This window comes from Microcaecilia unicolor, chromosome 3 (genome assembly GCF_901765095.1).
Source record: "Microcaecilia unicolor chromosome 3, aMicUni1.1, whole genome shotgun sequence".
Lineage (NCBI taxonomy): Eukaryota > Metazoa > Chordata > Amphibia > Gymnophiona > Siphonopidae > Microcaecilia > Microcaecilia unicolor.
The window spans coordinates 319,342,743-319,414,831 of NC_044033.1; the positions used below are offsets into that span (position 1 = coordinate 319,342,743).

The 72,089-nt window shown below is 45.8% G+C and overlaps 1 protein-coding gene across 1 annotated transcript; it reads right to left on the reverse strand.

Moving 5' to 3' along the window:
* Nucleotides 1-17,138: 17,138 nt before the first annotated feature.
* LOC115466828 (sperm acrosome-associated protein 5-like) lies at nt 17,139-51,608 on the reverse strand. Its single transcript, XM_030198374.1, has 4 exons — nt 51,440-51,608; nt 39,183-39,335; nt 34,056-34,131; nt 17,139-17,325 (listed from the first exon to the last, which is right to left on the reverse strand). Exons 1-4 carry the CDS (start codon nt 51,480-51,482, stop codon nt 17,259-17,261), a joined length of 339 nt encoding a protein of 112 aa, XP_030054234.1. The 5' UTR covers nt 51,483-51,608; the 3' UTR covers nt 17,139-17,258.
* Between the last annotated feature and the right edge of the window lie 20,481 nt (nt 51,609-72,089).

Consider the following 72,089-nt stretch of genomic DNA (forward strand, 5'->3'; position numbering starts at 1 on the left):
GGTTCAGGAAACAATCAAAATTGGAGGCCTTCCCGAACCAATTCAGGAGAATTAATTTGCTTCAGGTGCCAAGAACCAGGACACTTGGCACGCAATTGCTTAAATGAGATGATAAATCGGCCATATCCTGTGGTAGACAGGGCCAATGCAGACGGTCCAAGTACCAGTGGAGCTTGTATGAAAAGTGGGAATGATAGAAGTGAAACGTCTGGACTTCAGAAGAGAAGTGATCCCAAATCTATTGTTCGTGTACAGAAACACATTTGTAGCGATGAGAAGAAAGAAGAGAAACTATTTGGAGAAAGGGCTGTAGGATCCAGTCCATTGTTAAAAGTGAAAATTGATGGTATTGAAACACTCTGCACTGTGGATACAGGTTCTAGCGTGTCTACAATTTTGGCTAGCTTTTTCTATAAAAACTTCGCCAATACCGAATGTTTGCAAGATGCAAGTCAACTGACTTTAGTGGCAGTAAATGGCACAGACCTTCCTGTCTTGGGATATATCGATGCAGATGTGCAATGCCTGGGACAGCTAGTGCCTGAGAGATGTATTTTTGTGGTCAAAGACAACTTCTGTGACGGACAGGTGGAGAGTAACGCCATTCAAGGAATAGTCAGAATGAATGTGCTGCAACATCTGGAGGGGCTATTCAAGGATCTCTTCTGCTTCACCTTAGAACCCGTGAAGATTGCGGGGATTCTGTACAATATATCTCAGAAGCGTTCCACCAAGATTAAGGAATCTGATGGAGTGGTAAAGCTACAGGGAAACGTGGGTAAAATCATACCTGCAATGTCAGAAAAGATCCTGATTGGAAAGTGTCAACAAATACGGAAGAGTACGGGAGCAGTTCTGGTTTCTGCTTCTAGAAGAATGAACTTGCCCAATAAGATTGGGGTAGTTAACACCCTGGTTACGCAGAAGCAGGGAGAAAAAACAAACAAACTGGAGAGTGGTAAACCCTCAGATGCTGAAGAGTGAAGAAGAGGTGATGGCAGTTGTGCTGGAAACGAGCAAGAAGGAAATGTTGCATTCTGGAAGCCATGAGAAGGAGGAAAAGCCAACAAGTAGCCCAGATACTGGATCTGGAGGGGAAGAGATGCAGAAAATGCTGTGTAATTCTGAGTCGATGGAAATAGCGAAACCAGTTGCACCATCTGAACAAGGTTCTTCTAATTTCATTGGCATGACCAAAGAAGTTGATGAGAACAAAGAAAACAAGACTCCTGAAGGTTCCCAGGGTGATATGGACTGGCTGCAGCAAAATGAACTGGACCGTGAGAGGGATGAACAGGACCGGCAGCAGGCACTGGCACAGAGTCTCCGGGAACTTGAGGCGCAAGGTCAGAAAGAAGATGGTGACCTTAAACGAGCTACAGAACCAAGTTTTCGAGACTTTAACTGCTCACTTCTAGATAGGACAAGTGATCTTCCGTATTCCGATAGCCTTGTCAGTGTGGTCAGAGAGGGTCCAGCAGTTGAATCATCCCTACTCAAAGAGAAATTTAACCGGACTCTACACCAGATTGTACATACCTTCCACAAACACAAGAAAAAAAAGTTGGTCAAGGTTCCTCCCAGAACTAAATCAAATATCCGATAGCTCAGCACATCATGCTACGAGTTTGACTGGAAACCTGGGAGATTGGATGAATTCACATCGGGAGAATTTGGAATGTGCACAGAAGTTGGCCAGAGAGACTGCAAGACTTCAAAATGAGAAGATGAGGAAGCAGTATGATAGATCCAGAGCTGAAGTTCTCCAAGAGGGAGAGTGGGTAGTGTTCAGGAGACAGAGATTTACTGGGAGACACAAGATTCAGGACATGTGGGAAGCACAACCATATAAATTCATTGCACTTATGGGTGATAATTTGAATGTCATAAACATACAAAATGGAAGTGGGTTACATTGTATTTCTTAAGAGGAGAGTTAAACGTACCGAAATGAAAATTGAATGTAACAGATTTTTGATGGATACTTGTTCAAAAGTCTGAATCTCTTAACTGTACACAATGTTATGAGGAAATGGTTGGTGAGAGAGAGGGTTTAGTGGTAATATTGGGGACAATATTAATTTTTAAGTATGGGCGAAATGTAATATATGGTAACATATTGAATGTTTTTTCCTGGGCCTCTGGGGGGGCTGTTCCAGGGTTTTGGTGAATGTTGCTGGCTGGAAAAGGTTTAAAGTTTAGTTTGGGAATTGTTAATGGAGTTAGCTGAAGAAAGTGTGAGATGTTTCTTAGATGTGGTTTTATTTTTCAAGAAGTAAACCATGATTAAGTGGGGATTGTACTTTAAAATGTTCCTTTCTGTTTTGGGTACAAGTCAGGTTAAAATTGACTTTGAAATTCTCTGTATAGGAAGTTTTGCATTTACTTCTATGGGGGACGGAGATTCTAAACAGATCAGAAAAAAAAACTTTCTTTCTCTGACAAGCTGATTGGTTGAGTGATGTCAGATCCTCTAGGGGGGGTGAGCAGTGTTGCCAGGTGGACGGTTTTCTGCGACCCAACGCGGGAAATTTTTGCCCGTGGCGGGTCGCGGTTTTTTGGGCTTCTTTTTTTTCATTTCCGCGGTTTTTCGGGCGGTTTTTTTCGGCCGCGGTGGGCGGGGTTAGTGATGTTTTGGGCGGGGTTAGTGACGTTTTGGGCGGGGCCGATGACGGGGGAGGCGGGGCCGGTGACGGGGGAGGCGAGGCCGGTGACGGCGGGGGCGGGGTTGATGACGGCGGGGGCGGGGGTGATGATGCGGGGGTGGGGGTGTCAGGGGCGGGGTTTGAGTTTGGGCGGTTTTTACGCTGGATTGGGTGGGAAAAAAATTTTCCACCTGGCAACACTGGGGGTGAGTTGCCAGGGAGACTGGAATGAGCAGAGAGACCAGGGCTGTGAACATGGATTGAGAAAGAAAAAACGTATAGTGTGTGTCTGTGTAAAGGTAAGAATAAAAGTATGGATTTTGTGAGTTTAAAGTGAAATGTGATATTGAAAGTGAGTGAAGGTGAGCTTTGGTGCTGAGAATGAGATGATTAGAGCTTAAAAGTGAGTGCTTCAATAAACAGACTGTCTTTTTCATGATTGTGTTGCTGAATACATGTGGGGAAAAACTGATGTATTTTGGGTGGGAGAGAGCTGTACTAATAGAAAGCTGTGAGAAGTTTTAAACCAAATTTAGTTTGGTTTGGAGTGAAACAGAGGTGTGTTTGTCCCAGCATGCAGTGAATGGAATGGTTAAGTTCTAAGGGAATTTAAGGTAATGGAAGGTGGAATGAGAGTCTGTAGGCTCAGGTATTAAGTGGACACATGGCTGCCTACTCTTTTTAGAATAGGGGAAAACAGTTGAGACTCAGGTTCTGAGAGACTGTGATTTCTGCTGGTAGTTATACTAAGTGAAAGAAACTATAAGGGTGTCAGGAAAAAGTGTGTAAGGATTTTAACTCTGACACAGGGGAAGGACTGAGAGGTGAATCTGTGATTTGAAGAAAGAAGCCATTAAGCTGTGTCTGGGGGTAAGGTGTGGTGTTTGTGAGAGTTCTGAGTTCAGTGCAAGCAAGGTTTGGAATCTGAGTTCAGAATAAAGAAAATCCAGCACTGCTGTTGTCTGAGGCCCAGATGCACAAAACCTAACGAGCCCACAACTTGCGTTTTAAACTGGTTCCAGCCAGTTTAAAACGCAAGTAGTTCACCCCTGGCATGCACTAAGGGCATTTTCCCTTCCACGGTAGCAGGCAACGAAAACGGAATGCAAATGATTGAAAAGCTATTATAATGAGCTGCACTACCGTTGCAGCCCATTATAATGAGATGCACTACCGTTTTTCCGATTCCCTTACCGTAGGAACCCTAACGAGATGTCTGACCTCTCGTTAGGGCTCCTGTGAGGGAATCGGAAAGGAAAAGGGCCCCTAAAAAAGGTAAAAAAGAAAAAAAAAAAGCAGGGAGCGCATGTGAGGGGCATCCTTTAAGGACGTACTCTCCCTGCACTTCTGAGAGACGTCTTTTTTTCACATTTTTTTTAGCTCTGCCCGCGCTGGTGTTTTTTCCCCCCCTTCTATTTTGTCTTCGCTGCCCCTCCACAGCAAAACTTTTATATTTTCCTGGTTGCCGGAGAATCGGGACGTTCCTTTAGATTAGGCTCCTCTTCCTGGTCTCTTCAGCCAATCAGAGCGCGTTTCGCTGACAACAGCCAGCTAAGCCCGCTTTGATTGGCTGAAGAGACCAGGAAGAGGAGCTTAATCAAAAGGGACGTCCCGATTCTCCGACTCAGGTACCGAAGGAATAGAGAATGCAAGTGAGCTACAACGAGTAGCTCATTTGCATTCCCTATCGTTGATGCATTCCCATTCCCTACTGATTCACTATGGAATCGGTAGGGAACGGGAATTACCGACGTCTTTAATGCATCTGGGCCTGAGTGTGCTGTATTCTCCAGCTTGATCTGATAGCGGTGAAGGGGAAAGTTATGCTTTTATGTGAAGTCTGTGAGATGAAATGTTGAAGCCTGCTGGATTTTAGACTAGGGAAACAATAGTGAGAAATAGGTTTTGTAGTGAGAAAACCTTTAACTTATTTTATTTCAATAAGAGAGTTTGGCCACAGTATTGAGAATTGGTTAATAGTCACCAGAGCCTGAACAAGAACAGAGGGAGTTCAAGGTTCTTGCCTCCATTTATTTTCTTTATAAGTGAGGTTTAGGGAGAAGAAATCTGGGGGAGTCATCCTCTGAAGGGTTCCAGATGAGCTCCAACGCAAGAAAGACATCACCTAAATAAATTCAACCACAGCTAAGTGACATTGCCAAGGGTGTTGAAAGAAATATATTATTTTTTCACAACATTTTAAGGGAAAACAAAGGAACAGACCATCAGATATTAAAAATCCATGAGATCCCTGCAAAAACACCAATAGTGCATACAAAGAGACCAATTTCTACATCAGGAAAGAGAATAACCACAAATATCTGATTTTGATAAAAGACAATTTAAATACTTATCTGAAAAGGTTCTTTTCTGCCTTTTTAGGTGAAACAGACAAAGTTAAGGGTATACATGTAGTTCTACATTTGAATGTTGAATATGTTATTGCAGTTCTATTAAGCTTCACACTAATTGTGAATTTGAGTTTATTTGAATGAAAATTTGCTTGCATTTGTATTCAATACAGAAAGAGATAATTTGCAAATCTGAAAGTTTGGTCCTTCCATTTAGATTCTTTTCCTCCTTTATTCTTTGAGAGTAAAGGACGAGGTTAGTTTATTTGTTCCACTCCCTCGGCTGTGAGTGTGTGTTCCCTGGATATTCGCCACGACTACAACCATCAGGTATCTGGGAGCACATCACTACAGTCCAGCCGAGAGGGGTGGTAACACCAGCATCTCTCTCTCTTTCTCTCTTTCTTTCTTCATACCCTACTCTATCTTCTTATCCTTCTCCCTTCCTTTGTGGTTCCAACATCTTTCCCTCTCTTCCTGGCTATTTTAAACTTGCCTTTACTACCAGGGATCCCCAGCAGCGGCAATGAATAACCCAGGCTGCCTCTGGAGGACTCTGTGGCCTTCCTTCTGCTGTATCACACCTCCTTTGACTTAACTTCCTGTTTCTGTGTGAGTGGTACACAGCAGGCCCGAGGCCTACTGAAGGCAACCTGTGCTAATAACTGCCACTGCCAAAGAACCTGGTAGCAAAGGTAAGTTGAAAAGCTCTGTGGAGAAAAGGAGAGAGGAAGAAGAAGAAATGAAAGATCATAGGAGACAGAGGGAGAGATGTTAGACACACTAGGGGAGTAGGGGTAGAGAGGGAGATACTTTAGCTGCTGGGGGAGAGATTTGGACTAAAGAATATAAGAACTGCCAAACTGGGTCAGACCAAAGGTTCATCTAGCCCAGTATACTGTTTCCAACAGTGGCCAGGCCAGGTCGTTTTCTATGTTTCAATGTTTCTCTTTCTCTCTTAAGGAAAACTTCTGGAAACCGAGCTACAAAGCATGAGGTGGCTGCCTAGCTAATGCCAGCTGTGGCTCTGAGAAGTGTGTAGAAGGGTCCAGTGGTTAAAAAAGGAAGGACAGTGGTGACCTTCAAGTGCACTGGCAGAGTTTGTCCCTTTCATCTAGTGGGCAGCGGGTTAGGCTCCAGCTGGTTGTATGGGTGCAGGTTGGTCTTTAAGGGGCCCTTTTACTAAGCCGCGTGGAGGGGCATAATCGAACGGCGCCAACCATCTCTATGGGCGGCCATCTCCGGGCCCGGCGCCAAGCCAACTGTATTTTCAAAAAAGATGGCCGGCCATCTTTTTCTTCGCTAATAAGGTTGGGCCCGGCCAAATGTCAGAGTTCGCCGGGTTTGAGATGGCCGGCATCGATTTTTGGCCATAATGGAAAATAATGCCGGCGATCTCAAACTCGGCCAAATCCAAGGCATTTGATCGTGGGAGGAGCCAGCATTTGTAGTGCACTGGTCCCCTTCACATGCAAGGACACCAGCCGGACACCCTAGGGGGCACTTCTAAAAATTAAAAAAAAATATAAAAATACCTCCCAGGTGCATAGCTCCCTCACCTTGGGTGCTGAGCCCCCCAAATCCCACTTCCCCACAACTCTACACCATTACCATAGCCCTAAGGGGTGAAGGGGGGCACCTAGATGTGGGTACAGTGGGTTTTGGGTGGGTTTTGGAGGGCTCCCATTTACCACTGCAAGTGTAACAGGTAGGGGGGAGGATGGGCCTGGGTCCACCTGCCTGAAGTGCACTGCACCCATTAAAAACTGCTCCAGGGACTTGCATACTGCTGTCAGGGAGCTGGGTATCACATTTGAGGCTGGCATACAGGCTGGCAAAAAAGTTATTTTTTTTTTTTTGGGGGGGGGGGGGTTGGGTGGGAGGGGGTTGGGGACCACTGGGGGAGTACGAGGCGGTCATCCCCGATTCCCTCTGGTGGTCATATGGTCAGTTAGGGCACCTTTTTGTGACTTGGTCCAAAAAATAAAAGGACCAAGTCACGCCGTCCAAATGCTCGTTAAGGCCGCTTTTTTTTTCCATTAAGGGCTGAAGTCGCCCATCTGTTAACCCCGCCCATGTCCCACCTTCGCTACGTCGCTGACACGCCCCCTTTGATTTTCACCGGCTGTGATGGACTGCAAGTTAAAAGCAGCTAAAATCGGCTTTCGATTTCGCCGGATTTAGGAGATCGCCAGCCATCTCCCGATTTGTGTTGGAAGATGGCCGGCGATCACTTTCAAAAATAAGCTGGATAGGCGCCTATGTGCGCCCAACATGTGTCAATTTGGAGATACCGCCCAGATACCACATGGCCCTTGCGGTATTTTCATTTTTGACGTGCATCCGCTACACGCTGCGGAAAATAATTTTTATTTTCTGGCATGTGGCAGAAACTGGGCGGTAGTAATGATTATACCTGTGTAGACAATTACTGCACGGTTAACGCGTGAGACCTTACCGCTAAGTTAATGGCTGGCGGTAAGGTCTCAGACCCAAAATGAATGCACACCAATTTTTCTTTTGCTGCACATCCATTTTTGTCAAAAATGTTAAAAAGGCCTTTTTTACAGGCACGCTGGAAAATTAATCTGCATGTGCCCAAAACACGCGTCTACACTAGCGCAGCCCATTTTTCGGTGCACTTTAGTAAAAGGGCCCCTCTGAAACCTAAACCTGCATATGCATTGGTCCTCTGGCAAGTCTAGTAAATGTGTTCCGAGTCTGTAGGTCCTCTGCAGATGGTACCTCCTCCTTACCTGTTGCCTCTCTTTCCTGTGAGCCAAAGCATACAGGAGCCACAGTTACAGTGCACCCTAACACAGAGACAGGCACACAGACTCACACTAAAACAGGCTGGTAGAGTCAGACACACAGGCAGAGAGAAGCAGGTGCATACATATAGAGAGTGGCAGTCATGGATTGTGAGCAAAAGAGAAGGGCTTTAGAAGTACACCTAACTTTTTCAGAATTACCTCCATAACTCAATATCACACTATAAGGTTAAATCTATAACAAGGAGGGAAAAACACCCCAGATGGGTAAGGGAGTAGCAATCCTACGAATGCAGCACAATCAACCAGGGAGTAGGGGAGGGGAGGCGCTTAAAAAAACTACGAGAATGACAATGTAGAAAACAAGTATAGAGGAAAGTGGGATGTTTGACCACGGAGATACAAGACCTGGAGAAATGGATCTTAAAAGTACTTGTTTATTGATGAAAAGACTCGACACAACCGTTGTGTTTCGGCCGTTAGGCCTGCATCAGGAGTCTATAAAACATACATATGTAAATAAATATTAAGTAAAAAAACAATAAACAAAACATATATAACCAAAAACTCAAAAGCTAAAATAATTAGTAATGAAAAATATTGCAAGATAAGAACTAATAAAATGTTGCAATAATCAAGAACATCTGTAGATAGACAAAAACAAGCAAAAATATGTACATCATTTGCTAAACATCAAAAAATGTTACCATGTAGAATATTCTCATAGAATACTAATATTGCATAAACAATGCATACAAATGTGGCTAATAGGCAACTAGTAAGTCCTAACATCTCTGTCCCAGATCAAGGCCTGAGGTTTCAGCTACCCTCCCATGAGTGTGGCTACAACTTCCAACTAACCTCCTCTGAGATGAATGAGATGACATGCCTCACTTCTGTATCCCCCTTTCTGGGGTGGATACTGTTTCATGGTATTCCTGCCTGAGGTCCTACTCTTAGTGGATGTCATTGCCTCATATTAAAGTTATGTGCTCCCCCCCCCCCCCAAACCCCAAAATGGTCAGCCAACCATAGTCACAAATCATAATGCAAACATGCTGCTGAGCAATGAGTGTGGTCTGCCTGTGTACTCTGTGTTAGACCAGCATCCAGGGTTCCCTGTCATGTCATCTCATGCATCTCACACCCCATGGGTATAGCCCAGGGCTCACTACACCTTTCCCCATCCCCACCTCAGGCCAGCCAGCTCCTGCACTATGCAAGCCATGTTGGATGTGCTGATCTCAAAGACAATCCTGTTACATATTGAAGAGTTATGCTAGCCCTTGCTCTCAGTAAAATACAGGCCAATGGCTCATAATAAGAGCTAGGCCTCTTAAAATCAAAACCATCTCTGATATAAAAGAGAGCTAGCTTGTAAAAATCAGAGATTACCTTTGACACAGTTATATTTCACTGTGGCAAGTACTGAGATAAGGTAATTGAGAGCTGGCAAGGGTGGGGGCAATCTACTCTATAAACAATCCTGAGACTGGCACCTGCAAGACGTCATGAGCAAGAGTTGCTATGGTTATGTAGAGATAGTGCTGGGTCAGCTGCATCCTAGGTGAGAACATCCAAAGGGGGGGCTAGAGGAAGGTTTGGGAACATATGAAGTCATTCTGATCAACTGATAAGGGCTAGGAGCCCTGTTGAGACAGCTGGGGTCCATTGAAATGAATAGGGTCAAAATTGTATATAAGGAGAAGTTTGAGGAGTATTAGATCAGAAAAGAGGAGAAGAAGAACAGAGAAGGAAGACTCCAGAAGGCTAGAGAGAGAGAGAGGACGTGCCATGATACTGGGTTCCTTTCTAATTACAAGGGTCTATACTGCCTTGACGGTGTAAGCCTGTCATGAGCAAATTTAAGGTTGGGGTAATTAAGCATCTAGAGGGGATTTGCAGTTCTCTCTAGGATAGTACAGAGAACCCATGGCTTCCGCTGCCCAAATGGGTGAGGCAGACCTAATTATATACAATATACAGGGTGGCAGCAGCGGCAGGAGGAGGCCGAGGAGGAGGAAGGCAAGGAGGAGGCCGAGGCTGAGGCATGGGAAGATATGCCTCCTTTGGAGGGGGAGGAGCACCCACCAGCCTCAGCAACACCACCAGCACCACCCACACCACCAGCCCCAGCAACACCAGCTCCACCCACACCAGCAGCTCCACCCACACCAGCAGCTACAGACAACAGTGCCGCAGTACTGCAACTTCTTCAGCATCTGGATGCTGTAGCTAACTAGTTGCTGCAGGAGGTGGCAGCACTGCGGCACTCTGTGGGGGAGCAGCAGGAGAACCACAGCAGGCTCGTTTTGCTAGTAATAGAGCTGCTGCAGCGGAATTTGGAAAGGGAGGGATAGGGGAGGGGAGAATGTTTTGGGGGGATGTTTAGGGGGGGTGTTTGGGTGGGGGGAATGTTTGGGGGGAATGTTTGGGTGGGGAGGAATGTTTGTGGGGGAGGTGTTGGGGGGAGAATTGTAAATAGTTTTTTTTATTGTATATAGTTACAATACAATGTTACACTTTTGGCACTGACCTTGTTCTGTGTGTACTTTGTGCACTACATATGTGTTATTATCAAATGCTGGGGTTGATGTGAGAGGAGGCAGCAATCTGGGTTGCATGACAGGTGACCTGTGACAGAGAAACTTTGGTATACACGTGTGATAAGTATGGCCATACAGAAGGCCACCTGTTCCTTCCAAACTACATGGCTGTATGGTAAGGGGGGGGGGAGGAGGCTGGGTGGGCATTTCTGTTGAGGAACACAAATGCCCATCCAGCCTCTCCCCCCTTACCATAGAGCCCCACAGCACAGAGTTGTGTAAATAATAGGCATGTTGTCTAGCACTAGTGATCTGCCAAGTAGAAACTTGGAGATAACCATAGGTAGCGCATAGACGATGTTTGCTCTCTGATCACCAGACACCCTTACCCACAACCAAACCACACTGGTGAGGGCCAGGAAGGAGCTACAAACAGCTGGGTCATGTTTTCACAATGAAGGTATGCGCAATGGTATATAATGCTGAGGAGAAAAGGGAAAACAACGCTAAAAGCATTAGATGGATGTTTACTTCATCACAATTGCAATATAATACATCAGGTACAGAAAGGCACAGGCTAGGGGAATTATATAAGGCACCAGGCTGTAGCCACCTGCAGGTAATTTTGAATAGGAACTGTAACCAGAACCCCTCTCCCTCACCATGATTTAAGGGCTCAAGGCCATGGTAGGCACACACCTGTGGCCACCTTGAAAATAGTTTGCAGGATAGAATTTAGAAATGTTGTTCCAGAACTATGGAGGATTGTAGGACTGTGTTGAATAATGTGGAAAAGACATTCAGTGCATATATGCTTCCCCCCTCCCCACCCCCAACAACCTTGAGAATGGGTGGGCAATTCATACAAAAGGACTGGGGTTCACCACATAAAGAAGGATGGAACCTAGCGGGGAGAAGAAGAAGGGCACAACAGGCTCCCTCGCTTCCAGTTTCTCTCTTCACACAGTGTCTCGCCGTCAGCATCAGTGATGATGCATTTCCTGTTTCCGCGAAGGCGGGGCACTGTGTGAAGAGAGAAGCTGGAAGCAAGGGAGCCTGTTGTGCCCTTCTTCTTTGATTGACATCGCTGCCACGTCGGAAAGTAAAGGTTAAAACGCGCGGGGGGGGGGGGGGGGGGCTGACGATCGATTCGGGGAGCCAGTCAGAGCGGGAACCAAGGAAGGAAGGAGGGAGAGCCAGAGCTGTCTCGCAAAACCGCTGCCACGGAGAGGAAAAGGGTTGCGCGGGGGGGGGGGGTGTCAGAAAGGAACAGAGAGGAGGGCTGTTGGGGAGCTGAGGGAGGCATGGAGAATCGCTGGATGTGGAGAGAAGGCGAGTTCAAGGGGAGAGAACAGACTGCTGTAGAGGAGGGGAGGGCAGGGTAGAGGAGAATTACTGGACTTGGATGGTTGGAGGGGAGGGCATGGAGAGAGAAGAAATTGCTGGACAGGAGGGCAGGGGAGAGGAGAATTGTTGGACATGGATGGAGGGAATTGCAGGGGAGAAAGGAGAATTGGTGGGCATAGATGGAGGTGACAGGAGAGAGAGGAAATTTGCAGGATATGGGTAGATGGAGGAGATGGCAGGGGAGAATGGAGCGGTCCTCGACATGGATGAAGGGGAGGGCAGGGGAGAGAGGAGAATTGCTGGACAACATGGATGTGGATGGAGGAGGCAGGAGTGAGAGGAAATTTGTTGGACATGGATGGATGGATGGAGGGGAGGGAAGTCAGGAAGGAGATGCACATGGATGGAGGGGAGGGAAGAGAGGAGAAATGCTGGACATGGATGGAGGGCAGGGAAGAGAGGAGAAATCTTGGACAAGGATGGAGGGAAGGAAAGATAGATAAAGGAAGGAGATGCACACGGATGGAGTGGAAGGAAGAGAGGAGAAATTCTAGACATGGATGGAGGGGAGAGAAGACAGAGGAAGTAGATGCACATGGATGGAGAGGAGGGGATTGAGGAGAAATGCTTTATATGGATGGAGGGGAAATTGCTGAATTTAAGGGCTGGATTGGAACACTTTCAGGGCAGATGTTGAAACTGGAGAAAGGATAGGGTCAGGGCTACAGATGGTAGACAGGACGCATAAGGACATAGAAGGATGGTGGACATGGTGAGAGAAAAAAATATCAGATGGAAAGAAGACACTGGGACCAAAGCTAATAGAAAAACTAAATGCTCAGACAGCAAAGGTAGAAAACATTTTTTATTCAGAATTTATTAATTGGAATATGTCAGCTTTTGGAAATGTACATCTGTGATATTTTGCATGCAAGTTTCAATTTTTCTAGTATTGCTGCCTGCTGAGTCTGACTTCTTGAGGTAACTTTCCAGTTCAGTATTTTGCCTTCATATTTGTTGTGTCATGTGTTTTTCATGTGTGATCAAGATGCAGTATTCTGCTAGCGTGTAGTATTTGCAGCCTTTTTTGTTTTGTTTTGTTTTTGTTTCACTAGGTTGTGTACTGGTGTTTTAGAGCCCATGTAATTATAGTCCTGCCTTTCCACACATAAAGGTTGTAGCTCGTCCTGTCCTTGGAATTAGTGCTGTTATGGTTTGGTAAGGCTATGAGTGTGTTTTTGCACAAGTGTGTGTATAGTGTTTTGCAGTGGAGAGATTGTGTGTTGGGCTTACTGAGGTGGCACCAAAACATCAGAAAGGGTGTACAGTATAAATCATGACACACTACCTCTTGAAGGATCTACATATGGTCGTTAATAAAAGGAGCTCATTGTGAACACTATCCACCCTAAAAGGGTGTTTTGTGGCTCTAAATGAGAATTGTGATATGATCCCTTGTATCATATTGTTGATGGTCTGCATTTTCCGTATGGGTGGTATGGGTACAGTAAGGTTCTGAGTGTGTTTTTGCACAAAGTTGTGCACAGTGTTTTGCAGTTGAGCAATTGTGGTTAGTATATGCTTTGAGCAACCACTTTATTCTTTGACATCTAATATCTAAATTTAATAAAAGGTATTAACTGTGACTATTTTATTTTTACTTATTTTTTTTCTGTGTTGTCAGACAATTATGGAGGTAAGCTCCGCCCCTGGCCCCACCCCTAACCCCGCCCCATTTAGCCTCCCCAAACAGTTGGGCCACCGACCGTCTATGACTGTTGGATTCCCTAGATATGCAGAAAGAAGCCTGGAATCATGTTATACAGGCAACCATTGTGAACTGCTACAAGTGGGCAAGCTTTGTTAAGGATGTGGAGAAGAACAAAACAGATGCAGCTGTTGCAAACGCGTCAGATGAACAGGCTATTGACATTCCAGCCAGTGTTACTGAAGAGGAGTTTTATCACTACGTAACTGTTGATTACTATCTACAAACAACTGACGACACCACTGATGTCGAGATATGCGCTTACACGCAGGCAACGGCTGATGATGAAACAGATGATGAAATGAGCAGCGAGGCCCATGCTGACGAAATTCAACAACCTCCTGTCACTTTTGCAAGTGCGCTGGAGAGTCTCAACACTGTGCGGGCCTATCTGGAGGCCACTGGATGTCAGTGCTATGACAGTTTTTACCATCTGGCAGACGTAGTCTGTGGAACTCACAGACACAATAGTGTACAGAGGACCATGACTGATTACTTTAAGTAAGCCTAATGTTAGTTAACGGAGGCTGTATACTGTATGTATAATAAACTGTACTGCACATATGTTTATCAGATGTCAAGCTTCTTTGGGTCACAACGGTTAAGTGCAAGCTCCGGTTAACTGCATGTATTTCTTTGGTCCCAGACCCTTGCACTTAAGCGGATTGCACTGTACTTCAATTTGACTCTTATTATATAGTAAAAGGAAAGAAATTTGGATTTAGTTCACACACATCTCAGTAGATATTTCCCTGTCCCTGTAGGGCTTATAATTTAAGTGTGCACTTGAAACAAAGGAGGGTTATGACATGGCCAAAATTACAGAGTGGCTGTGGGATTTCATTGAAAATCATTTTTCAAACCCTCCCTTTTGTTTTGACAGTAAAATATACCTGTCTGCAAATAATCCAATTACCCACATAAAGTTTCTGTATTATTGCTGTAAATGAAATGCAATCATTATATATAAAATACAATTTAAAAAAAGGGGCATTTTTGATAGAACGTCTACATCAGAATTTGGACATTTTACTAAAATGTCCAAATTCTGAACAGGAAAGAAGTTCATTTTCAAAAAAGATAGACGTCTATCTTTTCTGTTCGAAAATGCTATGGACGTCTTGTGATTTGGACTTTTTTTTTTTGGTCCATTTTCAAACAAAAAACATCCAAATGTAAAACGTCCAAAAAAGAGGAGGAGTGGCTTAATGGTTAGTACAGTGGACTTTGATCTTGGTAACATGGGTTCAATTCCCACTGCTGCTCCTTGTGACTTTGGGCAAGTCAAATGCACAAGCTGCATTTTTGGATATGACATCTAAGTCTGAATGTGGATGTTTTTCGTAAAACGTCCAAAATCAGAACAGGAAAGGTCATTTTCTACCAAAAAAAAAAAATCTATCTTTTCCTTTTGAAAATGCTGTTTGGAAAAACGTTTTGTGATTTGGATGTTTTATTTTTTGGTCCATTTTCAAATAAAAAACCATTCACATGTTCTAAGTATGGTAAAAGCTTTGGTTGTAATGTAAATCTCAAAGTGCATCAAAAAGTCCACACTGGAGACAAACCATTTGCATGTATAGAGTCTGGTAAAAGCTTTGGTCAGAAGGTAAACCTCACAATGCACCAGAGAATACACTCAGAAGTGAGACCATTTACATGTCCTGAGTGTGGTAAAAACTTTGGTTGGCTCTGTTAGAAGTAATAATCTTCGCTTCCTAAATTTTCCAAAGCAACTTACTAAATCTCCTAGGGAAATGTTAAAAAAGTACTTAATTGAGATCTTTGGTGTTAAGGAAGAAATTATTCCTCCTTTCACCCAGGTTTATTACCTACCATTAAGAGAGCAGGCGGATCAGAAGAAACCAGAACAAGAAGAACAAGTTTTGAATGTCACAGATTTACTTGAAAATACAGATCTTGAACCTGTTACCTCAACTACCCTAATTGCAACAGTTGCATTAACACTGGATAAGTCCTGGTTAATGACTATGTACTTTAAAAACAAAGACAAATTGTTTCTTTGTCAAAAGATACAATTATTTCCTGATATCTCTAGAGAAACGCAAAAGCGTCGGAAACAATTTCTTCTAATGAAATCAGGGGTCACACAGCTGGGTACTACATTTTACTTGAGATATCCGTGTAAATGCATAGTGAGATACCAATCGAATAAATATGTTTTCTTTGACCCAGCTCAGTTAACAGTGTTTCTAGCATCAAGGCAAAATAGGGGTGCTTAAAATGTTATTCTCCCTTTAATTGAGAAATTTAACACTGAGTAATGTTACCTGTTAGCTTTTTGTTTGCTTTAATCTTGAAATGTTTGCCTAATATATATTCCATTTCTTAATATCTTGCTCCAAATATGTGGACTTGAGCGAGAAATTTCAAAACCGTTGCTTTAATAATATTGTATTCCTGACTAAACTATATGTGAAATGTATTGCTTTTCAAAACAAGCTTTGCTTGACTATAATTGTAAAAGTTATAAATAAAATAATTAAAAAAAAAAAAACTTTGGTTGGAAAGAAAGCCTCACACGGCATCAGAGAATTCACACAAGGATGAAAACATTTACATGCACTGAGGAGGTAAAAGCTTCAGTTGCATTGGGACAGGTAATTATGGAACATATACTCTTGCTATGAAGTATGGAAAAATAGCACTCTGCCATTTAGATATATCTAAGGAGACCTCCTTTTCATTTATAGATCTGAATTCAAAGCCCAAATATAATGATAAACAATACACATAAGACTCAAATGTTATAAAAAGAAATAGAAAGCTTGGCATCAGGTAGAATAGTAGAAAAGTGACATCCCAGGAAAGCAATAGGGCATCCTTGGGGTCTCTGCAGTGGACTTTATAAAATGCTCCCAGGAACACATCTCACCATTGCTCCCTTACCTTGTCTGCTGAGCCCCCCCAACCCTCCCCCCCCAAACCCACTACCCCCCAACTGTACAGCACTACCATAGCCCTTACAGGTGAAGGGAGCATCAATATGTGGGTACAGTGGGTTTCTGGTGGGTTTTGGAGGGCTCATAGTTTCCTCCACAAGTGTAACAAGTAGGGAGAGGTAGAAGCCTGGGCCCACCTGTCTGCAGTGCACTACACCACTACTAGACTACTCCAGGGACCTGCAAGCTATTCTAACGGACCTGAGTATAATATCTGAGGCTGGCAAGTAATAATATTAATCACATTTTTTGAGGTGGTAGGGGGATAGTGACCACTGGGGGAGTAAGGGGAGGTGAGCCCTGATTCTCTCCAGTGGTCATCTGGTCATTTGGGGCACCTCTTGTGTGGAGTAGAGGAGTAGCTTAGTGCAACAGACTTTGATTCTGGAGAAGTGGGTTCAGTTCCCACTGCAGCTGTTTTTTTTAAAAACAGGTCTAGCTCAAAACGTCCAAGTTCTAGTCTTGGATGTTTTTGTTTTGTTCCATTATGGCTGAAAGACGTCTAGGAACACCCAAGTCCCGCCTTGAACATGCCCCTGGCACGCCCCCTTGAGATTTAGACGTCCTTCTGATGGACGTCAGAGAAAAACGTTTAAAAAGAGGTTTCAAAAATACTGATTTGGACATTTTTGTGAGACAAACGTCCAAAAGCAGACATGTCACTTTTTGGACATTTTTCTCTTTTGAAAATGAGCCTGATAGTCAACTGGTTCTTGCTAAAATTTAGAATGAAGACAATAATGCAGATTTCACTGCTGCAAACTGATTTAATAACAGGAATTTATTGCAAAAAGGTTTTATAGACTACATTAGTTAAACTATTGAAAATGTATAGCGATGGTTTGCTACAGAGCATTTGAAGAGAAGCTAATAAGGATAATCGCAGCTGAAGTAACTCAGATCTTTTCCCTCGCAGTTTTCCGACCAGGAATACCTTGAATAAAAACAGAGAAAAAACAAGTTGAAAAAGACCACCACTTTGAGGTAGTCTAGGCTGCTGCCTAGATTATACCCAGGATGACAACATGGGAGCACACTATTATTTATTTGTTTGGACCAGGGCAGGGCTTTGATATACCTAGGAGGCGAGCAAGCTCTGCATCAGATTTTCACACTTCACACAATGATGGAAACAGCACCAGTTCTTTTGCTAAAAACAAGGACCTTTACTCTCCTTCAACTGATGAGGGTATAGCTTCTAAAATCTCAACACAGATGGCCAACTATTTGCAATAGCTTTCTACGCTCCTCCAAAAATTACAGTTTCTCCTTGTTATACAAACCCACTCACCGGTGTGGTAAGGGTTTAGCTTGGCTTGCACAGCTCACTTGCTGGTACACATAAGCAGATTTTAACTGTGATCAAGATTTAATGAGTTGGTAAGCATTTACACGCTTCTTGGTGATAGGCACTATGGATCTGCAATGTTGATATTATCAGAAAATAAATAGTTCTTTCTCTTCCTGCCTGCTATGTTAGAAGTTGTAGGCTGCCTGGATGTCACCACAGGTGATTTGAATGAATTCCTCTCTCCTTCTTCCCTGGACTACACAGAGGTGGAAAGGTTCTCTATATCTTCCCATTAAAACAAGTCAGCAACCAGGTTTCATGTTTGTTACTTGTCCCATAGTCCTTGAATCTTTGCTTCTTTAACAAGTGCCTTGTAGTGCCAACTCGTGGGAGTATGACAGGCGGGGGCGGTCCGCCCCGGGTGCACACCGCTGGTGAGGTGTTGGCTCCGCTGGCTCCTGTTCCGGGGCAGAGAGAGCAGGGAACCAGCGGAGCCGACGCAGCTCCCAGCGACGTGTACTCGGGGCGGAGTGGCCCTCCCGCCCGCCCCCTTTCCTACGCCAGTGGTAAGAATGTGCTCCGGGGGGGGGGGGGGGGGTGCGCTGTGCTGCACCCGGGAGGGGGGTGCGCAGCGGCGAACTGCCTCGGGTGTCAGCCGCCCTCGCTATGGCACTGATGACAGGCTGATTTTGCATTCAGGCTTATTGTATCAGGCTACTCCCTTTTAACATGAGTCAAAGGTGGGAGATGAAACCCAAGACAAATCTGTTGGGCAAGGCAAAACAGGGAGCTTATATAACATATAAGGGGAAAGGAAACTGCTGCACCAGGCCCTTCCCCAAATTACCATAAACCCTCTTATTGTTCTATCAATTTCCAGAGACTTCTACTCTCTCTGGAAACTTCTAATGTGAACATGTGTCTTCCTGACAGATGCTGAAACAGGAAAAATCAACAGGTTCACAGAAAGGAAACAACTGAAGCTGGCTCCAATCTGTCTATTTTAATCAAGGATAGAGGCCTAGAGATAATAGTTGAAACAAAATGCAGGCAGCCTCCTTCCTATTGACTGACAGGGCTGCCTTAGGCCAGCAACAGAAGCATTAACTTAATGGACTGAAAGAACTGTGCTTAGCATAGATAATTTAGAACACACAGACAGCAGTCAAAAATCTCCTGATGTTTCATACCTATCAGGGACACTCTGTGGAACAGTTTGAATGAAATGTAATAGGAGAGCTGGAACCTAATCAAATCAAATTTCAACCCCCTAGATATGGAGAGCTGGCTGCTTCTCCCAAATTGCAACAAGGGGACGGGAGAGGGAGGTGGGGAGGTTTTTTGTTTTTTTTTTAGTTACATTTGTACCCCGCGCTTTCCCACTGATGGCAGGCTCAATGCGGCTTACATATACAGGTACTTATTTGTACCTGGGGCAATGGAGGGTTAAGTGACTTGCCCAGAGTCACAAGGAGCTGTGCCTGAAGTGGGAGCTCTTTGAATTTCTGAATTTAGAGCAGTCCTTGTAAAGATACAGCTAACTACTGGAGCTTCCTCTTACACCATACCATTCTGCAGGAATAGATTTCCATAGCTACTTCTAGGATGGCCTCCCATAGGCAATTGCCTACTATTGGTAAGTACACCCTTGAAAATATAAATAGCAATAGATGATTTCCTCCTAAAAACAGATTATTATGAACAAATCAGTATGACTGTTTTTATGATGAAAACCAATTCTAATCTGTCGCATTTCCATAAAAGGAGTTGGTGAGTCGTAGAGTCCTACTTTGCATAGGGGATCTACATGGAAAATGGGATGCCTAGGTCAGGTCATTCATACTTAATCTAGTATTTTACAAAAGGCTCTGCTAAGCACAGAGCCTTTTGTAAAATACGTATAAGGATGTGCAGGAGCGTACATGCATTTGCTGACACATACATGTATACACCATTTTGAAATTACATATTCTCCAACATCAGAGAGCTGGTATTTCACCTAATGTCAAAGTCCTGAATGAGCAGGTGGACAGGTGACCCTCCTGCTTGTTTCTTAAGCAGATCGTGCCCACCCTTCACACTCCATAATCACTATCTTCAGGGCAGAACTGACAATTCCTTTACTCCCTGAGCCTTGGGAGTGTTCAGTACTGGAAAGAAAAGGATACTAAAAGAGTCCCCTCTCTTTCACAGTCTTAACCATGTTCTTCTGTTACAAAATGGCCATGAAGCACTGTTTCTCTCTGGCTTAGCTGTCAGCTCTCCTTCAATGTCCCTTTTTTCTGTTAAAATATAGGTTGAGGTATGGCTATTGTCCAATTATCCATCACTTGGGTAGGCAGCATAGCCCACCTATGCACCAGCTCATTCATAATAGAGGTGGAATACAACTGCTGATGGTGTGCCCTCAGTAAGCCTACAGGCTGCCCTGTCTCATTCAGCTACAACCAAGGTGTCTTCAGGGAGAGATAGATGTGTTTATCATTCAGGCTACTCCAGATGTCACTGGCAAAATGCACACTACTATTCTCTGTCTTGACCAGCTGTGCCTTCAGGGGGCGTGGGGCTGATTATACAAGCTGGGGATCATCTGCCTACTAAATGTTGACCTGGAGGGCATTTGGTAAATGAGTACTAAGAGATGCAGTAGTTTCTTAAACTCCATGAACCTGATACTGAAAAATGTTTAACTGGGCAGGTACATGCATATACTTAACCATTTCAAAATGATGGTGTAAATTAGCTCTGTTAGCTGCACCCTTGCTATGTGTATATGTCTTTTCAACTTCAAATATTGTGAGCACTCTGGAGTGCTGGCACGGGAAAAGGGGGATAGTGGTTCTTTTAGCCGTCAGCGTCCCCGGTCATTCAGCCCAGCTAGGAGAGCAGTGCGCCCTCTAGGGGCCAAACTGCTGGAGAAAGCGTTAGTTAAGGAGGAAAACTACTCTCCCCAGAAGCCACTGCAGGGTCAGCTGGACTCCGAGGAGAGGGAGGGGCGAGTAACTGATTGAGAGATGAGGTCTGATCCTGGAAATGAGGAACAGCTGGGGGAGCTTAGGGAGGAGGAGGATATGGATTGAAATAAAGAGGATGTGGAAAAGAAAGGGGAGGAGGAGTGTATGGAAGTGGCTGGTTTTGCTCTAACCCGGGCAGACAAGGTGAAAGCTTTTGTGGCCTCAGCATTGCCCCGGCTGTGGAGTTGGGGAAAGTGGGGAGTAAAGCAGTGGAGAAGAGACTGGCGAGCACAACTCACTACAGTACAGGAAAGCCAGTGAGGAGCATGCCGAGCAGCCGCACATAACATGGCGGCTGCCGGCATGGCAGCTCCCGGCCTGAGCGACCCTTCCCTTCCGGCTTCCCCTTGAGGGTCTGGGTGACATGGCAGGAGGCTCTGCCCACCGTTGGTTGGGAAGCCGGAAGGGGGTGGGGCCTTGGGGGTCCCCATACACCGCATAAGAGTTGCCGGGAGGTCTCTTTGTTGGCAGTGAGTGATGCAGGAGTTTTTGTGGACCACGCGTTTTGTACAGTAAATTTTCTTCCCTTGCTCGCGTAGAGCGGTTGTGGCCAGCCACTCGATCAGCTGATCACACGACCGGCCTTTCCATTTTGGCCTCCCATTTTGATTTGGCCTTCCTTCCCTTTTGGCCCCCCCATTTTGATTTGGCCGGCCTTTCCATTTTGGCCTCTCATTTTGATTTGGTCGGCCTTTCCATTTGAGTGCAGTTGTGGCCGGCCATTCGATCAGCTGTGCTTTCAGTGAATTTTAGTGCCAGCTCGGTTCGCGTTCGCTGCAGTCGCAGACTTTCTCCGGCCTTTCCAATTTGGTCTCCCATTTTGATTTGGCCGGCCATTCCATTTTGGCCTTCCCATTTTGAGAACCAGATCGGGGCCCAAGGCACATAGGGGTGCGTCCATGGGGCTATAAATAAATAAATAAATAAACTTGGGGTGCGCGGTTTGCGAGGCAGGCTGTTTTTGTCCCGGTGCTGTGCAGCGCTGCATGGGAGTGGGTGTGGAGGTACTCTGTCGGGGGCAGAGCGGCTGCGCTGGGAGTGGGGCTCGGACGGGTAGTTTGTTGCTGGGTTCCCCTCAGATCGGGGATCGGCCGGGGGGGGGCGCCCATCACGTGTTGCCCGCTGCCTTTGCTGCCCTGTGCCGTGGTCTCTGTGCTGCCGGGGATCCTGTGGTTTGCTGCTCTCGATTCTCTGTCACGTCTCTGAGGGACACTAGAACGCCGGCCTTGCCCGGACGCGAAATTTAACATGGCCAATATAGGGGCGAGGGATGATCGAGCACTCTGCGGCCGATTAGCCCTGTGTGTTGTGCTGCCCGGCTTTCGCGGGGGGATCGGCGCATCAAAAAAAAAAGGAACGAAAGACAGGAGGTGCAGGGCTTTTGCGGACGGTGCTTTGCCTGTCCTGGGCGACCATTTTGCGGGGGTTGAGTGGCACGCCATTTTCTCCCCTCTGGCCTGGCCACCCCCCAACCTCATTCTCCCTGCAGAGAATGCTTTCTCTCCCGGGACTGTAGAGCGGCAGTTCCTAACATTAGCCTACAGATGGCAGCAGGGCGCAACACTGCTAAAAGCAGTTTTCTTTATGAGCATTTGTGGTGCAGAGGAGTAGCCTGGTGGTTGGTGCAGTGGATTTTGCTCCTGGAGGGACTTGGGTTCAATTCCCACTACCATAGGAGCCAACTCTTCAAAATTATTGGGGGTGCTAAGCCCAATGAAAATAACCCCTCCCTGGACACATACAAGGAATTTTCTCAATATTGGGGGTGCTCAAGCACCCACAGCACCCACAGAGTCGGCTCCAATGCCCACTACAGCTATTCATTATCACTCATTTTGGAAAGCAAACAAAATAAATTGTCTATATTTATCTAGTGTCTCTGTCTGCATAGCTTTATTTTAAATTTATTTGCTTGATTTGTGCCTCACATTTTCCCACCCATTTGCAGGTTCAATGTGGCTTACATAGTACCATACAAGCGTTTGTAAGTCAGAGGATAACAAATACAAGGTTAAGTTGTGGTCGATTGAGGTAGGTGTGTGCTGGGCACCATGAGGGGCGAGGGGAATAAAGATTGCATACTGTCCAGTATGATCATTGGTTATGCTGTGCTGCTGGGTGTGGTGATTTATATATTGATATTTATAGAGATGCATATATATATATATATATATATATATATATATATATATATATATATATATATATATAAAACGGTATATATATGCAGATATGTACCCACACTAAATGCGATGTTTCTGCCGGGATGGCCATCCAGGTCAACACATTACATAGGCTAGCCGCCTTATCTACTTAGACAAATGTTCATTTGACACATTAGTCATGGAGTGTCACCAAGCTATCATTACGGTACGCCGATCCTTGGTGACGCGTGCATATTGAGCATTGACGGCAGGAAATCAGCCTCCGCAAATCGACGCCATTCTCTGTTGACTGGAAACAGTGCTATCTATCGGGAGCACGAGGTACCTGCCATTGTGTAATTACGGCCAGAATTGTTAGGCCTCTCTTCCGATTCACATCAGTACTGGTATGACAGGTTGAATGCTATGCTCCTGATTTTCTCCCATGCAGCTCCCCTCATATATGTCTGGGCTAATTCAAGTGCCATCTCCCTATCTGAGGTTCCTTTCATGTGGTACAGCATAAGTGCTAAGGACGAGACTTGGTGTTACCCGGTTGCCTTTTGGGTGGTTTTCATGGATACCGTACACTCTTAATGTCCATCCGCTTCATTGTCCTTAACAGTCATAGGTACCTCTTCCTTCCTTGTTATGGCTGAGCCGCTAACCTTTTCACCTTTCATTTCATGCTTACTCGGTCTTGCTTATGAAACCCCCAAGTACGGCTGATCCAGAGTGTTACCATCATCGTACAGATCACGAAAAGGCTGCTTGCTGCTGTATTTCCCTGGATCTGTATCTTTACCTATTCCAGTATTGCACTTCTCTTTTCCCTACCCTAAGATTGACAGTTAAGCAGCACCGCGACTTCTGGGTTATCCTCCCCTAGCCCTTTATCCTCTGCATAGACAAAGTGATGTTACTATATCACAAGGACAACAGGGACAACAGTAATATCCTTTGACCTTTACATAGTGGGTTCAAGATTATCAATCTCCCATACTCAGTTTTGGAACTGCACTTGAACTACTGGTGGTTCATCTTCATAAGGTTGTGTTACTTGGAGGGTACATGAAGTCGAATTCCCCTCCCCCCGCATACAACATTGGCCCGATGTTCTGTCCATTGTCAGCCTTGCCCGGTTGGGAAAGATTCCTGAAATGAGCTACGCAAGGCATGCAGTTCCCGCGTAGTGCAGACGAACTTGCTTACAAATTGTAATTATTAGAGGGCTGTTGCCTCAACCTTTTCTCTACCTGCCTTGGCTGTGCTCATGGGTCTTTGTGCTCTTCCTGACTCACTTCATAACGGTCTCCACAACATTTCTGTCCACGTTTGCCCTCACAGACTCCCAGATTCCTGGCGCCTTGTGGGGAATGCAGGATGAGCCTGGGTCGTTGCGGCAGACTTTGTGCATGGGAAAGTGGATTCAGTTCCCATGGAAGCTCATTTACCACTGAGCCAGCTTCCACAATAGGAAGACCCCTTACTAAAAGGCACATCTTCTGACTTGTGAGTGAACTGTTTGTTATTCTATACATGACCATTCCGAAAAATGCAGAGGCTTTAGGGTGTATCTCTGTGCTGAGGTCTACCCCAGGACACTTTAATCTTGCAGTACCAGATCTTAACCGGCTTGAACACCTGAAGCTTGGTTGTTCTTCCAATTGGTTGGAGTAAACAGTACAGAAGTGTGATATGTGAGCTTACACTGTGGAGGACGATCCTTTAGTGTGCGGAGGGCGATCCTTTAGAGTCTCGACACTACTGATATGCTAGGTCTAGGTCTTGGAATAAAACACCCTGTACTAGGTCCAGGTCTTGGAATACAACACCCCATTAGGCCTCGCAGATACTAACGATATGCTAGGTCTAGGTCGTTAGGCCTCGCGTCTGCTCTGGCAGGAGCTAAGCCTCCCCACTAATATCTATGCCTCGGTCTACGGAGTACACGGCAGCGGTGATTGGTTCTCCATTCCTTGGCCGCTCCACTGAACATGCTGTGGCCTCACCAAGAGAATCACCTTCCTTGTATTATTCTCCCTTGTTGCAGCTGCTCTGGACACGCTGTGGCCTCACCAAGACCATCACCTTCCTTGTATTATTCTCCCGTGTTGTAGCACTCCGCATTTGGGGGCCTGGCACCAGCCAATGGACGTGCAGCCGTGGGGAAGCTCATAAGCACGCGACCGGCACGTTGCCCGCACACTGCAGCGCTCCTCTGGTATTTTGCTCCATTGCACGTAACAGGAGTCGATCACCAGACGGCTGGTGCTTTCTTACGTTTCCAATTTGCACTCTTTCAACAGACAAGGAACCAGCTCCAGTCCCCAAAAACCTATGGCTATGGCGTTTGGTATCGACACTGTGCACTTGGCATTTGGACACTTTGCACTTACTCATCGACACCATGCACTTGCTCATCAGCAGATCATTAGCCCGTCCTACCCTGCGCTCATATGGATGGGCATTTCATCGAGTTTCTGCATACCTCCTATGCCATGGGTGGCCAATTGGAGCGGGTCACGCTCACCTCATCGCACGAGCTTCTGCGTACCTCCTATGCCATGGGTGGCCAAATGGAGTGGTTCATGCTCACCTCGTACGTTATATCACGGCGGCTTTCGGGCGAGGCGCCTTCAGGTAAATGGTCATTTTGCACATTGCAGGCTTCTCCGGCTTCTTCTTTTGTCAGGCTCTGTGGAAGGCAACCCTCATGCCAGCTTACTGATCAGGACTTTCTCGGGAGGATGCGCACGGTCACCATTACGCCCCTCGAACCAGGTGGCATGAGCCTGCATTGCCTATGGTTCTCCCTTCACACACTATGCAACGATAGCTAAGAGGCTGCATGAGCCTGCATTGCCTATGGTTTGCCCTTCACACACTGTGCAACGATAGCTACGAGGCTGCATGAGCCTGCATTGCCCATGGTTCGCCCTTCACACACTGTGCAATGATAGCTACGAGGCTGCAGAGTCCGGGCCACCGCCTCTTTGACCTTCCTCACTGCGCTGCACACACTGGAGGCTTGCAGACGGCCGGCGTCTCAATAGCGTGGGAAGTCTGATCAGGCGGGCAAGGGCTCGCAGGCAAGCAAAGGCCTCACCATTACCCTGCATAGACTTGCTCACTTGTCCGCAGCTAACCAGATCGCCAGCTGGCTCATGACAGTCATCCTCCCGCGAGTTTCAGTTCAAGGCTGTCTTTTGACAAGCTGTCCTGGAAACGGAACCTGGCAGTGCCTGACAATTGCGGGACTCACTCTTACTGGTCTCCTGCTACTGACAGGTGCGTTTATCATCCTGCACTGGCATTGCGGTCCAGAGGCATGACTAAGGTCACAGGCATGACTAAGGTCACACGTGGGTGGTGCAGCCTGGCAGAGCTCAAATCTGGCATCATGCGGATCCCAGGCTTGACTAAGGTCACAGGCATGACTAAGATCACATGTGGGTGGTGCCCTTGAGCGCCATTCATGAAGGCGGGACAAGGGGGGACCCGTGGACCCTGATTCTCAGGCCCCCCGGGTTGTGGCGGAGGCACCCGAGCCTGGGAACCCTGGGATGTGCTGGAACAATAGCCGAAAGGCAGATCGCCCACTCCAGGCAAGGGACAGGAACACTCACTGCTGGCAGATTAGTCACCTCGCTGGTTGCACAGGGCAGGTGGGACACTGGTCTGGGGGGAGGTTGCCCCAAGCAGATGGATGCTCGGCCACACTGGATCACTGCTGGCAGACTAGTCACCTCGCTGGTTGCACAGGGCAGGTGGGACGCTGGTCTGGGGGGAGGTTGCCCCCAAGCAGATGGATGCTCGGCCACGCTGGATGCTCGGTCGCGCTGGAGGCGGAGACAGGGCTGGCCGCAGCGTGGGCGGTGATGCTGGCTCTCTAGCTGGATAGGCACGGCAGAGAGCTGAAGCTTCTGATACGTCAAACCCAGAGCTTGGGTGCTTCCTAAGGATTGTTTAATGTGTTGTTTCAATAAAGCTGTGGCCATTTATTCCCAAACCTGTCTCATGCTTGGTCTGTGAGTACGCTAGGGGTAAAAGCGAGGGCAGGAGCGAGAGGGCGTGCAGCCTGCCTATGTTATGACTGCTCACAATGATAGTGCTGTTGAAAGTTAGATTGTTTCTGAGCAGGATTGTGCACCTGAAAACTCAGACTGTATTGTGTAAGAGATGATGTGGAATCACCTAATCACCAAAACTGTCTGCTGATAAGATAGTGCTGCTGGAGATTTGGTGGGATTTGAAGCAGAAAACTGCAATTGTCAAGGAGAAAATGAGTCTGCAATATGTAAAAACGGGAGGACTGTCCATTATGATATAAAGTCTTCTGATTGAAGGAGGTGTTTAAGCAAGATTAATCTGATGTTAAGAGAGCTGGAACAATAAAGAACTTTGATTGTTTTCTAACGGCTTTTGAGTGTGCAAGAGTTTCTTAAAATCAACAAGAAGGAGAGAGAGAGAGGAAAAGTGAGGTGGCTGGCTAGCAATGCTCACGGAAGGTGGTGGAAGCTAAGCAGGGATGACCTCAGCCCCATCCCCTTCTGGAAGGGTGACTTGGTTACAATATGTATTGTATAAATTTAGTTATTTAGGTGCCCTTTTACTAAGGTGTGCCCAAAAGTGGCCTGTGCTGGTGCAGGCATGTGTTTCGGACGCACACTGGTCCATTTCCTGAGCACACCCGGAAAAAAGGGGCTTTTTTTAATATGCCAGAAAATGGATGTGCGGCAAAATGAAAACCAGCGCATGTCCACTTTCGGCCTGAGACCTTAATGTTACCCATTGACTTAGCGGTAAGGTCGCACATGCTAACCGGGCAGTAAGCGTGGAGCACACACCAACTGCCAATCACTGCCAGGTAAGGGACCCACAGTAGAAAATAGAAAATATTTTCTAACACGTGTTTTGGGTGCATGCTAAAAATGGAATTACTACCCGGGGCACATGGTAGCTGGGTGGTAGTGCTAATTTGACGTGCGTTGGACACACATAGAGGGGCATAATTGAAAGGGGTGCCCAAGTTTTCCTGAGGACGGACTCACAGGACATCCCGGAGAAAGGGCGGGGAAACCCGTATTATCGAAACAAGATGGGTGTACATCTTTCGTTTTGATAATACGTTCAGGGACGCCCAAATAGCGAAATTTAGGTCGACCTTAGAGATGGTCGTCCTTAGAGATGCTTGTCCTCGATTTTCGACGATAATGGAAACCGAGGACCCCCATCTCAGAAATGACCAAATGTAAGCCATTTGGTCGTGGGAGGAGCCAGCAGTTTTAGTGCACTGGTCCCCCTGACATGCCAAGATACCAACCGGGCACCCTAGGGGGCACTGCAATGGACTTCATAAATTGCTCCCAGGTGCATAGCTCCCTTACCTTGTGTGCTGATTCCCCCAACCCCCCCAAACCCACTCCCCACAACTGTACACCACTACCATAGCCCTAAGGGGTGAAGGGGGCACCTACATGTGGGTACAGTGGGTTTTGAAGGGCTTACATTTACCACCACAAGTGTAACAGGTATGGAGGAGATGGGCCTGGGTCCGCCTGCCTGAAGTGCACTGCACCCACTAAAACTGCTCCAGGGACTTGCATACTGCTGTCAGGGAGCTGGGTATGACATTTCAGGCTGGCATAGAGGCTGGCAAAAAATATTTTAAAAAGGTTTTTTTTTGAGGGTGTGGGGGGGTTGGTGACCACTGGGGAAGTAAGGGGAGGTCATCCCTGATTCCCACCAGTGGTCATCTTGTCAGTTCAGGCACCTTTTTGAGGCTTGGTCGTAACAAAAAAAGGACCAAGTAAAGTTGCCCAAGTGCTTGTCAGGGACGCCCTTCTTTTTTCCATTATCAGTCGAGGACACCCATGTGTTAGGCACGCCCCAGTCCCGCCTTCACTGAGCTTCTGACATGCCCCCGTGAACTTTGGTCATCCCCACGATGGAAGACAGTTGAGGACGCCCAAAATTGGCTTTCGATTATGCTGATTTGGGCGGCCCTAGGAGAAGGACGCCCATCTCCCGATTTGTGTCGAAAGATGGGTGCCCTTCTCTTTCGAAAATAAGCCTGATAGGCACCGATGCGCTTTTGTAAAAGGGCCCCTTAGTTATTTATTCCATTTATAGCCCACCTAAATCCTAAGCAGATTCCAATATAACAATATACACAATAAATGTACTCACAAACATAAACAACAAGACAATAACTGCCTCTACATACCAATAACTCTCTGCTCCTTCCCAAACACATCTTAAAAATGTCCCTAGGAAAACCACTTACTATGTTGCCCATACTTTTAGATAGGTGAAAATCCATTTAACTGGATATGGTGGATAAGTTATCGATTTGCATGGATGAGACGATGGTGCAGGGAGGAGGGTTTTAGATTTGTTAGAAACTGGGCAACATTCTGGGGAAGGGGGAGCCTATTCCGAAAGGATGGGCTCCACCATAATCAGGGTGGGACCAGGCTGCTGGCGTCAGCATGTAAAAAGGAGATAGAGCAGCTTTTAAACTAGAAATGGAGGGAAGGCCGACAGTCGCTCAAAAGCGCATGGTTTGGGATAAGGTATCTTGCAAGGATATCTCACAAACAAGGAAGATAGAGTTTCTGGATAGTGAGGTTGTACAACAGACCGTGGTAGGCCAGGTGCCCTTAAATACAACCAAACATCAGACCAAAGATGGCAAATCAATAGTGTCAAGTACTAAGCATCATGCAAACAGGAACAACAAACGTACTCTGAAATGTCTATATGCAAATGCTAGGAGTCTAAGAAATAAGATGGGAGAGTTGGAATATATTGTAGTTAATGAAAAATTGGATATAATAGGCATTACTGAGACCTGGTGGAAGGAAGATAACCAGTGGGACACTGTCATACCGGGTTACAAAGTATATCGTAGTGATAGGGTGGACCGGACTGGTGGAGGGGTAGCATTGTATATTAACGAGAGCCTTGACTCAGATAGATTACAAATTCAGCAGGACACAAATCACACCTTTGAATCATTGTGGGTTGAAATTCCATGTATAAAAGCGAAAAGGACAATGATAGGAGTGTACTACCGTCCGCCTCGCCAGGATGAGCAGGTAGACACAGAAATGATAAAAGAAATCAGAGACGCAAACAAAATGGGCAATGTGATAATAATGGGTGACTTCAATTATCCAAATATAGACTGGGTAAATGAAACATCGGGATACGCTAGAGAGGTACAATTCCTTGATGAAATCAAGGACAGCTATATGGAGCAGATGGTGCAGGAGCCGATGAGAGAAGGAAAAATTCTAGACTTGGTCCTTAGTGGAGCACATGATCTGGTGACGAACGTTATGTTACTGGGGCCGCTTGATAACAGTGATCATAATATGATCAGTTTTGATATCAACCTTGAAATAACCAGTGCTTTTTTTGTAGAAAAAAAGGTGCCGGTACTCATTATGGGCGGGGTCACCACATATGGCTCCACCCCTATGATAGCCACACCCACATTAACCACACCCCCTATACCAGCCATGGCGCATATAAACAGACATCATTGAAAATATTATAGTACTATAGGAGAAAAAAATAACGTGATTTTTTTTCATTATAAATAATCTCTGTAAGCTCTTACAGCTCCAGTATACCCAGTGCAAAATAAGACAGCCAATGTAAATTCTCAAATTGGACATAATTACAAACACTAAAATGAAAATAAAATGATTTTTTTCTACCTTTGTTGTCTGGTGACTGTTTTTCTTTCCATATTGGTCCCATTCTGTGATTCTGCTTTCTTTTCTTTTCGCTTAACTCTTCTGTGCCATTTGTCATTTTTGTCTCCTTTTTCTTTGCTTTCTTCAATATTTTTCAGGCTCTCTCTCTCTGTCCAGATTTAATTCATTCTTACTATCCATTCTTTAATGTCCTTCATCTACCTGTGGCTTTTCATCTTTTCCTCACCCTTGTTCTCCCCATGCCCCTTCCTCTTATTCTCCAGTCTTTCTCTATTCCCCTTTTCCATCCAGCAGCTCTGCTTTCTCTCCCCATCCTTCCAGTGTCTCCCCTATTTCTTTCTGCAGTCTTCCATCCAGCATCTTCCCTCTCTCTCTCCCCATCCTTCCATCTGTTTTCCCCCTCTCTCTCCCCATCCTTCCATCTGTTTTCCCTCTCTCTTTCCCCAATCCTTCCATCTGTTTTTCCCTCTCTCCCCAATCCTTCCATCTGTTTTTCCCTCTCTCTCCCCATCCTTCCATCTGTTTTCCCCTCTCTCCCCAATCCTTCCCTCTGTTGTTTTCCCTTTCTCTCTCTCCCCAATCCTTCCCTGTTTTCCCTCTCTCTCTATCCCCATCCTTCCATCTGTTTTCCCCTCTCCCCAATCCTTCCCTGTTGTTTTCCCTCTTTCTCTCTCTCCCCAATCTTTCCCTCTGTTGTTTTCCCTCTCTCTCTCTCCCCAATCCTTCCCTCTGTTGTTTTCCCTTTCTCTCTCCCCAATCCTTCCATCTGTTTTTCCCTCTCTCTTCCCATCCTTCCATCTTTTTCCCTCTCTCTCCCCAATCCTTCCCTGTTGTTTTCCCTCTTTCTCTCTCTCCCCAATCTTTCCCTCTGTTGTTTTCCCTCTCTCTCTCTCCCCAATCCTTCCCTCTGTTGTTTTCCCTTTCTCTCTCTCCCCAATCCTTCCCTCTGTTGTTTTCCCTCTTTCTCTCTTTCCCCAATCCTTCCCTCTTTCTCTCTCTCCCCCAATCCTTCCCTCTGTTGGTTTCCCTCTTTCTCTCTCTCCCCAATCCTTCCCTCTGTTGTTTTCCCTCTTTCTCTCTTTCCCCAATCCTTCCCTCTTTCTCTCTCTCCCCCAATCCTTCCCTCTGTTGGTTTCCCTCTTTCTCTCTCTCCCCAATCCTTCCCTCTTTCTCTCTCTCCCCCAATCCTTCCCTCTGTTGGTTTCCCTCTTTCTCTCTTTCCCCAATCCTTCCCTCTTTCTCTCTCTCCCCCAATCCTTCCCTCTGTTGGTTTCCCTCTTTCTCTCTCTCCCCAATCCTTCCCTCTTTCTCTCTCTCCCCCAATCCTTCCCTCTGTTGGTTTCCCTCTTTCTCTCTCTCCCCAATCCTTCCCTCTTTCTCTCTCTCCCCCAATCCTTCCCTCTGTTGTTTTCCCTCTTTCTCTCTCTCCCCCAATCCTTCCCTCTGTTGTTTTCCCTCTTTCTCTCTTTCCCCAATCCTTCCCTCTTTCTCTCTCTCCCCCAATCCTTCCCTCTGTTGGTTTCCCTCTTTCTCTCTCTCCCCAATCCTTCCCTCTGTTGTTTTCCCTCTCTCTCTCTCTCTCCCCAATCCTTCCCTCTGTTGTTTCCTCTCTCCCAAATCCTTCCCTCTGTTGTTTTCCCTCTTTCCCCAATCCTTCCCTCTGTTGGTTTCCCTCTTTCTCTCTCTCCCCAATCCTTCCCTCTGTTGGATTCCCTCTCCCTGCCAAGTTTGGCGCGAACGGCGCGAAGACGCGACGCACGCGGCACCAACCCCTATTTCCGGCCGCTGCTGCTTCTCCTGTTGTTGAGCAGCAGCGGCCGCTACACAAAGAAAAAGAAGATTAAAAAAAATTTGAAACCTGGCTGAAACGCGGCACCCCGGCACTGTAGACAGCCATTAGGCATTGGCTGTTGCCCTGCAACCGCTCCTCCTCTTGCCTCTACGTCACTGCCCCTGGAGGAAGACCCCGGAGGAGCGAAGTGACGTAGAGGCAAAAGGAGGAGCGGCTGCGGGGCAACAGCCAATGCCTAATGGCTGTCTACAGTGCCGGGGTGCCGCGTTTCAGCCAGGTTTCAATTTTTAAAAAAATCTTTTTCTTTGTGTAGCGGCCGCTGCTGCTCAACAGGAAAAGCAGCAGCGGCCGGAAATGGGGGCTGGCACTGCGTGCGGGACATGGACTCATGGGGCGGGGGGGGGGGGGGGAGCAAAAAAAAAAGGTGCCGGTACGCCGTACCGTTGCGTACCGGCACAAAAAAAGCACTGGAAATAACTATACACAGGAAGTCAAATACGTTAGCGTTTAACTTTAAAAAAGGAGACTATGATAAAATGAGAAGAACGGTTAAAAAAAAACATAGGGGGGCAACTGAGAGGGTAAAAACTGTACATTTCTAAAGCGCTGCTCGGGTTACGCAGCACTGTACAATTTAACAAAGAAGGACAGTCCCTGCTCAAAGGAGCTTACAATCTAAAGGACAAAAAAGTGCAGTCAATCAAATTGGGGCAGACTAGATTTCCTGAATGGAGGTATAATGCTTAGGTGCCGAAGGCGAGATTGAAGAGGTGGGCTTTGAGCAAGGATTTGAAGATGGGCAGGGAGGGGGCTTGGCGAATGGGTTCAGGGAGTTTATTCCAAGCATAGGGTGAAGCGAGGCAGAAAGGGCGGAGCCTGGAGTTGGCGGTGGTGGAGAAGGGTACTGAGAGGAGGGATTTGTCCTGTGAGCGGAGGTTACGGGTAGGAGTGTAAGGGGAGATGAGGTTAGAGAGGTATTGAGGGGCTGCAGATCGCGTGCATTTGTAGGTTAGTAGGAGAAGCTTGAATTGTATGTGGTACCTGATCGGGAGCCAGTGAAGAGACTTGAGGAGAGGGGTGATATGGGCATATCGGTCACGGCGGAAGATAAGACACGCTGCAGAGTTCTTAATGGATTGAAGGGGGGATAGATGGTTAAGTGGGAGGCCGGTGAGCAGTAGGTTGCAGTAGTCAAGGCGAGAGGTAATGAGATATATGCAGAAAAGGAGAGGGAGGAGTCGAAGATGACCCCGAGGTTGCGGGCAGATGAGACAAGGAGTATGAGGGGTTGTTGACTCAAATTGAGAGTGGAGGGGAGAGGAGAGGAGAAGTGGGTTTGGGTGGAAAGACAATGAGCTCAGTTTTGGCCATGTTCAGTTTCAGGTGGCGGTTGGACATCCAGGCAGCAATGTCAGATAGGCAGGCCGATACTTTGGGGGGCATACGATGAAACTACAGTGTGGTAAATTTAAAACAAATCGGAGAAAATGTTTGTATGTTTGAGAAGTCTGGGAGGTGCCCTTGGCCTGGATTGGCCACTGTCGTGGACAGGATGCTGGGCTCGATGGACCCTTGCGCTTTTCCCAGTGTGGCATTACTTATGTACTTATTTTACCTGTGTAAAAGATATTCAAGTCTTTGAAAATTTACCCCACAGTCTATTTAGATGTGAATTATGAATAAAGTCCCTTACCATTCGTCCATGCCATTCTGAAAAATTATCGTTTTAACACAATCCATATCATCAAATATATTCTCATCCGTTAGGTCTGAAAAATAGAAAGAGATTGAACATGGATTAAACTGTTGCATTATGTTATAAACGTAGATCTCCATTTATATTATAAATAAAATATTTCACATTTGTGAAAAATTTAGACCAGTATTTATGGAGGGGCATAATCGAACGGGGCACCCGAGTTTTCCTGAGGGTGTCCTTGCAGTTCGTCCCCGCGAAGGGGCGGGGAAACCTGTATTATTGAAACAAGATGGGCAGCCATATTTTGTTTCGATAATATGGTCGGGGACGCCCAAATCTCAACATTTAGGTCGACCTTAGAGATGATCATCCCTAGAGATGGTCGTTCCCGATTTTCGGCGATAATGGAAACCGAGGATGCCCATCTCAGAAACGACCAAATCCAAGCCCTTTGGTTGTGGGAGGAGCCAGCATTCATAGTGCACTGGTCCCCCTGACATGCCAGGACACCAATCGGGCACCCTAGGGGGCACTGCAGTGGACTTCAGAAAAAGCTCCAAGGTGCACAGCTCCCTTACCTTGTGTGCTGAGCCCCCCCACCCCCCCCAAACCCACTCCCCACAACTGTACACCACTACCATAGCCCTTAGGGATGAAGGGGGCACCTAGATGTGGGTACAGTGGGTTTGTGGTGGGTTTTGGAGGGCTCACATTTACCACCACAAGTTTAACAAGTAGGGGGGATGGGCCAGGGTCCGCCTGCCTGAAGTGCACTGCATTACCCACTAAAACTGCTCCAGGGATCTGCATACTGCTGTCAGGGAGCTGGGTATGACATTTGAGGTTGGCATAGAGGCTGGAAAAAATATTTAAAAAATTTTTTTTAGGGTGGGAAGGGGTTAGTGACCACTGGGGGAGTAGGGGGAGGTCATCCCCGATTCCCTCTGATGGTCATCTGGACATTTGTGGCACATTTTTGTGGCTTGGTCGTAAAAAATAGGACCAAGTAAAGCCGGCCAAGTGTTCATTAGGGATGCCCTTCTTTTTTCTGTTATCGGCCGAGAACGCCTTTGAGCAGGGACTGTCTCTCTTTGTTAAATTGTACAGCGCTGCGTAACCCTAGTAGTAGTAGTAGTGTTAAGCACGCCCCAGTCCCGCCTTCGCTATGCTTCCGACACGCCCTCGGGAACTTTGGTCGTCCCCGCGACGGAAAGCAGTTGAGGGCACCCAAAATCGGCTTTTGATTATGCCAATTTGGGCGACCCTGGGAGAAGGACACCCATCTCCCAATTTGTGTCAAAAGATGGACGCCCTTCTCTTTCGAAATGAGCCCAAGAGTAACTTATATGTTTAGCTGCAAGTACAAAACATACAAGTAGCCTATCTGTGAATTTGCAATAACACCACATGGAATTCTTGCTAATCACTTTGGCACTATCTGGAACGAGGGCATGGAAAGGCTGTGTCAACATGGACATAGTTTGGGGGGCGAGGGGGGCATTGCCCCTCCAAACACTACTGGATGGAGTGCCTCCATCTCCACCTCCCACGTGGTCCAGCATCTAAACCTGTCTCTCCCTTTTTCCCCATTGAGCATCACCCTTACTGGAACCCCCAGCATCTCCCTCAGCCTCTCAAGCCCCCTCCCCCTATGTATATTTTAAAAGGTTTTTTATGAATGGAGTTCTGGCTGGTAGCAAGCAGAAATGTATATGTGTTGCTCGTGCCATTCTCACAGCCTTCACTCTGACACAACTTCCTGTTTCTGCATAGGCAGGAATTGCCAGAGTGAAAACTGTGGGGAGGGCACAAGCAGCATATATGTATTATTGCTAATGGCTGGCTGCCACTCCAAATATTATAAAAAAGAAACACTGGGGGAAGAGGCTTGAGAGGTCAAGGGAGATTACCAGATAAGAGAAATGGGGGAAAAAAGTTGAAGCAGAAGGACTGATATTAGAAAGAGATGAAGGGAAGAAGATGGAGGATAGATGAAACAGAAAATGGATGTGAGATCCTGGAGAAGAACTTAAGCAAAAACAAGAGGAAGTGGTGAAGAGAGACCAAGATCAACCTATTTGGGAAAATAAAATGTTCAGACAAAGGTTCAAAATATTTTTAATTTTTCGCTGCCACTGGAAGCCCAAATAATTTTTAAACTCTGTTTTTGTTTAATGCTTCAAAGTTTGGCACTAGACTAAGGGGAACTTTTACAATGCCACAGTAGAGCTACTGCTGCATTGTCGTGTGCCAAATCAGGACTACCGCCAGCTACCGCAGAAGCCGGCAGTAGCTCCCAACCCCAGCGTGCACCATTTCTGGTGTGACAAAAGTATTTTTTATTTTTGTAGTGTTGGGGCTTACCTGGCAGTAATCGGGCAGCGCTGCATGGTGCCCAGTTACCACATCGTTAGCGTGGGAGCCCTTACTGTCCCCATAGAGAGTTCAGACATTTAAATGCAAAATAGGGGCCATGCACATGTGGAGCAGCTCAGTAAGTTTAGATGGCAAAAGAGTCTAGGTGGGGCAGAGAGAGGGAGTGCTCGGGGGGGGGGGGGGGAGCTTCAATACAGATATGAATTCCCTATTTCATGTAGGGAATTCAGGTTTGTATTGAGAAACATAATAGATGTTGGTATTTATAGCTGCCCAGAGGCATGTCTAAGTGCCTGCAGTAGGTGCATGTATAAATATCAAAGTCTAGGCATTCCCCTCGTGTCAACTATTGCCCTGATCAAACCCCAACCTTCATGCCTGCTTTTTCCCAGTTTGACCCTGTGTTCCCTCCCAGATCCAACCCCATAGCGCAGACAACCCCTTGATCCATATGCCCCATGGTAGACCCTCCCCACCCCTGTTTCAGGCCCTCCACAAAAGTAGACAACTCTCTCTGTTTCAAGCCCTCATTTCAGCACCCTCCCCCCTGCAGTGAAAGCCCCAGTGCATGGGCAACAGCCCAACATATGACAGCCTCCTCCCAGGTTCAATTTGCCATCCCTCTCCCAGGAGCCACTTTCATAAATACAGCCCCCCCAACCAACTCCCCAGGTTTGGTAGTGTCTATGGGGTAGGAGAGATGCCCACTCACTTCTGCCTCATGTTTCTGGCCATCCAAAACGGCCACAAAGACCTCTAGCAATAGTATCATGGTATTACTGCTAGAGGTCAAGCCTCCATATCTAGGTAAATAGGAAATCTGAACCATGTGGTTCTGGACTTATTTTACAAGGGGCTCTACATTTAGCACAGTCTCTTGTAAAATAGTAGGGGAATTCCCCACGTCTTGACTTGGACTTGTGAACTCCTCTGTACTTTCAACCTAAAATCTGCCTGTTAATATTCCTTCTTATAATTTTAATTTCAAAATTGTTATGATTTTGTGGGTATTTATGTGTTGTTAATTTAAATTATTTTGTGATGTACTGTGCCTTGAACTGATTTGAAAAGGTGGGTTATAAAATTGTTAAATGAATTGAAATATATCAAATCAGTGGTAGCTAAAATGAACCCTGAATTATTCTTTCATTAAGGAAAAAATACCAATTAAAGGAATGTTCACATTTGTTGAGTAATAAAATTCTGTGGACAGCATGTTTACTGATACTAAGGGGACCTTTTTCTAAGCAGTGCTAAAAGGGGCCCTGATTTAGTGGTGGTGGCCGTTTTTACCAAGCACAGGACCCCTTTTTACCATAGCATGTAAAAAGGGTAAAAAAAAAAAGATGGTCGTGCAGTAAGTTTGCATTTACCACATGGCCTTGCGGGGGGAGCATTTACCGCCACTCATTGAGGTGGTGATAAGGTCTTCCATGCTACTACGGCAGTAACCGGGCAGTGCACGACACTGCCCGATTACCGCCAACTAATCCCCTGTGGAAATAGTTTTGAAATATTTCCGCTAGCACCAGAAATGCTACAAGCTGGGGGCATAACTACCACTGCGTAGTAATTCCAGAGTTGCTCATGATAAGCCCTAAGGGGCTCTTTTATCACCCAGCAAATCGGCCCTACCTCCAGTAGTTCCAAGCCTGCCATGCACCATTTCCAGCGCTAGAAAATATTTTCTATTCTGCCAGTGTCGTTATGCTCATATTAGCCCTCTTCTCAAGTCACTTCACTGGCTTCCTATCCGTTTCTGCATACAGTTCAAACTCCTCTTATTGACCTATAAGTGCATTCACTCTGCAGCTCCTCAGTACTGCTCCACTCTCATCTCTCCCTATATTCCTCCCCTGGAACTCTGTTCACTGGGTAAATCTCTCTTATCTGCACCCTTCTCCTCCACTGCTAACTCCAGACTCCTTTCCTTTTATCTTGCTGCACCATGTGCCTGGAATAGACTTCCTGAGCCGGTACGTCAAGCTCCATCTCTGACCGTCTTCAAATCTAAGCTAAAAGCCCACCTTTTTGATGTTGCTTTTAACTCCTAACCCGTATTCACTTTGTTCAGAACCCTTATTTTATCATCCTTACTTTAATATTCCCTTATCTCTTGTTTGTCCTGTTTGTCTGTCCTAATTAGCTTGTAAGCTCTGTCAAGCAGGGACTGTCTCTTTATGTTCAAGTGTACAGTGCTGTGTACGTCTAGTGGTGCTATAGAAATGATAAGTAGTAGTAGTCTATCTTCTAGCACCAGTGGGTGGGGAGTGGGCATGCCCAGCGGTAACTGCGCAGTGCTGCACGCTGCCCGATTACCACCAGGTTACCAAGGGAGCCCTCACTGCCCCTTAAATAAGAGGTGATAAGGGCCCCAGCTGTAAATGCCTGTGCCACAATTTTTAATTACTACACAGCCATTTATTGCTCCTTAAAAAAAAAAAACATTTACCAAACAGCGATAAAAGGAGACTTTGGCACATGGCAATCCCATGCACAGATGCCACCACAAGTCACCTTTCACCACCATTTGGTCAAAGGACCCCTAAGGTTCGGGCTTTGTTTTCTCTCTTTGAACCAGAATTTCTAATCAGTACCTTATTGTATAGAGTGCTGTCTCAGTGAGTTTAGTTCACTTCAAAACATTATAGCTATGGTTTGGTATCTAATAGCCAAAGTAAAACAGCATTGGTTTTAATATTTCCTGCCACACGTAAAAATATAGAAAAATTACAGTTTGAATACCAGAGCATGGAATGCCACAGGGGTTGTTGTCTCCTTCGTACTCGTTGCACCAACAGTTTCTTATCCCAAATATTCCATATTCAGTTATTCCATATTCAGTTGAATGCTGGTATGATGTGTCATAGAAAGTTTTATAGTATGCTAGGCAAGCATCTGTGAAAAAACAAGTGAAAAGCATTTTGAGCAGAGGTCTATCAACCATATTGACCCAATAAAGACCTAGATTCTTTGTAAATTGTGATACTTCTATGAGTGCACTATCAGATTTATCTAAAGATGTATATAATCACAAACTTCCAGGATCATCAGATGTTTGATATTCAGCTTCTTGTGATAAGGCCGTGCTGTAAAATGCACCAGTTATGTAACGGAGAGAACTATTGGCATCCTCAAAACAAGGGTGTAGCCAACACTGGATTTTGAGGGTGTTGCCCAGGGATGGACTGGGGAGGCAACACATTTCCTCCCCCCCTGCTGCCACCGTCGGTGCTGCTACTGCCACAACATTAATCCTACCTTCACTGGCGGAGATGCCCAATCTCCAACAGCGGACAAAATTTGCTACCCAAACTGCATCAGCAGGAAGAAGTCACGGCTATCAGCACTCTTCATTCATGCTCAGTTTGTGCATGAACTGAGCATGTGCAAACAGTGGTGTACCTAGCATACTTGACACCAGGGGCTGACCTTTTTTTAACACCCCCTCCCCAATGAAAAAATTATTTTTAGCAATAATCATGAAATGAGATAAATGGTCAGAAAAGAAATAGTAAAAAGTAAAGGATTAATACTTTTTAATTACATTAATGTATTTTGTGAAAAAAGATGTGAAAAACCTACATATTGGTCTGTTACAGTAACGAAAAACAACATTATAGTTTCTGTTTTCGAGCCTTAACTTCTGCAAATTTGTCAATGACTTCATCAAAATTGATCTCCTTTGCATATTCATGTTCAATGGACAGTATAGCCAGATTTGTCAATCTATCTTCACTCATAGTTGATCGAAGAACACTTTTTATTAATACAACTTTAATTACCTAAGATTTCAACAATAATTGTTAATTAGTGGTGATCTGACAGTATAAAACTCTGTTGACTGACCCTTGGCCTTGCCTAATATGACCCATAATAACAGTAAAAAGGAAGGATTAGACCACCACACCCCTCTAGTAATCAAAGAAACCAGCCAAAACTCCCAAAAGATCATGAGAAAAAGGATACATGGTGGAAAAACTGAAAATAAAACTCACTCAACTGATGTTTTCAGAATTGGTGTGGGGGCATTGGAACATAGCCGCTGAGAGGGGGGGTAAGGGAGACAAAATTCCCCGGGCCCGGTGCCACAGTGTCACGTCTGTGACCACTCTCAGACTTACCTTGTTCCTGGGGGTCAGCTGCCTAGCTGGCTCCTGCTTCTTCTGTTGTCCTTTCTGAGCTAGCTCTGGCTCTCTGTGCTGGCTGCATCCAGCAGCATGACACTAATTGCTTCACTATACTGCACCTGTGGGTGTTGCCTGGGCTAGCTCTTTCTCTCTCTGTGTGTGCTGGCTGCTTCCAGCATGACTCTAATTGCTTCACTACACTACACCTGGGTGTGGGAAGCCTCTCTGTGTTTCACTGTGCTTTCTGCCTGCTCGGTGGTTTGTGCCTGAGCAGCCTCCATAGTTACTTAGAGATTGCTGCAGCTGTGCCTCTGGTGTTGAAGGGCTTTATTAAGCACTTAGAGACTGCAGCCTTTGCATCGTCTAAGGTCCCTGGTATGTTAGAGTGCTCCATGCACTGCTACATTGTCCAGTTCAGTGTGAGTTCCTAGCGTATGACTAGTTAGCTTGGGCACAGCTTTGCTTGTTAGCCTGTGTACAGCTTTACTAGTTCTCCTGTGTTTGCTCAGTGTGAGTTCCTAGCGTATGACTAGCTAGCTTGGGCACAGCTTTGCTTGTTAGCCTGTGTACAGCGTTTCTAGTTCTCCTGTGTTTAGCTTCCTGGTTTTCCCGTGTGTGTTTTCTTTTGCTTCTGGAGCTTCAGCCCTAGTTCTGTCTGTTGCCAGTACTCCTTGTTACCGGAGCTCTAGCCATAGTCTTGCTCCTTGACCTGACCATTGCCTGAATCCAACTACTCTCTGCCCACTGTCTGACCTGCCTACTGCCTGGACCCGAATATTCTCTGCCTGTGGTCAGTCCTGACTATTGCTGGAACCCGGACATTCCCTGCCTGCCTTGCTTTTGCCTAGGTGCCTGGGGGCACTTCTGTATCCTGACTCCTGTTGTTCCTGCCTGCTAGTTCCAGTACCGATTTTCCTGTAAGCCCTGCCGGCCGCCCGAACCTGAGGGCTCAACCCTCGGGGAACGGTGGCTAAGCGTAGGTGAAGCCTAGGTCCAGTGTGTTCCTGTCCAGCAGGTTCCGGTCCCGTGGGTTCCAGTCCAGTGTACTCCACTCCAGTGTGTTCCAGTCCAGCGGGCTCCACGCCAGTGCACACCCTTTCCGGTGCGTTCCAGTCCTGTGTATTCCTGTGCAGAACTCCAGTCCAGTCTTGCCTCGTCCCTACCTTGAAGGTGACCTTGCCTGCCACTGCCGCTCCACGGTAGTGGCCCAAGGACTCACAAACCCAGTGTTCCCGGGGTAGCTGCAATTGTCTGTGGGTTTCTTGTATATGGATGTTTGTATATAGCCATCGCTGGCTGAGACTGTGGTGTCCAAAAAATTTACTTTTTCTGGGAAGTAGTCAATTTTGAATCTGATTGTAGGATGGTATGTATTGAAGGAATTGTAAAATTGTTTCAGAGTTTCTTCCCCCTCAGTCCAAATCATAAAAATGTATTAAGTTATGTCCAATAAAAAAGGTATCATCTTATTTTTTTTCCATGTTTTATTTTGTTTTATTTCTATTGATTACCTTTAAAAGTGGACTAACATGGCTACCACACCTCTCTACTCAGTCATAGGCATAAAATCTCATTCAGGAGTCGCCACTGGGGAAGAAAAGAATGTAAGAACCCTAGGAGCCCCCAAATCTCCTGTATTCCCAATTGGGCGGGTTCCCTCAACCGGCTGCGGGAGATTTTCGACGGCTGCGGGCTGCAGGAAATAGGGCGGCATTTTTGTGGCTGCGGTGCGGGTTTGAGCGCTTTTCCCGTGGGGCTTCTATTGGTCCAATTTGGTCCAATGAAGCCCCGCAGAGGCGGGGTTAATGTTGGAGGCGGGGTTGATGACGTCAGAGGCAGGGTTAATGACGTCGGAGGCGACGTCGAAGGCGGGGTTAATGACATCGGAGATGATGTCGGAGGCGGGGTTAATGACGTCAGAGGCGATGTTGGAGGCGGGGTTAATGACGTCGGAGGCAGGGTTAATGATGTCGGAGGTGGGGTGTGGTTTTGGGCTGGTTTTGGGGGCAGGGGGAAATATTTTCAATCTGGCAACACTGGTCAGTTTGTAGCATAGAAAACGCCCTGAGAGAGACATAGCACAGCCCAACTGTTGTGAGCACAGAACGAATGCTGAGCTAGAACTGAGGATCACTTCTTAAGGTATTTCCTAGAATGTTTCCCTGGAAAGTTTGGACATTAATCTCCAGATTCTACATATGTTGCCCAAATTTGGCTGTGGATCCCAGATTTGTGTGTAAACTAGTCAACTAAGAGCTAACAATGAATTATCGGAGTTAACAAACACTTAATTGGCAGTAATTAGGAGTTGCACGCAGATCTGCCCTATGCCCTATTCTAAAACAGGCACACCTAAATTTCATACCATGCAACTCAAAAGGGGGCATGGCCATGGAAGAAGTATGGGGGCATTCCGGACCCTTCAAATTTTCCTGCCGGCCGTCCGACAATCCAGAAACCACCAGAGAATCCTCCCTCCCTCCACTCCACCCCCCACAGTTCAGTTGGGCACAGGCATTTACACCAGCTCATTACAGCACCTATCTTTTGGCACCATTTACTGGATCTGGCCTCTAGTATTGAGGAAGATGAACTGAGAGAGCCCAGATTGGAGTTTCAAAGGATTCAGTAAATGGTGCCCAAATATGAGCGCTCTTTATGGAATAGCATCGGGTACCGAATTCCACGCCCAACTTTGGATGCCAGGACTTACATCAGGTGTAAATCCTGGTACGTAAGATGGGCATCCATCAACACTATAGTACTATGTGCAGTTTTCTTGAATGCCTCCAAGCTGCCAACACCCCTCCCATGGGAGTGCCTCCTTTGCAGTTGCACGTGAATACACTTAGATGCTATCCTATAACTGGGCATAACCAATCTGCTGTTTCATCCCCATTTTGGCCCCTTGCATCTGTTAGAAAGCGTTTCCATGCTGAAAGTTGGGTGTGAAATTAGAATTCCCCTGTGTGTGCTTTTTGAAATAAAAGGGGAACATTGGGATTGCTTTATTGTTGCCTACCCAAGGAAGGTGGGAGGGTTTTTTGAAGTAAAGGATTGGGTGAAGCCTTCTTCTTTGCTCTTCTATATGCCCCAGAGAAGCAAAGTCTAGTAAGGGGCAGCAGCCATTAGAAAGACCTGGAAATTGAAACCTGCTAGATGTTATGCTGAAAGAAGAAAAAGAAGTAGCCTGATGTTTTGGTGTAATGTGATAGCAACCCTGGTAGAAGAAGGGAACCAGGAAAGTGAAGTCAGCCCTAAGGGGCACGGACACTCGCTTTTGAATGCTGCAAAGGATAAGCAGAGAAAGCACTCAGTTATAACTGGGCATGACAAGCTTCCCTTTTGTGTTACTGGTTTTAAAAATGTGGTCAGGAGCACCTAAGTAACAGAGGTGGAGAACTCCTCTGTAGCCATTGACTGTCACATAAATGTCCTTTGCCTTGGAGTTTTTTTATGAACTATGCTTAAAGCCCTTGCTATGCCTTTGGAAGATTTGTACCTCCGTTAGAGTGAGAAACTGGAAGTGAAGGAGAGCCACCTCTTCTACCTTGGACTTCATCCTGAGATATAACCCCGCTCAAGTCTGTCTGCAGGGGGCAACAATGTGCAAATTTAGATGCACAATAATCCAGAATCTCAGGGATAGTGGTGATATTCAGCCACTATAGATAAGCAGCTTTTTGCAGTCCTAAATTAAAGCAGTTAGCCAGGTACTCTAGATTTTGAAAAAGATGGACAGTTATTCATAGTTTTGTTGCCAGCTGAAGATCTGTTTTTTTTTTTGTTCTCCAGTTTGGTGAGGGTCAAACCTATAACAAGGCACCTAATAGGAGCTTGTTATATACAGGAAAGTAGGCACCTTCTTATGGAATACTCATAGTGCTCAAGCCTAAGTGCTGGAGAACATATTTATCTTATAATGGTGTATGCATAAATATCAGTCTTGCTATGCTCCGCACACAGTCCATCCACAAGTCCACCCACTTGGTACATATGCACTATGCAAGATAGATGCATATTTACAGAGTAGCAGTTAGGCAGAATATTAGCTTATATGTGTGAATATGTTAGTATTCTAAACATTCACAAATCACCTAAAGAGGAGGGAAGTAAATCAAATAACTACAAAATCCCACATCACTAAGGGGCCCTTTTACAGAGTGGCGGTAAGCCCAAAGTAGGCTTAACACCCGATCTTTCTTGGCTACCGCTGGCCCAATGTGGCTGCCGGTGGTAGTCCTGCCCTGAGCGTGTGCCATTTCCGGGGGAAAAAGAAAACCTCTGGAAATAGCTTGTGTGGCGGTAACCCGGCGGTAATCGGGCATCACTGTGCGCTGCCTGGTTACCACTAGGTTAGCACCAAAGCCCTTATCACCACCTCAGTGGGTGGGTTATCTCACCGCATGGCCATTTTTTTTGGGGGGGGGGTTTACAGGCTGTGGGAAAAAGGGTCCTGGCGCACGGGAAAAACTGCCCCCACCGCCAGCACAGGCCCTTTATCCCACAGCTTAGTAAAGGACCCCTAAATTTGTGTTCAGTATTTTAAATAGGCAAGAAAAAATTATTATTATCTCAATAACTGGGAAGGAAAAATCCTCAGATATATATGTTTTCAAGAAACTCTTTTCATCAATCACTGGCTTAAAGAAACCTTCCTTTTTTATTTATGTAGACATATTCAAATAGCCTCAAAGCTTATTATAACATCCAGCTACTTAGCTTACATAGATGCATAGGTCTCCCTGACATTGGTCACCGTTTCGCAATGCCAAACTGTAGCCTCAGAGGATAATGGACCTTCTTAAGAATGTGTTCTCTCGCTCATTTCAGCCTTACTGAGCACTTTTCAAACATTTACACACACACACTTACCCCGCCCTAGATTCTATATATCGTGCCTAGATTTCCATGCAGGACTCGCTATGCCCATTCTATAACGTGGTGCATGTAAATTCTAATGCATGTTGTCAAAAAGGGGGTGTGCCATGGGCGAAGAATGGGCAGGTCTTGGGTGTTCCAAAATTTTACACACATGGCTATAGACTATATCTGCTCTGTGACTAACTTAGGTGCCTGTATTCAGACCAGGTTTTACTTGGAGTGATTCCCAATATAGGATCAGGCGACCCTCAGGGGGAGGAATGCTGACTTCGGCCTAACCCCTGGTAAGCCTTTCCTCAGCTGAGAGGTGCCCAGCTCTACCACCAGCTGCCTTTCAGGTGATGTGGAGGACTTGCAGCTCATCTGCATATCCTTACAGCCTTCTCCGGGGTGACACCCAGGTCCACTCAGGGTAGGGTTACCATATGGCTCCAGAAAAAGGAGGACGGATTGAGCCAGCTGGGTTTTACTTCCAATGCTTTCAATGGAAGTAATTGAGCCAGCTGGGTTTTACTTCCATTGCTTTCAAGCAATGGAAGTAAAACCCGGCTGGCTCAATCCATCCTCCTTTTTCTGGAGCCATATGGTAACCCTAACTCAGGGCCTCCGCTCTAGGTGCCCAGCGCTCCCACCAGGTGCTGTGGAGGACTTGCAGCCCTTCTGCATTTCCTCACAGCTGTATCCGGGGTGACTCCAGGTCCACCCCGATCTTCCCAGGGCCCTCGCTCCAAGTGCACAGAGTTTCCAGGTGCTTTTTGGCTAGGATCAGGCGACCCTCAGGGGGAGGAATGCTGGCTTCGGCCTAATCCCTGGTAAGCCTTTCCTCAGCTGAGAGGTGCCCAGCTCTACCACCGGCTGCCTTTCAGGTGCTGTGGAGGACTTGCAGCTCATCTGCATATCCTTACAGCCTTCTCCGGGGTGACACCCAGGTCCACTCCGATCCACTCAGGGCCTCCGCTCTAGGTGCCGCGCGGCATTTTTCTCTTTACATCTAATCTTCTTCCCAGTTGCTAAAGTACCTCAGTCATTTATGGCCCCTATTCACATTCTCTTCCTAGCCCTGTCCCTTCCTAATCTTTTCCCTCACCCCCTACCTCTCTCCACTACAGGAACTCACTGCCCATCCATCAACTTCATCACCTCACTTTCTCTCCTACCCTCTTCCTCCCTCTTAGCTTTTAATCTCCGTCTCTTTCTTCCCTCCATTTTGCCTTCCCCATGCCACCTAAATATCTCTCGCCTTCGATGCCTTCGTGGCCACACCTCTCCTACTCTCCTCCGCTCTCTTTTACTCCTTCTCTTACTCTCAGCCGGTGACATCAATCCCAATCCTGGCCCTCCTCACCAACTATTATCCCAACTCTATAGATCTCACCGCGACCTCTCTAACTTCATCTCTATTCCTCTACTCCCCTCCTCTTCTCTGCCCTTCTCTTGCGCCCTATGGAATGCCCGCTCTATCTGTAACAAACTCTCCTATATCCAGGACCTCTTTATCTCGCGTCACCTCCATCTGCTCGCAATAACAGAAACCTGGCTCTGCCCTGATGACTCTGCTTCAGTCGCAGCCCTCTGCCATGGCGGTTATCTTTTTTCACATACTCCTCACCCTGCTGGTCGCAGGGGCGGTGTTGGACTACTTCTTTCTCCCTCCTCCAGATTTCAACCCCTTCTTCCACCTCAATCTCACTGTTTTTCCTCCTTAGAAGTCCACTCTATCCGCCTTTTCTCTCCTCTGCCTCTTCGAATAGCGGTCATTTATCGTCCCCCTGATAAGTCCCTTTCATCCTTTCTCAGTGACTTTGATGCCTGGCTTGCCTTCTTCCATGATCCTTCCTCCCCCTCTCTCATCCTTGGTGACTTTAATATTCCTGCTAATGATCCTTCCAACTCTTATATTTCCAAGTTACTCGCTTTAACATCCTCCTTTAATCTCCAACTATGCTCCACCTCCCCCACTCATCAAAATGGTCACTGTCTTGATCTCATCTTCTCCTCCAACTGTTCACCCTCTAGTTTCCTTGCCTCTGATCACCATCTTATAACTTTCACACTTAAATCTCCTCCCTCCCAGTCCCGTCCTATCTTATCTAATTTATCTAGGAATCTTCAACAATATTGACCCTTCATCTCTATCCTCCCATGTTTCAAACCTCCTCTCTACTGTGGCACCATCCACGTCTGTCAATGAGGCTGTTTCTTCTTACAACAATACTCTATCCTCTGCCTAAGACACTCTTGCACCTTTGATGACCCGCACTATAAGGCGTACAAAACCCCAACCTTGGCTGACTTCTAACAACCGCTACCTATGTTCCTGTACCCGCTCTGCCGAATGCCTCTGGCGGAAATCTCAGGCCCTTGCTGATTTCTTACACTTTAAGTTCATGCTGACCTCCTTCCAATCTGCTCTTTTACATGCCAAACAGGATTATTATATCCAACTGACCAACTCTCTTGGCTCTAACCCTCGACTTCTCTTTACCACATTGAACTCTCTCCTCAAGGTGCCCCCTCCCCCAACTCCCCCTTCATTATCTCCTCAGACCCTTGCTGAATTCTTTCACGACAAGGTTCAAAAGATAAACCTTGAATTCTCTACCTCGCCACCTCTCCCTCCATTAGTCCGTTCCCTTCTCTCTCCTTCCCCTCATTCCTTTTCCTCCTTTCCTGTAGTTACTATAGAGGATACTACACTTCTCCTTTCGTCCTCAAAATGCACCACCTGTTCCTCTGATCCCATTCCCACCCACCTTCTTAATGCCATCTCACCTGCTCTTATTCCTTTTATCTGTCACATTCTCAACCTCTCACTCTCCACTTCAACTGTCCCTACTGCCTTTAAACATGCTGTGGTCATACCTCTCCTTAAGAAGCCTTCACTAGACCCTACTTGTCCCTCTAATTATCGACCCATCTCCCTCCTCCCTTTTCTCTCCAAATTACTTGAGCGTTCTGTTCACCACCGCTGCCTTGATTTTCTCTCCTCACATGCTATTCTTGACCCACTACAATCTGTTTTTCTCCCTCTCCTCTCAACCAAAACTACGCTTACTAAAGTCTCCAATGATCTATTACTGGCTAAATACAGAGGTCTCTATTCCATCCTCATTCTTCTTGATCTTTCCGCTGCTTTTGACACTGTCGATCACAGCATACTCCTCGATACCCTGTCTTCACTTGGATTCCAGGGCTCTGTCCTTTCCTGGTTCTCTTCCTACCTCTCCCTCCGTACCTTCAGTGTTCACTCTGGTGGATCCTCTTCTACTTCTATCCCTCTGCCTGTCAGTGTACCTCAGGGTTCTGTTCTTGGTCCCCTCCTCTTTTCTATCTACACTTCTTCCCTTGGTTCATTAATCTCATCCCATGGCTTTTCCTTACTTCTCTATGCTGATGACTCCCAAATCTACCTTTCTACCCCTGATATCTCACCTTGCATCCAAACCAAAGTTTCAGCTTGCTTGTCTGACATTGCTGTCTGGATGTCTCAACGCCACCTGAAATTAAATATGACCAAAATCGAGCTTCTCATTTTCCCCCCCAAACCCACCTCCCCGCTCCCCCCGTTTTCTATTTCTGTTGATGGCTCTCTCATTCTCCCTGTCTCCTCAGCTCGAAACCTTGGGGTCATCTTTGACTCTTCTCTCTCTTTCTCTGCTCATATCCAGCAGATTGCCAAGACCTGTCGTTTCTTTCTTTACAACATCCGTAAAATCCAACCCTTTCTTTCCGAGCACTCTACCAAAACCCTCATCCACATCCTTGTCACCTCTCGTTTAGACTACTGCAATGTGCTTCTTGCTGGCCTCCCACTTAGTCACCTCTCCCCTCTCCAATCGGTTCAAAACTCTGCTGCCCGTCTCGTCTTCCGCCAGGGTCGCTTTACTCATACTACCCCTCTCCTCAAGTCGCTTCACTGGCTCCCTATCCGTTTTCGCATCCTGTTCAAACTTCTTCTACTAACCTATAAATGTACTCACTCTGCTGCTCCCCAGTATCTCTCCACACTCATCCTTCCCTACACCACTTCCCGTGCACTCCGCTCCATGGATAAATCCTTCTTATCTGTTCCCTTCTCCACTACTGCCAACTCCAGACTTCGCGCATTCTGTCTCGCTGCACCCTACGCCTGGAATAAACTTCCTGAGCCCCTACGACTTGCCCCATCCTTGACCACCTTTAAATCTAGACTGAAAGCCCACCTCTTTAACATTGCTTTTGACTCGTAACCATTTGTAACCACTCGCCTCCACCTACCCTCCTCTCCTCCTTCCTGTACACATTAATTGATTTGATTTGCTTACTTTATTTTTTGTCTATTAGATTGTAAGCTCTTTGAGCAGGGACTGTCTTTCTTCTATGATTGTGCAGCGCTGCGTACGCCTTGTAGCGCTATAGAAATGCTAAATAGTAGTAGTAGTTGTGTGGACAGCCGGAAGCGTATTCTACAAACCGCATGGAAAGTTTATAGAATATGCTTAGGCGGAAATGTTTTCCATGGAGTAATTTCAGGTGCCATATATAGAATCTAGCCCTGCATGCTTACACATTAGCACCAGTTTCATAGAATTGCCCCCCCCCCCCCCCCCATAGTGGGTGCTGATGCTTTTTGGGTGCTTTTTAATTTTATTGGAATGTATATTTGTTGTAATGTTTTTATTGCATTATTTTGTTATTTTCCCCCAGATTCTATAAATGTTGCCCAAATTTGGGGGCCCAAAATTGGGGGCAGATCCCAGAGCAGCACCCAACATAATTAGTTTATGAGCTCCAATTATTTCATTATTGGAGCTAACAAGCACTAATTATGATTTGAGCACCAATCTGGCTATGCACTATTCTGTAACATTAGGTGCCTAAATTGGATCACACATAACTTTAAAGGGATTGTGGCTAGGCAAGCTGCATGGGCGGGACAGGGGCACTGCATGTACTGTTATAGGATAGTGGGGATCGCTTTACAACAGGTTTCAGCTGGTGTAAGTCCTTGCACACAGAGCTGAGTGCTCATCCTGAAGCACCCTTTATAGAATAGCGTTGAGCGCCAAATTTTATCAACACTGAATTTATAGAATCTGGCCCTTTATACTTTGAAGATTATGAGGGTCTTTTACTAAGGCACGCTTATGTTTTTTGGCATGCACTAAAATTGTGGGTGCGCTAAACGTTAGAGCCGCCAATGCATTCCTATGGGCGTCTCTAATGTTTAGCACACCCACAATTTTAGCGCGTGCTAAAAACATGAGCACACTTTAGTAAAAGATGCCTTATAATTTTTCTGTTCTATGTTTCTAATTCTTCTTTACTGTTTATGTCCTATTGAGCGAAAGGGCAGATGATAAGTTTTAAAATTAAATTAAATTAAGCTATATAGATAGTGGGTATCATTGCCATAAGTATAATTAGGCTGAATACCCTCACTCCATCCTGGCACTATCCGGATTGTATGGGGACACTTACAGGAATTTTCAGCTAGTGCTTCTGAGAATTACTGGTAGGGAATGTCTATGTTTAACAGTACATAGTTGCTAAACATATAAGTTCCTTTGAATACTGAGTCATTAGTGTATATATGTAAAAGGTTTTGCAAATTAACCTCTATGTGATATAAAAGGAAGATAAAGAAATGTGTACCTTGAGATTTAGAAAGAGGGAAAAGCAGTGGCAAAGAAAGCCAAAAGGAACTTGCAGAGAAAGTGGCACAAGAGAGCAACAATGGCTGGAGAATGAAAGACATATATAAATGAAAGGGAAAAGGACAGAAGTGTGTGTGTGTGTGGTGTGTGTGTGGTGTGTGTGTGGTGTGTGTGTGGTGTGTGTGTGGTGTGTGTGTGGTGTGTGTGTGGTGTGTGTGTGGTGTGTGTGGTGTGTGTGTGGTGTGTGTGTGGTGTGTGTGTGGTGTGTGTGGTGTGTGTGGTGTGTGTGGTGTGTGTGTGTGTGTGTGTGTGTGTGTGTGTGTGTGTGTGTGTGTGTGTGTGTGATACTTACAGTCTTCGGCATAATAGCCCTTACATCCATCCAGACCACCCATTTTGCTGCTGCAATTACATCACAATTGTCTGTGGCTTCACTCTTCAGGTTGCACATACTAATCAGGATGAGAAGAGCAAGTACCTTCATCTTGACAGAAGAGAGTTGGAATATGAAACCATTCAGAGAACTTCTCCTTTTTATAGTGTTGAAGTGCAATAAAATATCTTCTGGGCAGTTTTCTGGACAGCTGTCCTGAAGAAAATTAGGGATAAATTGCATAAATCTTTACATCACATTCACAAAATGAGGTTAGGTATAGTTCTGTATAAACATAAATAATTATTTCCTCCTCTGGAAGGCCTTGATGCATCTCCAGAGTTTGATCAGTGTGAAATATTTATAATTACACAATAGTAGTTTTCATTAAAGGAGATATTCACCTGATGTCTGTAGCACTGACAATGTTATATTGTCTAGACTGAGAAATAATATTTGGCATCCACAGAAGTGTTGGTGGTATCTTGGCAGCCTGTCTCTAGCCCCATACTACAATTTTGTGAAGAAGCAACCAAGTGGCAGAGAAAGAGGAGGTGGTTATAATGGACTTGGCAACAGCAATATGTCCGTAACCATTGCTTGAACGGACTACAAACAAACTCGGAAGGAGTTGAACTTGGACTAATGAGTGGTTTATTCCATCTTCTGCATTATTTGAGAACTTATGTTACGTTATGTAATGTTGGATTGTATTTTGTTGCACTACATGATAGATGATTGAATGCGTGGGATGTGGATGGTGTAGTGATTGTGAGCGTATGTGGGGCCAGTATGTAAGGAGTACTGGGGCTACTTTATGTATTAGTTGGGGTATGTATGTGAAGGAAGGGGGGTAATATCCTCTGATGTTAAGTAAATAAAAGTTATATGGTAATGATATGAATTATTGAGTAAGTAGTGAGTACTTGAGAGATTATTATTAATATATGTACTCTACTAAAATTAGATTTACCCCGAAGTCTAGAGTATTGTAAACCTATCTATGTCAGAAAATAACCAAGAACTGATTCCCCGTGACTATAGGAAATATATCCTGTATCTCACCTTGCCTTCTTCAATATTTTCAGCCTCTCTCTCTGTCCAGATTTAATTCATTCTTACTATCCATTCTTTAATTTCCTTCTTTTCCCTTCATCTACCTATGGCTTTTCATCTTTTTCTCACTCTTGTTCTACCCATGCCCCTTCCTCTTATTCTCCAGTCTTTCTCTACTCCCCTTTTCCATCCAGCAGCTCTCCTCTTTCTCTCCCCATCATTCCAGTCTCCCCTCTTTCTCTCCCCATCCTTCCAATGTCTCCCCTCTTTCTTTCTGCATCCTTCCATCCAGTGTCTCCTCTTTCTCCCTACCCTTCCATCCAGCGTCTTCCCTCTTTCTCTCCCCATCCTTCCATCCATCTACCCTCTCTCCTGATCCTTCCATCTAATGTCTCTCTCCGGCTCCTTCTACCAGTGTCTCTCTATATTACTACTACTTAACATTTCTATAGCGCTACTAGGGTTACTCAGCACTGTACAGTTTAACAAAGAAGGACAGTCCCTGCTCAAAGGAGCTTACAATCTAAAGGACAAAATGTCAAGTTGGGGTAGTCTAGATTTCCTCAATGGAGGTATAATGGTTATGTGCCAAAGGCAACATCGAAGAGGTGGGCTTTGAGTAAGGATCTGAAGATGGGCAGGGAGGGGGCTTGACGTATGGGCTCAGGGAGTTTATTCCAAGCATAGGGTGAGCCGAGGCAGAAAGGGTGGAGCCTGGAGTTGGCGGTGGTGGAGAAGGGTACTGAGAGGAGGGATTTGACCTGTGAGCGGAGATTACGGGTAGGAGCGTTAGGGGAGATGAGGGTAGAGAGGTAGTGAGGGGCTGCAGATCGAGTGCATTTGTAGGTAAGTAGGAGAAGCTTGAACTGTATGCGGTACCTGATCGGAAGCCAGTGAAGTGACTTGAGGAGAGGGGTGATATGGGCATATCGGTCCTGACGGAAGATAAGACGTGCAGCAGAGTTCTGAACGGATTGAAGGGGGGATAGATGGCTAAGTGGGAGGCCAGTGAGGAGTAGGTTGCAGTAGTCAAGGCGAGAGGTAATGAGAGAGTGGACGAGTGTTCGGGTGGTGTGCTCCGAGAGGAAAGGGTGAATTTTGCTGATGTTATAGAGAAAGAAGTGACAGGTTTTGGCTATCTGCTGGATATGCGCAGAAAAGGAGAGGGAGGAGTCGAAGATGACTCCGAGGTTGCGGGCAGATGAGATGGGGAGGATGAGGGTGTTATCAACTGAGATAAAGAGTGGAGGGAGAGAAGTGGGTTTGGGTGGAAAGACAAGCAGCTCGGTCTTGGCCAGGCTCCAAATTACTTGAGCGTGCTGTTCACCGCCCCTGCCTTGATTTTCTCTCCTCACATGCTATTCTTGACCCACTACAATCTGGTTTTCGCCCTCTCCACTCAACCGAAACTGCGCTTACTAAAGTCTCCAATGACCTATTACTGGCTAAATCCAGAGGTCAATATTCCATCCTCATTCTTCTTGATCTTTCCGCTGCTTTTGACACTGTCGATCACAGCATACTTCTCGATATCCTGTCCTCACTTGGATTCCAGGGCTCTGTCCTTTCCTGGTTCTCTTCCTACCTCTCCCTCCGCACCTTTAGTGTTCACTCTGGTGGATCCTCTTCTACATCTATCCCTCTGCCTGTCGGCGTACCTCAGGGTTCTGTTCTTGGTCCCCTCCTCTTTTCTATCTACACTTCTTCCCTTGGTTCATTAATCTCATCCCATGGCTTTTCCTACCATCTCTATGCTGATGACTCCCAAATCTACCTTTCTACCCCTGATATCTCACCTTGCATCCAAACCAAAGTTTCAGCGTGCTTGTCTGACATTGCTGTCTGGATGTCTCAACGCCACCTGAAATTAAATATGACCAAAATCGAGCTTCTCATTTTCCCCCCCAAACCCACCTCCCCGCTCCCCCCGTTTTCTATTTCTGTTGATGGCTCTCTCATTCTCCCTGTCTCCTCAGCTCGAAACCTTGGGGTCATCTTTGACTCTTCTCTCTCCTTCTCTGCTCATATCCAGCAGATTGCCAAGACCTGTCATTTCTTTCTTTACAACATCCGTAAAATCCGCCCCTTTCTTTCTGAGCACTCTACCAAAACCCTCATCCACACCCTTGTCACCTCTCGTTTAGACTACTGCAATCTGCTTCTTGCTGGCCTCCCACTTAGTCACCTCTCCCCTCTCCAATCGGTTCAAAACTCTGCTGCCCGTCTCATCTTCCGCCAGGGTCGCTTTACTCATACTACCCCTCTCCTCAAGTCGCTTCACTGGCTCCCTATCCGTTTTCGCATCCTGTTCAAACTTCTTCTACTAACCTATAAATGTACTCACTCTGCTGCTCCCCAGTATCTCTCCACACTCGTCCTTCCCTACACCCCTTCCCGTGCACTCCGCTCCATGGATAAATCCTTCTTATCTGTTCCCTTCTCCACTACTGCCAACTCCAGACTTCGCGCCTTCTGTCTCGCTGCACCCTACGCTTGGAATAAACTTCCTGAGCCCCTACGTCTTGTCCCATCCTTAGCCACCTTTAAATCTAGACTGAAAGCCCACCTCTTTAACATTGCTTTTGACTCGTAACCACTTGTAACCACTCGCCTCCACCTACCCTCCTCTCTTCCTTCCCGTTCACATTAATTGATTTGATTTGCTTACTTTATTTATTTTTTGTCTATTAGATTGTAAGCTCTTTGAGCAGGGACTGTCTTTCTTCTATGTTTGTGCAGCGCTGCATATGCCTTGTAGCGCTATAGAAATGATAAATAGTAGTAGTAGTAGTTCAGTTTCAGGTGGCGGTTGGACATCCAGGCAGCAATGTCAGATAAGCAGGCCAATACTTTGACCTGGGTTTCTGCAGTGATGTCTGGTGTGGAGAGATAAAGCTGGGTGTTGTCAGCATAAAGATGATATTGGAAACCATGAGATGAGATCAGCGAGCCCAGGGAGGAGGTGTAGATTGAGAAGAGAAGGGGTCCAAGGACAGATAAAGCTTCAAAATAATGTGCTTAGAAGTGGAGAAAACCCTCAGAAACCTGGGACAAACAGTCGCAGGTTTAGAGCGAGGTTACTAATATCAAAAGTAACGCCCGCCCAGATTCTATCATTGGGTGCAAAAACGCCACTGCTTGCTTATTGGAATTTTTTTCAAGATTTTATCAAACACTTTTACTCTATCTAAAAGTATGATTCTTAATTGCTGAACTATAGAACTTCCAGCATTACTTCGCTTAATGACAAAAGTAAAGCACTCTTATCTTTATGTTCAACGGGGGCCACCTCCGTTTCACCCCAACATCAAGGCTGCATCAGGAACAGAGCGCAAGATCATGATGCTAAAAATCTACAAAAATGATCAGATTAAAAATTAAACTTAAGCAGAAAAGAATAAAAAAATACAAAAAGTGCACACTGACACAGTCACACTTGGATCCGCTTACAGCTTAACGGAGCACCATGCAGTTCAAAATGGCGTTAAGCTGTAAGCATCCATTCATCCATCTCCCCCTTTCTCTCCCCATTCTTCCATCGTGTCTTTCTCTCCCCATCTTTCCATCTGTTTTCCCTCTTTCTCTCCCCATCCTTCCATCCCCCTCTCCCGATTCTTCCATCCAGTGTCTCTCTCTCTCTCTCTCTCTCTCTATCCCCTTCTTTCCATCCAGGTCCGCCCACCCAACACAGACCTGCCAAGTCTCCCATGAAACACGTGGTGCCAGCTCCCATTTCAGGCCACTGCTGTTTCTCCTGTTGAGCAGCAGCAGCTACTACAAAAACAGCTAATTAAACAACCAAAAATGTTTTAAAAAAGCAAGCGCGGCACCGCAGGCAGCCATCAGGCATTGGCTGTCGGCTCTGCAGCCGCTCCTCTCGCCTCCACGTCACTGCCCCTGGAGCAAGACCCCGGAGGAGCGCAGCAACGTGAAAGGCGAGAGGAGCGGCTGCAGAGCTGACAGCCAATGCCTGAAGACTGCCTTCGGTGCCGTGTTTGCTTTTTTTAAATATTTTTGGTTGTTTAATTAGCTCTTTTTGTTTTTGTAGAGGCCGCTGCTGCTCAACAGGAGAAGCAGCAGTGGCCGGAAATGAGAACTGGTGCCGCGTGTTTCGTGGAAGACTTGGCAGGTCTGTGTTGGGTGGGCGGGCCTGGAGGGAAAGTGGCTGGGCCTGGGCCCATCCAGGCCCATTCGTGGCTACGCCCCTGTTCCAGGCTCCTTGATTACTTTGCTTCCACCCACCTGAGTCTGCTCTTCCTCTGCCTGGATTCCCTTGCTTCTCTCCTATTGGTCGTCCTGTTCCTCCTTCCCCTGCTCTTGTCCTATAGCTATGCCCCTTCTCCCTGCTGATGTCAGACACCAGCACTTTATCAGCTGAGCTCTCCCTAGACTCCTTGCTTCGGCTTCTACTTTGGTAGGTGTTACTTGCTCAGTAGTGTGCTTCTCTTCTACTTCGTTACTGACTCTGCCTGTACCTGGATTATTCTTGTGTCTGCTGTCTGCCTACTCACCCTGCCTGTACCTGGATTACTCTTGTGTCTGCTGCAGGGGCGTAGCTATGGGTGGGCCTGGGTACGCACAGGCCCACCCAATCACAACTCAGGCCCACCCAGTCAGCGCTCGGAAAATCGGGCATTTAAAAAAAAAAATCTGTGAAGCCGTTTCGCAGGCAGCGCTTCGCGTCTGCCCTGCGTGCATGGCAAAAGAAGGAAATTGCCTCGTTGTCTTTGGGCCTTCCGTCACTGTGTCCCATCCTCCTTCCGTGTGGGCGGGACACAGTGGGGAAGGCCCGAAGACGACAAGGCGATTTCCTTCTTCTGCAATGCACGCAGGGCAGACGCGAAGGAAGCGCTGCCTGCGAAATGGCTTCACACAAAAAACTTGCGCCTCTTAGGTGTCCCTGAAAACCTGGAAGGTGACTATATTTCAGCATTCTTGCAACCTTTTGTCTAAATTATTAAATATCAAACTGTAAGTTACCCTAGTCATTGAACGCGCGCATCGCATCGCAATGCGACCTGTATCAGCAAATGTTTCCAAGGCCCATAATTATCAAGTTCTTGCAACACAGTATCTTTGACCCACCATCAATTGGTACCTGTCTTGTCTCTCTGACTCAAAAATTAGTACCTGTCTCTCTGATCTGCCAATCGGTACTTGTCTTCATAAGCGCCAGTTAGTCTGCACAGCAGGGTGCACCCACGTGGAAGCCTCTAGCGCTGTGACAGAAAAACTGTTTTACCATGTGTGTTGCTGGTGGGTTGCTGGGTGGGGGTGGGTTCTGCATTACTCAGGTTTAAAAAAATATTTAAATATAAAACTCTTTTTTTTAAACCTGGGCATTGCAGAGCTCACTCCCACCCAGAAATCCACCAACATTAAATATAAATGGTGGGTTTTTGGATGGGGGTGGGTTCTGTAGTACTCAGGACATGTTTAAAAAAGAAAGGTTTTATGTTTAATGCTGTTATGCATCAGGATGGGGGGAGAGAGATTGTGAAGGCCAGGGAAGATGTCAGACTTGGGGGTACAGGTAGGGGGCAGGGCAGGGATGACGCTAGGCTACTGGGAGGAGTGGGGGGTAGGGAAGTGTAGGGCAGATTCTTGATTGGGGGTAGCTGGTGGAGAGCCCAAGCTCCGCCAGCTGAAGACTTCTGCCTAATGGTAACAAGAACGCTACTCTCAACGATACCGGAGCCTACGCATGCTCAGTTTTCAGCGCATGCCTTTGCAGACTGCCAAGATGGAAAGAAGCGTTTTCCTGCCAGCTTAGATATTTTGGGGGGGGGGGGGGGGGGGGGGGGGGGGGGGAAAGAACACTTGGTGTCCACCCACTTCTTGCCTAGGCCCACCCACAATCTGTTGTCTGGCTACGCCCCTGCTGTGACTGAGGTAAGAGATTCTGCTAGCATGTGGTGTGTGGGGGGATCTATATTAGTCTGACTGACTTGTCTGGCTTTTCAATGGGACATGTACTGCTATTGTGTATATTCACTACTGACTTTTTAAAGGTGCAGTTATTGGTATTTGAGTATTCAGAACTGGTGGTGTTAAGGTTTGCAACATAGGTTCCGAATATGTATGTGGTTTATGTTGATTTAGGGACAGCTGTTGGCCAGACTGTATATTAAAAATCCATCATCAAGTGCACTATAAAGGCATTATTTAGGAGTATCCCAAGAAACACTACTCACGCTTACATATATACATATATGCAGAGATGGAGGCATAGCAAAAGACCTCCTTCACCCATACGCTAGACAAAAAAGATGTCCCTGACGAGCACCTGACTTGTACTTTTCTAAGGTTGTAGACAGCTATTATACATGCAGCTTGGTTGCTCTGCACTGGCTTCCCCTCCTTAGGAAGGAAATCGTGTGCAAATGAGCTAACAGTGAGCAGCTCATTTGCATGAGATTTCCTTCATGCATGCCAATTCCTTTCCGAATCACTAAGGGATCGGTAAGGGAAGGGCTTTTTTCGTTCAGTTAGTGCATCAGTTAGTCCACTGCAGTGCCCCCTAGGGTGCCCGGTTGGTGTCCTGGCATGTCAGGGGGACCAGTGCACTATGAATGCTGGCTCCTCCCATGACCAAATAAGTTGGTTTTGGTAGTTTTTGATATGGGCGTCCTCGGTTTCCATTATCACCGAAAACCGGGAACGACCATCTCTAATGTCGACCATCTCAACATTTATGTCGACCTTCTCTAAGGTCGACCTAATCTTGCTATCCCCCCCTCTGTGTTCCATTGTATATGTGTCCCCCTAACCCTGTTGAAGGTAGTCGTGCCAGGTAGGGGTACACCTGAGAACACAGGGGGTGATACAAGTTCACTAACCTCGCTGTAGACCCTCAAAGGGTGTACAGGGAAAGAAAACTAAAATTGGATTCCACCTGAATTACTCAAACTCAAACTCAATTCTGATGTTACAATACAATCAACATTTATTATATATATAACAGATACAATTTTAAACAGAATATTATACTAACAGTGAACTAATTTCTTTTTCTTTCTTCTATTACAGAAGACTCTGGACACCACAAAAGGAACAGATCAGATAAGTATTCTTTTCGTTCTTTTCTTCTTTTATTTTCTAAACATTCAATGAATTCTTTAATAATTTCTAATTTTAAATCTTTAGTCAGTAAAAGAAAATGATACTTTGTGTGCAATTTTTTTTTATCTCTCTAGGAGCTCAGCACCGTGATCAACTCAGGTAAGTATGTAAATTTATATTTGTGTAATATAGTCACCACACTGGTTGCACCGGCCGGTTGTCCTCAGGATCTGTCTTGCGTAGGGGCCCAAGATGAATGTTTTCAGATGTTTCAGGATCCCTTGTGACCGTCACCTACACCTCACACTTAAACAAACCAAAAGGAAGGAAAACCCTATCTACCTATTAATCACCCCACCCCACTAATGACATTAATCCAAGCTTAAATTCTATACAATGGCCACCCCTAACTAACAAAATTAAAATAACAACACCCTCACTAAAACCCCCTAATCTTACTTAAATGATCCCTATACTAAAGAGCATTAACATATATACACCCCCTTTTCACCATACACTTTGCACCCAAAAATCACAGCACACCTCCAAAAATTCTCTCTCCAACCTCCAACCTCTCACAACACTCTGCTTATTCCCCAACTCCCAACCTCAACCACTTCCAATCTCCACAAACTCACTCCCAAACCTCTATCTCAGCCACACCACCAAAAACACCTCCTCTCCTCACCTCAGTCAGCAATGCTCTGCCAACTGCCAGCCTGCCCGTTACCTGGGAGACGGACCCTTGGCTTGGGGTTCCGCAGCCCATCCAGCCAATCCTGAGTCCTGCTCAACATTCCGTATCCTTCTGCTGACCAGCGGAATGTTGAGCAGCACTACTCAAGCCCCATTTTAATTAAAGATTTCCCATAGGGATCAATGGGAAAAACTTTAATTAATTCAAAACCCCTGAAAATTTCACTCAAATTACCCCAAATTTCCCATACTAATTAAACCTCCCATTCTCTATTAACCTATATCTTTAAAATTTAAAAATCCCAAAATTTAATATCCGCCCGGAAAAAAACTTCCTAAAATCCCGAAAAAATTCCCCAAAAATTTAAAACCCCCCTCAAAAATTCTAAAACCATCTCCCGGACATACCACGTCGAAATTTAAAAATTAACCCTTTCCTAACCCCATAAAATAGCACCCTTCCCAAAAGACCCCCTAAAAATATAAAAATTCAAAAACTAACTCACCCAAAAAATCCCCCGACCCCAAAACTGAAAACAGAATTTAAAAAACTCAAAACCCTGATTTTTTAAAAATAAAAGTCCCTATTTCCACAATTTAAAAATTAACCAATTAAAATTTTGGGTTAAAAACCCCTTACCTGTTTTCCTGATTTTCCCCTAACGTTTCCGCTTCCCTCCGTTCCGGTCCTGGACGTCCCCCTACCGAAACGGAGCCAAAATAAAAAAACTTCCGAAGCCGGGCCAAAATTTAGGCCCCGGCTTCGGCCTACACGCGAAGACGCTCGTTCGCGATATGTGCATGAGGCGCGCCGCCTCATGCACACGCCCGCACGTTTTCTCCTCTTCTCTTCGGCGCTCCTCTTCGCTTGGCGCCTAGCGCCAAAGCCAAAACCGGCCCCGAAACGGGGTGAAGAAACCTCCCCTCGTCCCGCTACACCCGGGACGTGCCCAACCGTCCCCGGGCATCAGAAAAATGGCGACGCTGCCTCAGCAGCGTCCCTCACGGCCCCACGCCGCCCGGATTTCTTCTTTTCTTTTTTTCCTTTAAAAACCCCGCCGTTTGCTGTTCCCACCCCGAAATGGGCGCCTGCCACTTGCCACTAACCCCGAACAGCTCCCGGACCTCCGGAGCCCCCCAGGTAAGTATTTTTTATTTTTTATTTTTTTTTTCTCTCTCTATATTACATTCGCCCATGCTTTAGAACAGAATATTGTCCCCAATATTCCCTACACATACCTTCCAACTTCCATAAATCAGATACTTCCCACACACGCCTATCCTACTAATCCCCTTACTAACCCCCATCCAACACAATTTACTACCCACCTTCAAATTCCCACAATTCCCAGCCAGTTCTATATACCTGCCATACCCTTTAACCTACCCACTATTCAAAAAAAAAAAAAAAAACCCTATTCTAATTAAGAAGGACTTGTACGTCTGAATGAAACAATTTTAGCCTAAATATTTAACATTAGATTCCTTTGGTCACAGTCTTTGTATATCAGTCAAAATTTTTTTTTTTCAAACAAATTCTCCCTCAGCATTCCTTACATCATACTTTTTATTCACTTTAAAATGAAATTCTCCTTCAAATAAGAAGAACACACCCCTTTATTATACCTAGTCGAACTTCTTACTTTCTCACCACTTTCCCACCCCAGTTCATTAACTGGATTGACAATTACTTCCGTATAAACTAGGTAGTCACAAGCATTTCCAGCAGGTTCCCTTTCAGGAATTGAGGACTTAACCTTTCTAAAACTCTTTTCTCTCTGTGGTTTCATCAGCTCAAAATCCACCTCCTCCAAAGTATACTTTTTTACCGCATCGCGGTGAACAATTTTCACCTCTTGTTCCATATTTTGAATTTTTACAACATTGCCAAATTCCCCTAAAATTTGCACCACTTTGTAAGGTTGTTTCTCCCATAGGTCTTGTATCTTGTGTCTTCCCCGGAATCCCCGTTCCCGGAGCAACACCCACTCTCCTTCTTGAAGACGCTCCGCTCCACATCTTCTATCATATTGTTTCTTCATTCTATCCTGTTGAATTTCAGATGTTTTTACAGCCAGTTCCTGTGCAAACTCCAGCTTTGAACGATGCACGTTTATCCAGTCTTCCAAAGTTTCAATTTGCTCAATTCCTTCCTCATCTTCATTTACCAACACAGGATGAGGTAAAAGATTCTCTCTGCCCAGAAACAGGAAAGCTGGTGTGTACCCAGTTGCCTGATGCACTGAACTGTTATATATTTGGTTTACCTCCGGCAAAAACTTAGACCAGCATCTCTTCTTCTCAGGGGGAAAGGTACGGAGAATCTGATGTAATGTCCTATTATATCTTTCGCACCTTCCGTTCCCTTGAGGATGGTACGGGGTGGTGCGTGTCTTCTTTATTCCATACAAATGGCACAGTTCCTTAATTATCCAAGACTCGAAAGCTGCCCCCTGGTCAGAATGTAATCGCTCTGGCACACCATAGGCTGCAAACCATTTGTTAATCAGCATTTTTGCCGTGGTCTTTGCCGTCTGGTTCTGTGTTGGCACTGCTACAGCGAAGCGAGAAAACATGTCCGTCATCACCAATACACTTTCATATCCTCCACTGTCCCTGTCTAACACCGTATAATCAATGGCCAACACTTCTTGAGGCCTGATTACATTAAAACATCCCATTTCTGCCCTTTCCCTTGGGAACAAGTCTTTAGAATAGCAGCATCTTTGGCAGTTCTTTATCAATTCGTCCACTTCCTTCTTCATATTCACTCAAAAATGACTCTTTCTTAGATTTTTGAAAGTTGTTTCTGTAGCGTAATGTCCCATACGATCATGGTATATCTCCAACAGTTGTTTCTTTAATATGTCTGGGATTACCACTTGTAGTTCATCACTTCCTGTACCACAATCTTCGAATTTCCTAAATAAAATTCCCTTTTTGATGAGTAATCTTTCTCTATGTTTCCATAAAGACTTCTTCTCACTGGTATTCAGCTCTTCACACTCTGGGGTACGATTTTCCTCCAACCAGGAAATCACATTTCTTAATGTTTCATCCTCCCTCTGTGCGGTTATAATTTCTGAATTCTGCACCTCCGAAAAGATACCTCTGCAAGCATCTTTACCAGCCTTCCAATTCTTTCTCTTTTTATTCTGCTTAACTGAGACAAATGCACAAGTCAGTCTCAAGAAATCTTTCTCAGAGTCTTCTTCCATTAATTCCGGCTCCTCCGAATCGGGCAGGCGGGAAAGCACATCTGCCACCACATTGGATCTTCCAGGCCTATACTCGACCGAAAAATCCAGCTCAGCTAACTGGGCTAACCAGCGCTGTTCAACTGCTTGTACTTTTGCTGTATTGAGATACTTAAGGGGGTTATGATCGGTTCGCAGAATGAATTTTTGATATATCAGATATTCTCTAAATTTGTCCGTGGCAGCCCACTTAAGCGCCAATAACTCTAATTTGAATGCGGAATAATTATTTGCATTCCTCTCTGATTTCCTTAGGCCACGGCTTGCAAACGCAATCACCTTTTCCTCTCCATTCTGCATTTGGCTTACAACTGCTCCCAATCCTCTATTGCTAGCATCAGTTGTTAGGATAAAAGGTTCAGTGAAGATTGGGTAAGACAATACAGGTGCTGACATCATCTTCTGTTTCAAAATTTCAAAAGCCACTTGACAATCCTCTGTCCAGATGATCTTGGATCCCTCCTGAAGATTTTTCCCTGTTAAGGCATGTAGTGGCGCGGCTACTTGGGCAAAGTTTTGCACGAACCGCCTGTAAAAACTGGCAAAGCCCATAAAACTACGGACTTCTGTTTTGTTGGTGGGAATTTTCCAGTCTTGTAAAGTTTTCACTTTTTCAGGATCCGTAGATACCCCACGGTTGGATACAACATACCCCAAAAATTTTACTTCCCGGCATACTATCTTGCATTTTGATGGCTTAAGTTTCAACCCATGCTTCTTCATTCTTATAAAGACTTGTTCCAACCTCTCCAAATGCCTCTCAAAGGTTGGCGCAAAGACTAAGATGTCATCCAAGTACAGTAGGAGGATATCGAAAATGTATTCGTTCAGGACTGTTTCCATCAAACGCTGAAAACTAGCCGGAGCATTACACAGACCGAAGGGCATCCTTGTCCACTCGAATAATCCCATAGGAGTGGTAACAGCTGTTTTTTCAATGTCCCTCTGATGCATTCCCATCTGAAAGTATCCAGACGTCATGTCCAATGAAGAAAACCAACTTGCAGTTCCCAGGGCATCTAGTGACTCGTCAATTCGGGGAAGAGGGTAAGCGTCTCGTATGGTTACAGCATTCAGCTTTCGATAGTCGCAGCAGAACCGAATGCTACCATCTTTTTTCTTTATAACTATGGCCGGCGAGGCCCACTGACTTTGGCTTTTCCGAAGGATTCCCTGATGGACCAGGTCATTCACATGACTCCTAAATTGCTCATAAATATGAGGGGACACTCTCCGGTAAGGTTGTTTAATAGGATTGGCACCCCCGGTATTTATCTGGTGCGTCACCAAACTGGTGTAGCCGATGTCTGTATCACTTGATGAAAATACAGACCGGTGTTTCCATAGAAGATTTTTTAACTGAATGGCTTGTTCTGAGGATAACTTGTCCCAATCCACTTTTACATTAGGTATTTTTCCTTCCCAAACATCTTCCATATCTTCCAATTCATCCACATCCAACTCCGGAATGATTTGTGCAGGTTTGTGAATCTCTGCAATTTGGGCCCTTCCTGGGATGATTACATCCTTCACTCCTGTGTTAATCATCCTCACCATAACATTTCCACGAGATTGTGTGACTAAAGTATTCGCCACCATAATCTTCTCTGGTAAGTTTATTCTTCTAGAAGCTGTCACCAGCAACCCTCCAGAAGTTCCTCGAATCTGCTGACATTTTCCCACCAGTATTCGTTCCGACATTGCAGGTATTATCTGCCCAACTCGCCCTTGTAATTTTACCAGACCATCCACATCTCTCATTCTGGTACTTCTCTTCTGGGATATTTTTGTTAAGATGCCTGAAATTCTTGCCGGTTCTAGGACAAAGCACGAAAGGTCCTTAAACAAACCTTCCAGGTGCTGTAGAACATTCATTCCAATAATACCTTGCACCTGGCTATCTTCTATTTGCCCTTCTCGGAAGTTGTCCTTCACTATAAAAATGCACCTTTGTGGGACCACTTGGCCTAAGCATTGTACATCAGCCTCAATGTATCCCAAAACCGGGAGTTCAGTCCCATTTACAGCAACTAATGTTAATTGACTTGCAACCTTCAGCTGATCAGTATTTGGGAAGTTCTTGTAAAAAAAACTTGCCAGGATCGTTGAGACATTTGAGCCCGTATCCACGGTACACAGTACCTCGACATCCCCAATTTTGATCTTCAATAATGGGCTTGCTCCGATCGCTTTTTCTCCAAACAGCTTCTCTTCCCGTTCCTTTTCACCTTCCAAGTATTTTTGCATTCTGACCTTCGGTTTTTCAGTTTCCGTTTTCTGAGTTGGCTCCTCTCGAGCCCTTTCTCCTCTAGAAACTCCACTAGGACCAGGTCTTTCCGCATCCAACTGGTTTCCACCAGAATAGGAACGATGAATCCTTTCACTATAACAATTCCGGGCGAAATGTCCCGGCTCATGACATCTGTAGCATATGATCTCCCCCGAACTGTTTCTTGACGGTGTTTGCTGGGTGTATCCCATATAACCCCCACGGTAACTGGAAGGTCCCATACTACTTCTTTCGCTCCGTTGTCTTCTCCATTCCTCCTCTTGACGTTCACACATCCGTGAAAACATTCTTGTCATCTGTTGCATCATTACCTCTGCAACCGAATCCTCCGTCCTACGACAGTCTCCCGCATCTTCTCTACTTCTCTGTAATATTTTTCTTGGATGAGTGTCTCCCATGGCCAAACCTCTTTCCTCCCCGGCCCAACGAATTGCAGCCTGCATTAAGTCTGCGAATGACATAGCTGGATTATCTTCATTTCTCCTCATCACCTCTCGCTTTAATCCTTCATCCCTTAGACCGATCACAAACTGCTCTTTCAGCGTGTCATCAGGGTGGCCCATCCTTCTTCGGTCCCTCTTCATGATGGCATCGAGCTTCTCTTGGAGCTTGTAAGCGAAGACACAAATCTGTTCTTTTTCCCCTTGCCTGAGATTATAGAACTCTTGAATTCTGAGTCCCAGGGCAACTTTGTCACCATACACTTGACGGAGTAAATCAAAAATGTCTTCAACCGAGCAATCCCTGGGCAGAGAGTATTTTACTATATCCAGTGCGATTCCCCTAAGGTGGTCTCGCACTACATCCACCTGATACTCCTGTGGCACCCGCATTATCCTCATCCTGGTTTTCATTTTGTCGACCCATTCCTCAACTCCCAAATCTTCGGCACTCCTCGGAAATCCATAAAAATCCGGCATTGTCCGATCTTGTGGAATAATGACGGTATGGGTCAGTATTTGCGGAGCAGTGCGGCTCCCGGCTGCTTCACCTTCCATCTTCAAGTGGATGTTGCCCCAGGAACAAGGAAACCCCCACAAAAGACACACACACAAGACACTTTTCTTTTAATTAAGACAGCACTCCTCTGCAACCGGAAACAACCTGTTGAATAACAAAAGCAGTCTCTCACTCTCCTCCCTCTATCTCTCACAAAAATTCAGGAAGGAATCCTGCCGACTACGCCAAATCTTGCTATCCCCCCCTCTGTGTTCCGTTGTATATGTGTCCCCCTAACCCTGTTGAAGGTAGTCGTGCCAGGTAGGGGTACACCTGAGAACACAGGGGGTGATACAAGTTCACTAACCTCGCTGTAGACCCTCAAAGGGTGTACAGGGAAAGAAAACTAAAATTGGATTCCACCTGAATTACTCAAACTCAAACTCAATTCTGATGTTACAATACAATCAACATTTATTATATATATAACAGATACAATTTTAAACAGAATATTATACTAACAGTGAACTAATTTCTTTTTCTTTCTTCTATTACAGAAGACTCTGGACACCACAAAAGGAACAGATCAGATAAGTATTCTTTTCGTTCTTTTCTTCTTTTATTTTCTAAACATTCAATGAATTCTTTAATAATTTCTAATTTTAAATCTTTAGTCAGTAAAAGAAAATGATACTTTGTGTGCAATTTTTTTTTAATCTCTCTAGGAGCTCAGCACAGTGATCAACTCAGGTAAGTATGTAAATTTATATTTGTGTAATATAGTCACCACACTGGTTGCACCGGCCGGTTGTCCTCAGGATCTGTCTTGCGTAGGGGCCCAAGATGAATGTTTTCAGATGTTTCAGGATCCCTTGTGACCGTCACCTACACCTCACACTTAAACAAACCAAAAGGAAGGAAAACCCTATCTACCTATTAATCACCCCACCCCACTAATGACATTAATCCAAGCTTAAATTCTATACAATGGCCACCCCTAACTAACAAAATTAAAATAACAACACCCTCACTAAAACCCCCTAATCTTACTTAAATGATCCCTATACTAAAGAGCATTAACATATATACACCCCCTTTTCACCATACACTTTGCACCCAAAAATCACAGCACACCTCCAAAAATTCTCTCTCCAACCTCCAACCTCTCACAACACTCTGCTTATTCCCCAACTCCCAACCTCAACCACTTCCAATCTCCACAAACTCACTCCCAAACCTCTATCTCAGCCACACCACCAAAAACACCTCCTCTCCTCACCTCAGTCAGCAATGCTCTGCCAACTGCCAGCCTGCCCGTTACCTGGGAGACGGACCCTTGGCTTGGGGTTCCGCAGCCCATCCAGCCAATCCTGAGTCCTGCTCAACATTCCGTATCCTTCTGCTGACCAGCGGAATGTTGAGCAGCACTACTCAAGCCCCATTTTAATTAAAGATTTCCCATAGGGATCAATGGGAAAAACTTTAATTAATTCAAAACCCCTGAAAATTTCACTCAAATTACCCCAAATTTCCCATACTAATTAAACCTCCCATTCTCTATTAACCTATATCTTTAAAATTTAAAAATCCCAAAATTTAATATCCGCCCGGAAAAAAACTTCCTAAAATCCCGAAAAAATTCCCCAAAAATTTAAAACCCCCCTCAAAAATTCTAAAACCATCTCCCGGACATACCACGTCGAAATTTAAAAATTAACCCTTTCCTAACCCCATAAAATAGCACCCTTCCCAAAAGACCCCCTAAAAATATAAAAATTCAAAAACTAACTCACCCAAAAAATCCCCAAAAATCCCCCGACCCCAAAACTGAAAACAGAATTTAAAAAACTCAAAACCCTGATTTTTTTAAAAATAAAAGTCCCTATTTCCACAATTTAAAAATTAACCAATTAAAATTTTGGGTTAAAAACCCCTTACCTGTTTTCCTGATTTTCCCCTAACGTTTCCGCTTCCCTCCGTTCCGGTCCTGGACGTCCCCCTACCGAAACGGAGCCAAAATAAAAAAACTTCCGAAGCCGGGCCAAAATTTAGGCCCCGGCTTCGGCCTACACGCGAAGACGCTCGTTCGCGATATGTGCATGAGGCGCGCCGCCTCATGCACACGCCCGCACGTTTTCTCCTCTTCTCTTCGGCGCTCCTCTTCGCTTGGCGCCTAGCGCCAAAGCCAAAACCGGCCCCGAAACGGGGTGAAGAAACCTCCCCTCGTCCCGCTACACCCGGGGACGTGCCCAACCGTCCCCGGGCATCAGAAAAATGGCGACGCTGCCTCAGCAGCGTCCCTCACGGCCCCACGCCGCCCGGATTTCTTCTTTTCTTTTTTTCCTTTAAAAACCCCGCCATTTGCTGTTCCCACCCCGAAATGGGCGCCTGCCACTTGCCACTAACCCCGAACAGCTCCCGGACCTCCGGAGCCCCCCAGGTAAGTATTTTTTTTTTTTTCTCTCTCTATATTACACTAAATGTTGAGATTTGGGCGTCCCTGACCGTATTATCGAAATGAAAGATGGCCGCCCATGAGTTTATCCACTTCAAAAAATGTTTCAACTGCTCTACTGTCCCCTTCCACAACAAATATATATCATCTATAAAATGAAACCAAGAATGAATTTTTTCTTTAAATTGTTAACAGTCAATTCATGTTTTCTCAAATTCTCCCATATATAGGTTAGCGACAGATGGGGCAAAAGTAGACCCCATTGCAACTCCAAATTTCTGCAAATATAACTGATCATTAAAATATTTAAAAAAAATCACTCATTGCTATTCTACTCAATTTTATGAAGAATTCAGTTGGAATATTATGTGGTCTGATTCTCATTTCCAAAAGAGAAAAAAATTACCTCAAGTGCTTCACATTGAGGTATTGATGTATACAAAGAAGACAACAAACAAAAAAAGCAACACTAGGCCTTCAAGCAGGGCCGTGCCGACACGGTAAGCGAGGTAAGCATGGCAGGGGGCCCCATCCTCTGGGGGGCGCTGCCGCCGCACCGTGCTTACCTCGCCCTCCCACTCCCATGTCCCAACTGCCCGCCCTCTTCTCCCCCCCCCCCCCCCAAGATCCCTTTGCTTTTTTTTTCCTTTTAAATTTACCTCCGTCCGGCAGCGCAGCGTCAGTGAAGGAGGCGGCGCTCCCGACGTCTCTAGCCAGCCTTCCCTTCACTCAGTGTTCCGCCTTCTTCTGATGTCAAGGAAATGACGTCAGAAGAAGGCGGGACACTGAGCGAAGGGAAGGCTGGCTAGAGACGTCGGGAGCGCCGCCTCCTTCACTGACGCTGCGCTGCTGGACAGAGGTAAATTTAAAAGAAAAAAAGAGCAAAGGGATCTTGGGGGGGGGAGAAGAGGGCGGGCAGTTGGGACATGGGAGCGGGAGAGCAGGGGAGAGAGAGGAGCATGGATGGGAGGGGAGAGAGGAGCATGGACGGGAGAGAGGGGAATTGCTGGATAGAGATGAATGGAGGGGGCAGGGGACAGATGGACATGGATGGATATGAATTGCAGGGATCAGTGAGAGAGGGGAATTGCTGAATAGGGATGAATGGAGGGGGCAGGGGAACAGATGGGCATGGATGGATATGGATTGCATGGCTCAGGGAGAGAGGGGAATTGCTGGATAGAGATGAATGAAGGGGGCTGGGGACAGATGGGCATGGATGGATATGGATTGCAGGACTCAGGGAGAGAGGGAAATTGCTGGATAGGATGAATTGAGGGGGCAGGGGACAGATGGGCATGGATGGATATGGATTGCAGGGCTCATGGAGAGAGGGGACTTGCTGGATAGAGATGAATGGAGGGGACAGATGGGCATGGATGGATTTGGATTGCAGAGCTCAGGAAGAGAGGGGAATTGCTGGATAGAGATGAATGGAGGGGACAGATGGGCATGGATGGATATGGATTGCAGAGCTCAGGGAGAGAGGGGAATTGCTGGATAGGGATGAATGGAGGGGGCAGGGGATATAGAGCAAGAAATGAAGAAGAAAGGAGGAAAGTAAAGAAATAAATGGAAAGGAAGCTCTGGAAACGGAGTTAAGAGGACAGATAGCAGCAGAATCAGATACTGGGCCAGCATGATCAGAAAAAGAAAGTCACCAGACAACAAAGGTAGAAAAAAAATCATTTTATTTTCATTTTAGTGTTTGGAATATGTCCACTTTGAGAATTTACATCTGCTATCTTATTTTGCAATGTATAGCAATTTATTTCTAAGAATATTGCTGACAATTCCTGTCAATGTGGCAAGTGGTGAGCGATCATTTTCACGGGGGGGGGGGGGGGGGCGCCAACTGATAGTCTGCAGGGGGGCGCCAGAGACCCTAGGTACGGCCCTGCCTTCAAGACTGGGACAACAGGAGTATTTTATTGACAAATGACCTGACACGGGCCGTGTTTCGGCGTACAACAACGCCTGCCTCAGGGGTCCGATATTAGTTGCAAAAAATGTATATATATATATATATATATATATATATATATATATATATACATATACAGTGGTGGAAATAAGTATTTGATCCCTTGCTGATTTTGTAAGTTTGCCCACTGACAAAGACATGAGCAGCCCATAATTGAAGGGTAGGTTATTGGTAACAGTAAGAGATAGCACATCACAAATTAAATCTGGAAAATCACATTGTGGAAAGTATATGAATTTATTTGCATTCTGCAGAGGGAAATAAGTATTTAATCCCTCTGGCAAACAAGACCTAATACTTGGTGGCAAAACCCTTGTTGGCAAGCACAGCGGTCAGACGTCTTCTGTAGTTGATGATGAGGTTTGCACACATGTCAGGAGGAATTTTGGTCCACTCCTCTTTGCAGATCATCTCTAAATCATTAAGAGTTCTGGGCTGTCGCTTGGCAACTCGCAGCTTCAGCTCCCTCCATAAGTTTTCAATGGGATTAAGGTCTGGTGACTGGCTAGGCCACTCCATGACCCTAATGTGCTTCTTCCTGAGCCACTCCTTTGTTGCCTTGGCTGTATGTTTTGGGTCATTGTCGTGCTGGAAGACCCAGCCACGACCCATTTTTAAGGCCCTGGCGGAGGGAAGGAGGTTGTCACTCAGAATTGTACGGTACATGGCCCCATCCATTCTCCCATTGATGCGGTGAAGTAGTCCTGTGTCCTTAGCAGAGAAACACCCCCAAAACATAACATTTCCACCTCCATGCTTGACAGTGGGGACGGTGTTCTTTGGGTCATAGGCAGCATTTCTCTTCCTCCAAACACGGCGAGTTGAGTTCATGCCAAAGAGCTCAATTTTTGTCTCATCTGACCACAGCACCTTCTCCCAATCACTCTCGG

Coding starts and splice junctions, on each gene's coding strand:
- LOC115466828 (XM_030198374.1), bottom strand. CDS start 51,482: ATGGGTGGTCTGGATGGATGTAAGGGCTATTATGCCGAAGACT. Junction 34,132..39,182: donor CTGTGGCATTCCATGCTCTG/GTATTCAAACTG, acceptor TCTATTTTTCAG/ACCTAACGGATGAGAATATA. Junction 17,326..34,055: donor CAGAATGGCATGGACGAATG/GTAAGGGACTTT, acceptor TTTTTATTCAAG/GTATTCCTGGTCGGAAAACT.